This window comes from Capricornis sumatraensis, chromosome 14 (assembly GCF_032405125.1).
Source record: "Capricornis sumatraensis isolate serow.1 chromosome 14, serow.2, whole genome shotgun sequence".
NCBI lineage: Eukaryota > Metazoa > Chordata > Mammalia > Artiodactyla > Bovidae > Capricornis > Capricornis sumatraensis.
Genome location: NC_091082.1, coordinates 70,885,939 through 70,956,941, shown reverse-complemented (window position 1 = coordinate 70,956,941; position 71,003 = coordinate 70,885,939). Strand labels below are relative to the sequence as shown.

At 46.7% G+C, this 71,003-nt stretch overlaps 2 protein-coding genes across 2 annotated transcripts; both read left to right on the top strand.

The window, feature by feature from the left end:
- The first annotated feature begins 36,765 nt into the window (after positions 1-36,765).
- Positions 36,766-41,049, top strand: RGS16 (regulator of G protein signaling 16). Its single transcript, XM_068986193.1, has 5 exons — positions 36,766-36,889; positions 37,741-37,851; positions 38,616-38,680; positions 38,969-39,135; positions 40,424-41,049. Exons 1-5 carry the CDS (start codon positions 36,846-36,848, stop codon positions 40,643-40,645), a joined length of 609 nt encoding a protein of 202 aa, XP_068842294.1. The 5' UTR covers positions 36,766-36,845; the 3' UTR covers positions 40,646-41,049.
- Positions 41,050-52,159: 11,110 nt separating this feature from the next.
- On the top strand, positions 52,160-70,402 carry RNASEL (ribonuclease L). The gene is made up of 7 exons (XM_068986523.1): positions 52,160-52,195; positions 55,437-57,097; positions 64,385-64,470; positions 65,890-66,095; positions 66,979-67,111; positions 69,232-69,359; positions 70,024-70,402. The coding sequence occupies exons 2-7, from the start codon at positions 55,624-55,626 to the stop codon at positions 70,166-70,168; spliced, it is 2,172 nt and encodes a 723-aa protein (XP_068842624.1). The 5' UTR covers positions 52,160-52,195; positions 55,437-55,623; the 3' UTR covers positions 70,169-70,402.
- The last annotated feature ends 601 nt before the right edge of the window (positions 70,403-71,003 follow it).

Below are 71,003 nucleotides of genomic sequence, written 5' to 3'. Positions count from 1 at the left end.
TGTCCCAGAGCCAGACAGGCTGGCCTCCGACGGTCAGAGAGATCGGGGGTGGGGGTGGGGTCGGGGGGCATCAGACTCCCACCCCTGCTCTCTCGCTAGAACACAGGCGGATCCCAGAGCAGAGCCAACCAACCACCTTTGGGGTGTCTGTGCTTGTGTGTGAGGAGGGTGGAGCGGGGTCGAGGAGTGGAGACATGTGTTCTCTGAAGCTGTAGAAGGAAATGCCATGTGTCCAGATCACCACCAATCAAGAAGGAGAGAGGAAAGAAACAGAGGCGAGGAAGTAAGGCATCTTGTCATCTTTGAGTTTGAGCAGAGGACTTGATGGGGGTGCTCCATTATTGATGTAGGAATTGCTGCTCTTCACGAAGCCCTGATTATAAACCTTACAAATGGAGGTGACCCTCCAGGCAGCCCTGAGAAGCAGACATCTTGTTTTACAGAGAGGGGTGTGGGCCTCTGAAGGCTTGGCAGGACAAGACTGTAGACTCTGGCCCCGTGCCCTTTGCCCTGGCCTGTCACCACCTCCTGTGTTTGCACGCCACCTTCCAAGAAACAAACCACTCCAGACATCTCTTCTAGGAGAGAGCTAAGCCATTTATTTAACGTTTCATCTGTTGTTCATTTTCTTTTTATCCAGAATGTAAGCTTTCCAAGGGCAAGAGCCACATCGGATACTTCTTGGCAGGCAGCTCCCGATGCCCAGGGCACTTGGATGATAGACACTAACAAACACCGAATGTTCTCTGATGACCCAAGTTCACCCCGGGCTGTTCTTCTTGTAGGAGATGGTATTCCTGATCCTCTATCTGCAGGGCTTCAATACTAGGTAGGTTTCCCAGCTGGGACCCATACTCTTTCCCCCCATGGCGTTCAGCAAAGTCCATTGAAGAGAGAGGTCTGAGTGAGGGCATGTCTGTGGCCTCCAGAAAGAGTGAGGCCTCTCTCCGGAGGAACAGGATCTATGTGCCTGGGGGCCCTCTGGGGAGCGGTTTTATGGCCCTGCCATTACTTAAACAAGCACAGATCTGTGAATCCTGTAAGCCTGGGGCCAGTGAGCAGCTGGCAGGCCAAGGGCATATTTGCCTGGTAATTCTAATTTTTATTTGAACGCCCATCTGCCCTGTCTGCTGACATCACAGCGCAGCTGCGGGTCTTGTTTTCCCTTCCGGTTGCCTGCGCCTGTGGTGTGGCCTTGCTCTGGGGATGATTAAATGGCTCTGTGGGTGGCCTCACCCTGTAATATGTGAGCTTAGGGTGGGGGTGGGGGCAGGTGGGCCAGAGGGGGTTGGGCAGGGACACCCTAGAGCAGGAAAGACAGGGGAGGTTCTGGCATCCTGTATGCACCATGGGGAGAGGTGAGGCTGGGCAGGGGCAGAGTCTGGGAGCACCTTGGCCACAAGGAGGCAAGGGGGGTGCCCTGTGAAGAGGCTTCCGCTAACGCCCAGAAAGGTCTGGCCTGTAACAAAGTTCTCAGCACCGGTGATCAAGGGCCTGGTGGCTCCTTGTCCAGAACCAGGGTCAGAGTTCCCCCCAACTTCTGTGCTTTCCAAGATCAGCGCAAACCAGGGCCCATGAGGACAGGGATATAAAGTGCTGAGCACATGCAGTAAATAGAAGTTCTCATCTCAAGATAAAATCGTTAAGATATGGAGTCACCTTGTTTCTCTGAAACTGCTTTCTCCGAAACCGCTTTCTCCCACCTTTCCCTCACCTTCTGCTCTTAACAGCTGTCCTGGATTCAGATCCTGGATCTGCTTATTTATTAGTTGTGTAATTTTGAATAGTTTCCTTAATCTTGCTAAGCCTCAGTTTCCTTATCTGTAAAGGGCACCCAGCATTTCCTCCCCTTTAGGTATACAACTCTCAAAGACAGTCTTGTCTGAGGACACCAGTAGACAGACATGAATGTGTTCTTAGCAGCACTGTTTGCAGTCATCAAAGGCTGGACACCACACACCAGGATTTAGAAAAATGAATAAACTGCGGCACATTCATTCAGTGGAATACCATCTATCTGTGAAAATGAGTGGATTGCAGTGATACTGTAGTAACCATATGGATAAATCTTAGTAAAGCAACATTGAGCTAAAAACGCAAGTCCTTTTTATTAAAATTTAAATATGACCCCAAAAGGTTCATATAGTCAAAGCTATGATTTTTCCAGTAATCATGTACAGATGTGAGAGCTGGACCGTAAATAAGGCTGATCATCGAAAAATTAAAGCTTTCGAACTGTGGTGTGATAAAGAAGACTCTTGAGAGTCCCTTGGACTGGAAGGAGGTCAAACCAGTCAATCCTAAAGGAAATCAGCCCTGAATGTTCATTGGAAGGACTGATGCTGAAGCTGAAGCTCCAATCCTTTGGCCACGTGACTCATTGGAAAAACCCCTTATGCTGGGAAAGATTGAGGGCAGGAGGAGAATGATGGTTAGATAGCATCATTGACTCAATGGACATGAGTTTGAGCAAATTCTGAGAGACAGTAAAGGACAGGGAAGCTTGGCATGCAACTGAGCTGCTGAACAACAGCAACGATGACCAAAATAAACAATGAGGCTTCCCAGGTGGCTCAGTGGTAAAGGACCCGCCTGCCAATGCAGGTTCAGTCCCTGGGTTGGGAAGATCCCCTGGAGGAGGAAATGGCAACGTGCTCCAATATTCTTGCCTAGAGAATCCCATGGACAGAGGAGGCTGGTAAGCTAAAGTCCATGGGGTCACAAAGAGTCAAATATGACTGAGCAACTGAGCACAAGCACAAAGTAAACAATATATTTTGAGATTTCAGATATATGCAATAAAACTAAAAAAGGGCAAGGGAACGATAGAATGGCGTGTGACTTGGCTGAAGGGAGATTGGTGAGGATAGGGGAGGGGCATATGAATAGGTGTAATTTAGCATTAAGTGTCTAAATTCTCAGGTTGGACGTGGTTCAAGGGTGCTCATCGTATCACTAAATTAAGTGATTGAAAGGGAAAATAAATAATTAGGGCACAACCATGAACCAATAAGCATAGTATGAAATGAATTAAAAATTATAAATATTAATTCAGTTTTGCACACTGAGGTTCATTAAAAAATGTGATTGCAGGGTTCCAATAAATGAGACAATATTCTTAACAACCTACTAATGCACTATCTATGGAGAATCCCAGGGACGGGGAGCCTGGTGGGCTGCCGTCTATGGGGTCGCACAGAGTCGGACATGACTGAAGCGACTTAGCAGCAGCAGCAGCAGCATTTACTAGGTATTCAAGAAGTAAGGTGGATCCTTCTATTCTCCCAGCCTCCCATGGATCTGCTCTTGCTCCCCATATATAAGCATTCTCAGTGTGTTGATCCTTTAGGACTGGGTCCTAAATCACTCACTAATTTTCTTCTACTTCCTTCCTCCCTCCCCCTACTCTTCTCTCCCTCCCCAGAACAAATAAAGCTTATTTATATCCTATGTCACTGAGTTATGGGTGTAGTATATATGAGCAGGCTTTTTGATTGCTGAGAGCCCTCAGTAAGTTGTCACTTTCCCATGTGGCCTGCCCTCTGTCAGTGAGTGAAAACAAGGGACAACTGCTGAGCTGGGCAGCGTCTGCAAGGGAAATGGACCCGTGACCATGCAATTCATGTTTGGGGAGGAGAGAGGCTGCTGTAATTCTAATATTCTAGGGGGATAGAGCAGGGTGCTGGAGAAAATGGCAAGGCATTCATTGCCCCTGGGATGGCACCTGTGATTGAATGGAAAAAACCTCGGACTTGGTCGTGGAGCTATAAAACCTAGATTAGAATCCTGACCTTCCTAGTCATTGGCATAGGTGAGTGAGTTATTCAGCATCACTGAGCTTTACTTCCCTTATCTGTACGATGTAAGTTGAATGTAAATTAAACACTCATGCACATACAGCGACACACACAGAGACAGTACAGTGCTTGCCTGACACATAGCAGCCATTCAAAACTACTTGCCGAATCGGAATCCCGTGTCCTCTCTAGAGCCTGAGTTTCCTTCCAGGCGATCGGGACACTCACTTCAGCTAGAGTGAAAATGACTTAATCCAGATTTGACAAGAAAGCGTTATTCTTAGATTCAAGGCTGATGAACTGGTGGGACAGATGGGTGACATCTAACATGGGGTTGGAAGTAGGTCCTGAATCTTCCTTACTTTCTGAGCCCCGCCCACTGGTGTGGGAAGCCTGGGGAAAAAAGACCACAAATCACATTACTGGTGGCTCTTTTCTCAAGTTTTGTGTTAGACAGAGCCAATGGGAAGAAGTCAACCAGAGCAGTCCCGGGGGGAAAAATAAGTCACTGGCTTTCGATTCTGGAGAGCCCTCATGGTGGTGGAAGTCGGGAGGAAGGTTTAAGGGTACCAGTAATGAACAAACGGTAGGCCTTTTAAAAATTATTAGGCTTGGCTGAGAAAGTTGCCTACTTTTCTCTCGAAAAAAGTGACAGCTCATCCCAGTCCATGATTAGTTCTAGGTCTGTGAAATAGACCGGAAGCCTGAGGGGGACTCTGAAACTTACTTTCAAAACAGATATAGCCAACACCCACTGTGTGTTAGCACAGTGCAAAGCTTTTGAGATACTTAAAAAACAAAACACCTTACAGTATATAACCAGTACGTCTCCAAATCCTCATTTTCTAGACGTGGGATGGTTTCTTCGATTAGATGGGTTACGCAGAGATAAATAGTGAAAATGTGGGGGCAGAGAGCAGGCGTCAGGACGGACGTGGCTGCCCCAGACAGGAAGTGAGAGCATCCTGTATCTTAGGTCACACCTGCCTGGGCGGGGGTGGTGTCTGCAGATTCTGACCGGGAGGGAGGCCCTGGGGGCCCCTCGCTTCCCAGTTGGAATCTTCTCCAGGAAATACTGACCTTTCCACACAGCCCCTACTGCCACACCACTGTGGAGAAGGGAGGTGACTGAGGCTGGCCTGTCTTCCCGGCAGAATCTGCATTTAACTGGGATAAAAGACTTAGCCTGAAGGGGTAGGGCTTGGTGAGATTCTGAGCCTCCCTAGGCATCTGGGGGGAGGGAGAGTTGTAAAAGGACCCCCTCGGGTGCCCTTCTCTTTACTCTGAAGGGCAGGATTTTGTCCTGTTTGGAAGCGTGGCCAATCTCTTCACTCCCCCCCACCCCCCACTCCCAGAGATTTGAAACTCTGGGGTGTTTGTCTGCCTTTGTGAGTAGGGACAGGCCTTTTTACATTTAGAAGCATACTTTTTTTGGAGATAAGGTATATGAAAGCATTTTATAAATAGTAAAAGGTTACATAAGTGTAAGGGGATGCTTTTCTTCCTGCTTCTTATGGAGCCTGCTGCAGGCAGGGGCCTCTGATCTTGCTCCCCCTGGGAGCCTTTCTCCCTTCCCAGGAGCCTGACCCAGAATTGAGGCCCCAGAATACATCTTATGTAAGATTTGGCTAAAGAGATAGAGCCCTTCTTTCCAGTTCAAACTTGGTTAGAAATTTATTCATTCATTTATTTATTTTTAAAAATAGTTTCTTTCTTTATTTTTGACTGTGCTGGATCTCTGCTGCTGTGCGGGCTCTTTTCTAGTTGTGGCCAGCGGGGGCTCCCCTCTAGTTGCGGTGCCTGAGTGCCTCTTGCTGTGGAGCATGGGCTCTCGGGTGCTTGGGTTTCAGGGGTTGCGGCTCCCGGGCTTTAGAGCACAGGATCAACAGCTGTGGTGCCCGGCTTTAGATAGTCTTTCAGTTTGTAGGATCTTCCAGGACCAGGGACCAAACCCATGTCTCCAGCATTGGCAGGCAGATTGTTTTTTTTTTCTTTTCTTTTAAAATTTATTTATTTTTAATTGATGGATAATTGCTTTACAAGGGTGTGTTGGCTTCTGCCATGCATCAACATGAATCAGCTCTAGGTATGTATATGTCCCCTCCTTCTTGAACCTCCCTCCCCATCCCACCCCTCTAGGTTGTCACAGAGCCCCAGTTTGAGTTCCCTGAGTCATACAGCACATTCCCATTGGCCATCCAAGGGTGGGACGAGTGGACAGAGTAGCATGGAGACAGGCAGGCAGATTCTTTATTACTGAGCCACCAGGGATGTCCTGGTTAGATTTATTTTAATTAAACATTTGTATTAAATGTTTACAATATGCCCAAGCACTGTGCATAGCTGGAAACATAAAGAATAATATATTCATGATTCCTGTGTACAAGGTACTTATAGTTCAGGAGTGGCTAAAAAAATGAAGGGAGATCTTTTTGTTAAGAGAAATATTGTTTAAAAACTGCAATACATAAAATGAGAGGGCCTGGGCTGCTTTGATTGAGGTGGAGAGAGAGGAAGGAAGGGGTGAAAGACGTAAAAAGTCAGGGGTCACCTCACCATGTCCCCTTGAGGCCCTTCTGGGATTTCTCAGAGGTCTGTTCAAAAGACAATAATTTGCATAAGCTTCTAGGAGAAAACAACACTTTCATGGTTTGGAGATAGGCAGAGATTACTCAGGACCCAAAAAACCCTGAGCATTCAAAGGAAAAAAGTGATAAATTAGACTATTTCAAAATTTAAAACTTCTGCTCCTAAAATGACAATTACTAAAATAAATAGAGAGACCGGAGTGGGAGACCATATTTGTAATACTGTAATCTGACAGTAAATTTGTATGCAGAAAATGTGAAGAACTCCTGTGTGCTGTACTTAGTCGCTTAGTCATGTCCAACTTTTTGCGACCTCATAGACTGTAGCCCTCCAGGATCCTCTGTCCATGGACATTCTTCAGGCAAGAATACTAGAGTGGGCTGCTGTGCCCTCCTCCAGGGGATCTTCCAAACCCAGGGATCGAACCCAGGTCTTCCACATTGCAGGCAGATTCTTTACAATCTAGCCACCAGGGAAGTCTGAAAGACTTAAACTCAATAAAAAACAAATAAAAAGCAATGTAAAAATTTGGTCAAAAGACTTACACCAACACTCCACAAATGAATGTACATCAATGGCCAGTAAACCAAATTATAAAACTAGTCAACACCATAAATCACTTGGGGTGTGTAAATCAGTAGCTTCCCAACACTGTGCTTTTAAATAGCTGAGCCACCATTTGAAATGGCTTTGTGTGTATCCTTAACAGTTCCATGGATTCCTGATCTTTCATTAATGGCCTCTGAGGTCTCTTTCCTAAATTAAAAATGCTATGTTAATATTTGGGTTTGCCAGGGAGTGGTCTCCCAGCAGGCTGCAGTCACCATCCCCTGTAAACATGTACACCCACGTTACTAGAGTATAGCACCATAATGATTTTTCTTGCCCATAAAAACAGCTGCACTTGAGAAGTACAAGGGAAACCAAAGAGAGTGCTAAGAGACTGCTGTTCAGAGGGCTAAGAGGCTCTTCCAGGAACTAGAGAACACTTGGAGTAATTATGCCAAAACCCACAGTGGGGCTTCACTATACGCCCACCAGGTTTGTGAAATGAAAATCCTGGTCACACAAGAGTTGGCAAGGCTGTGGAGTAACTGGAGTTCTTTTAAAGTGCTTGTGTGAATGCAACATGGTACAAAGTGCTTCAGAAAGAAGTTTGGCAGTTTTTATAAAGAACTTATAACATATATATTTATAAATTATCAATAGCTTATAACTTTCTTATAAAGCTAACCTTATGGCTCAGCTGAGTCCACTTATGGAGATTTCATAACTGAAAATACATGTTCACAAAAAGACGTGGACGCAGTCACTCAGAGCAGCTGTATTCACAATAGGCAAAAACTCGAAGCAACCAAAATAGGGAGGACAATGCAGGATCGGCAAATTGTGGTGTACTCATACACGGAAAATACTATCCACCAGTTAAAAGGAATGCATTATTGGTACATGAAACAATCTGGATGAACCTCAAAAGCAAGCTGAGTTCAAGAAGGCAGACACACATACTATATCCTGTAATAATGTAAACATGAATTTCTACAACAGGCAAACTAATCTATGGTTTAAAAAAACAGAGTCTGGTTGGGGATGAATGGAGTAGGATGGAAGCAGGAAACCGGGAAGGGCCACGAGGGATCTATCTCGGGTGATGGGAATGTTTTAGATCTTAATAGCAATGTGGATAACGTGCATGAGTGCATTTGTCAATACTCCTTGAACTAAAACAGTTACGACCTGTGTATTTTGCTGTATATGTCTCAATAAAAATATGAGGCAAAGACATCACAAGCTTCCAATTTCAATAAGGCAGAGTAAAGACCTTCTTGCATCCCCTCGTCTCCCCAAAACAACTAACAACTAGGAGAACAGCAAATAGCAAAATAACCTGCAGCTCCATGAAAGTAGGTAACATCGGTAGCAATAATACACAGAGATAGAGAGCAGAGGGAGGAATGACAAGCAATGGACCAGAGAGGATAGAAATCTGAGCCCAGCAGGTGGGGGAGAAGAGTGGGGTTTTGGCTGATTGACAGGGGTCAAGTTCACCTGCCTGCGGGAAGTGGGGATAGGATGCTGGAGCAGGACTAATTGAGAGCCTGGGAAGAAGGGTTTGCCACATACTCCCCCTGACTTCCTTAGAACACCAGCATAAGAACCCACAAATTCCTCCTTTTATTTTCTGCAATCATGAACCCTTCTCAAGACATAGGGTCTGGGAAATCCAAAGCCAGGAAGATCTGCAGTCTACCTGACTGCAGAGAGAAAGCAAAAGAGGAAATTTCAGGTAGGGGAAGAAAACCCCAGATTAATATTGGCAGATATCCTTTTGCTACTTGCACAAGCACGTGCATGCTCTGTTTGCTAATTTTATTCCTTGTGTTGTATTTCCTCTGTACGTGAATCTGTGAAGGAGTGCAGGCACTATTATTCCCCATTTAACTGATAAGGGAAACTGAGGCACAGAGGATAACGTGACCCATCCAAGGTCACATGACATGCTACTGTCTACTCAGAACAAGGGCTCTGGTCCCTTGGCTCCAAAATGAGTATTCTTCTGTGATTCAGTGATGACAGTGTTCTGCTCTTCAGAAATATGAGGAGAAGGAGAGAATATACTGTGATTTCCTTTCTGTACAATTCTAGAAAACATAAACTAATCCATAGAGACAGACAGCAGCTCAGTGGTTGCCTGGGGACAGAGGGCAGAGCAAAGTGAGAAGCAGAGATTACAAAGAGATGAGAGATTTTCGCGGGTAATGGATATGCTCACTGTTTGTGATGATTTCACTGTGCATACATATGTCAAAACATCAGATTTTACACTTTCAACGAGAAACACTTTGTTGTGTTGATTACCCCTTAATAAAGCCGTTAACAAAAATACGAGTAGAAATGATTCATTTGCTGGGAGGCCCTACAATGATCACTTCCCTTTTTAAATCTCAATGAAACATCCACAAATACGCTAGACGTATGGAATAACGTAGACCCTGCCTTCCTGGGGATACACTTTAAGAAGAGGATTTCCAAGAAAGGAACCAAGCGATTAAACATTTACTGAGTATCTGTTATGAACTGCTTGTTCGAGTCCCCTCAAATTCATATGTTGAAACTATGACTCCAAAGAGCATTGAGTTAGGAGGTGGGGCCTTTGGGAGGTGATTAGGTAAAGATGAGGTCATGAGGGTGGAGTCCCCATGATAGGATTAGCTTTCTTAGGAGAAGGGAAAGAGCCTAGAGACCGCTTCCTCCCTAGGCCATGTGAGGACACAGAGAGAAGGCAACTGTCTACTGGGTCTGCCAGCGCCTTGATCCTGGACTTCCCAGTCTCCTGAATTATGAGAAACACAAATCTGTTGTTTAACCCATCTAGTCAATGAGATTTTTGCTATAGCAGTCCCAACTGACTATGACAATATCTAACATACTATCTTTCAGTTTTTTTGTGTAGCATCTGCCTGCAATGCGGGAGACCCGGGTTTGATCCCTGGGTTGGGAAGATCCCCTGGAGAAGAAAATGGCAACCCACTCCAGTATTCTTGCCTGGAAAATTCCATGGATGGAGGAGCCTGGTGGGCTACAGTCCCTGGGGTCGCAGAGTCGGACAAGACTCAACGACTTCACTTTTAAGTCCTTGTTGGTTATCCATTTTAAATAGAGCAATGTGTACATCTAACATATTATCTTTAAAAATCTTCACTAAACCCCATGCAATGCCTATTACCGTCATATCCACCTTATTGGTAAGAAATTCTCAGGCAGTAAGAGTTGGGATTTGGGGGAGCCAATGACTAACACCCCCTTTTCCCACTTAGTTCCTGAGTGCTGAACTCTTTGACTGACTCAGGAGTCAGACACACAATGATGAAAATGTCAACCTCATTACTGATAAAAGCCGGTTTGGGAGGCTTGACTGAGAAGTGCTGCTAAATGGTTGAGCTAACAGGTTCTTCTGATCCTAAGTGGCACATTCCAGGCTTTCCCTCAGGCCCCACTAAACTTAGAAAACGAGCAGGGAGTTTGGCGACAGGCCACTTAGGACATTGCTGTTTCCATGGTAGAACTGAGTCAGGTTGGGAAGAGAGGCCACAAGTATAGCTTTGGGGGACTCCCTTCACATGGAAAGGCAAGGAATCAGAAATTAACATTCCCTTCAAAAGTCAGGTGGAGTTCAGACACAGGTCCACAGACCAAAGCAATTACTACATCAGTGGGCTTCGTCCTGAGAGATGTGGGAAAAGTCATTTCTGTGCACCGAGTCCTACGTTAAATGGACTAAGGGATATTCAATTTAAAGAAAGGCAGGAATGGACTTCCACGTTGGTCCAGTGGTTAAGAATCTTCCTGCCAATGCAGGGAACACTGGTTTGATCCCTGTCCACACTACATGGGCAACTGAAGCCATGTGCCACAGTTATTGAGGCCTGCGCTCTACAGACCACTCTCTGCAACAAGAAAAGCCCCCACAACGAGAAGCTCGAGCACCCCAGCTAGAGAGTAGCCCCCACTTGCTGCCACTGGAGAAAGCCCTAGAGCAGCAACGAACATCCAGTGCAGTCAAAAATAATTAAATTGAAAAAAAAGAAATCCAGGGGCAAACTTTTGGGTAATGGCATAGCTTTCTATATTCTTTCATTCATTTAAATACTTTCTGTGCACCTACTCTGTAGGCCTTTGAGCCCATGACCAGACAGGCTAGGATAAACGTCATGGGCTCTCTCCTTGGGAGTAATCAGCCACTGCCTCCAGTTTCCTTTTCAGTGTATCTTCCATTGACTGATTTTGTGCATCCTTTTAAAAACAAATAGGATTACTACTTGGGACTCCTATAGATGTATCCATACCCTTTCCTGCCCCTTGCCTTTACTTATGCTATCCCTTTTGCCTGGAGTCCAATTCAATAAAACATAAAATTTTGAGCATCTGCTGTGTTAGTACTGTGGGAGTTGGAGTACACAGAGAAAAACTACCTGGCTACTGGATATTGTAAACCTTGGCCCTTAAATGTCTAAATCCTATTTAGCCTTTAAGGTCTGCTTCCTCCATGAAGGTGTCCCTGGTTTCCCTACCTGCCCTGCTCTCTGATCTTTGCCTCCTTGGAGGTAATTTGAATTGCAGCTTTGAATGGTGCATCTACCTTCTGATCAAATTGCCAACATCTGTTGGATCAAAGAAAAAGCAACAGAATTCTAGAAAAACATCTACTCCTGCTTCATTGACTATGCTAAAGTCTTGTGTGGATCACAACAAACTGTGGAAAATTCTGAAAGAGATGGGAATACCAGACCACCTGACCTGCCTCCTGAGACATCTGTATGCAGGTCAAGAAGCAACAGTTAGACCCAGACTGGTTCCAAATTGGGAAAGGAGTACGTCAAGGCTGTATACTGTCACCCTGCTTATGTAACTTATATGCAGAGTACGTCATGAGAAATGCTGGGCTGAAAGAAGGACAAGCTGAAATCAAGACTGCCTGGAGAAATATCAATAGCCTCAGATACGCAGATGACACCACCCTTGTGGCAGAAAGTGAAGAGGAACTAAAGAGCCTCCTGATGAAAGTGAAAGAGGAGAGTGAAAAAACTGGCTTAAAACTCAACATTCAGAAAACGAAGATCATGGCATTTGCTCCCATCACTTCATGGCAAATAGATGGGGAAACAATGGAAACAGACTTTATTTTCTTGGGCTCCAAAAATCACTGCAGATGGTGACTATAGCCATGAAACTAAAAGATGCTTGCTCCTTGGAAGAAAAGCAATGGCCAACCGAGACAGCACATTAAAAAGCAGACACATCAGTCTGGCGACAAGGCCCATATAGTCAAAGCTATGGTTTTTCCAGTAGTCATGTATGGATGTGAGAGTTGGACCATAAAGAAAGCTGAGCACCAAAGAATTGACGCTCTTGAATTGTGGTATTGTTGAGAGTCCCTTGGACTGCAAGGAGATCCAACCAGTCCATCCTAATGGAAATCAGTCCTGAATATTCACTGGAAGGACTGATGCTGAAGTTGAAGCTCCAAAAGTTTGGCCACCTGATGGGGAGAACTGACTGATTAGAAAAGATGCTGATACTGGTAAAGATTGAAGGTAGGAGGAGAAGGGGATATCAGAGGATGAGATGGTTGCATGGCATCACTGACTTGATGGACATGAATTTGAGCTAGTTCCAGGAGTTGGTGATGGACAGGGAGGCCTGGCGTGCTGCAGTCCATGGAGTCGCAAAAAGTCGGACACAACTGAGTGACTGAAATGAGCAGAACCTGCTGACTGGTGACTTTTCAGCCATGCTGACCTAAGGAAGCACAATGGAAACACTCCTAATTCCATGACTCATCTCCATAGCAGAGTCACCGAAGAGTTGGTGTTTCATTCGCTTGTCCCCAAATGCGGCTGCCTAGCATATAATGGGCAGCAAAGAACATAGTCAATGGATGGCAAAGGCTATTAGTGATCGGCCTGCACCCGCATCTTGAGTGGCTCACCTTAGCTTTGCTTACCCCTGCCCCTCCTTCACCTGGCCGTTGCCATGGTTCTCGGATCTCTCTACCTTCCCCTTGCATCTTCTCACTGCAGACTCTGCACTTCCAGCCTGAACAAGCCCAGCCACAGATGTCCTTGCCTCCCCCAGAGACCAGGACCTCAGCCTTTGCTGTCCACTCTCTCATCCCATCCCACAGTCCAAGTCATTCCCAGGAAGCCAGGGTCACTCTGTCCTGGGCCCAGAGCCAGATTACATTTCAGTGCAAGTCCGGGGACTTCTTTGGGTTTTTCCAGGTTTAAACTTCCCCATGCCTCATCAGATCAGGGAATATGATCAGATCTGCCCACATTTTCTTCCTGCTGCCTACTACAGGAGCAGGGAGCAAGGGAGGCCCCCCTCTATTACAAAGGAAATTTTGGTTTGCAACATAGATTCACCTCAAACCAGTGTGAATAAAAGGGGAACTTGGCCAGAGTAGGGGGTATCCTATGGAATTTAGACAGGGATGCCACCCAACTGGCACCAGAAACAGTGAGCAGAGCTTTAATGAACCTGGGAGCCTTGTCCCTTCTCCCCTCTGTTTCTCTCTGCACCTGCCCAGCCTATTCTCTCCTTGTAGACTGTTTTTCTGTTTCCAGTTTGCATGTTGAAAAATGCCTGGCAGCTCCCATGTTTACATAGCAGTCCTAACACAAAGACACAGAGAGGAGACCATTCTGTCTTTCAGACTTGGGTCAAAAAACTCCCAGGCTGACTGCCCCAACTTGATTTGGATATGCTCCCTTGGGTCAAGGAGGCAAGCTCACTTTATCAGAACACAGCTTTGGCTGTGACTGTGTGGAGGCAAGATGGGAAGGGGAAATTTCTAGAGAAGAGGGTACTAGAGGCACAATCCAAAAAGTGTCCCCCAGAACCTTCCATGGAGCACGTTTTGACAAGCTCTCCTTCTGGGAATCTAGTCTCCCTGGTTGTTCATTCAGCCACCTGGACACTGGTGCCGGTAAAATGCTTATTTATGGGCGCATCTTCTGCCCCAGTTGGTACCCTCTCCTTAAGCTCCTGGAGGGCAGGGACAGGCTTAGAGTTCTTTGTTTTCTGCACTGCTTATCCAGTGCCTGCATTTGGTAAATGCACCAAGTAGCTATTGAGAGGATATAACACTTACATGAACCAAGAATTGTTCTGAGCCCTTTACGCTTTAATTCATTTAATCCTTGGAATAATCCTACAAGGTACAAACATTGGAGGAGACTTAAGGCTTAAAGCTCAACATTCAGAAAACGAAGATCATGGCATCTGGTCCCATCACTTCATGGCAAGTAGATGGGGAAACAGTGGAAACACTGTCAGATTTTATTTTGGGGGGCTCCAAAATCACTGCAGATGGTGATTGCAGCCATGAAATTAAAAGATGCTTACTCCTTGGAAGGAAAGTTATGACCAACCTAGACAGCATATTAAAAAGCAGAGACATTACTTTGCCAACAAAGGTCCATGTAGTCAAGGCTATGGTTTTTCCAGTAGTCATGTGTGGATGTGAGAGTTGGACTATGAAGAAAGCTGAGCGCCGAAGAATTGATGCTTTTGAAGTGTGGTATTGGAGAAGACTCTTGAGAGTCCCTTGGACTGCAAGGAGATCCAACCAGTCCATTCTAGAGGAGATCAGTCCTGGGTGTTCTTTGGAAGGAATGATGCTGAAGCTGAAACTCCAGTACTTTGGCCACCTCATGTGAAGAGTTGACTCATTGGAAAAGACCCTGATGCTGGGAGGGATTGGGGGCAGGAGGAAAGGGGGATGACAGGATGAGATGGCTGGATGGCATCACTGACTCAATGGACGTGAGTTTGAGTGAACTCCAGGAGTTGGTGATGGACAGGAAGGCCTGGCGTGCTGCAATTCATGGGGTTGCAAAGAGTCGAACATGACTGAGCAAATGAACTGAACTGAACTGAACTGAAGGGGTAAGTTGCATGTCCAAAATGACATAGTTGGTGGCTGAGCCAGGATTCAAACCGAGACAGAGTGACACTCAGGTTTGGGATCCTAACCAGCAGATGCTGCCAACTTTTTCACGAGGGCTTGGTGTGTTTCTGCCTCACTTGATTTTTCAAGACAGCCATATGTGTATACACACCCTGGCAGCAGTGACCCTGGATAAAGTGGGGGATAGGAAGTCAGGAATTTCTTGGCGCTCCCTTCTTAGGTAGAATAAGCTATTCTCTTGTATGCCTGTGCTTCACCTGTACACAGGTAGCACCTGTAACTCTTTCCTGTTCTGCTCTGTTTATGTGTCTATTTCACATATGTGACCATTGGGGGCCATTTTAAATATTCACTTAATATTCTTTATATTAAGAATTAATAATATTAATATTATTGATATTAAAAATATAAAAGTATAATATTCACTTAATATATGTTTCAATAAAAATATACTAGGAAATGAGTTGTAAAGTTATACACATAAGAAAAAACACAATAAAAACTGCCTTCTCTTATTCTCTTCCTCTCTGCCCTAGTTCCCTTTCCACAGAGAAAACCACCGGCAACTCAACTCTGAGTTATTTATCTGGTGGTTTCCCCTACATTTCTAACTCAAAGAGCATGCCACTCACTCTTGATTCATCCATTTCAGATGTTAGCTGTAGACTTCCCATGATGATAACGAGGATTCTAAACTCATGTGCTTTCTCTCTTTGTCTAGGCCTTCCCAATTTTTGGTTAACAATGCTTTTATTATTATGATTGTATAAATATTGTTTTTTTTAAGCCAATTAGTATATTAAATTACATATGCTTTCTTGCACAAACCCTCCCCACCCCAGGATTAATAATCGCCTTTAATTTTCATCTGTTCAGTGTTCCATCAACAACTGATTAAATCTTCCTACATGCTTCCACAGCTGTAAAACACTGCCCAGTGACGCTTCCACTTTGTGGAGACTGTCAGACAATCCACCACCCCAGATGTGTCTTCTGGAGTCCTCTGACCCTTTATTAGGATCGGTGACTGTCTCAAGACTACCATTGAGCTATTATAGCCCTTTCACTCGCTGACTTCCTGCGAACTCTTATTTAAAAACAATTTATTTATTTATTTGGCTGTGCTGGGTCCTAGTTGTGGCAGGTGGGATCTTTAGTTGCGGTGAGTGAACTCCTAGTTGCGGCATGTGGGGTCTAGTTCCCTGACCGGGGATCGAACCCTAGGCCCCCTGCATTGGGAGCGAAGAGTTTTAGCCACCAGACCACCAGGGAAGTCCCCTGGGAATCCCTTTTACCTCTCTCTTGTCTTGTAATTCCTGTCTCCCACCCCATCTTCTTTCTTGTTCTTATTTCCTTGTGTTTATTTCCACAGGGCACACATTCCAGTGGTAGCTTTCTAAGAAAGGGTACATGGAAGATAAGTTTTTGGAAACTTTTTTGACTAAAACTCTCCTCTCTGCTCACCTTTGATTTGAGTGCTATAGAATTCCAGGTGGAAAACAGTTCCCACTTAGTCCTTGGGAGGCACCACTCTTCTGTTTTCAATGTTGTTGTTGAGAAGACAGATTATTCTGATTTCTGGGCATTATTTGTGGTCTGTTCCTCATGCCCCATCACTCTGGTTTCCCAGGTTTTGGAATCTTGTTTTGCTTGTTTCAGGGTTCTGAATTTACAATGACGTCGGGCTTGATGTGGGGCTTTATCCATGCATTTGAGCCCTTAATAGGCCTTGCCCCTTTGGACATGACTCAGAGACTAAGCAACAACAATATGCTTCGCTTGGGTGGCGCTAGTGCTAAAGAATCCACCTGGCAGTGCAGAAGAAAAGATATGGGTCCCATCTCTGGGTCAGGAAGATCCCCTGGAGGAGGAAATGGCAACCCACTCCAGTATTCTTGCCCGGAGAATTCCTTGGACAGAGGAATCTGGCGGGCTACAGTCTATGGGGTCACAAAGAGATGGACACGACTGAAGTAACTTAGCACACACACACACTTCACTTTGGGGATGGTGTGCTTGTATCATTGCTGTGATAATATCTTTCCTACTGTTTCCTCTGTTTTTTTCTGGCACGCCTATTAGTTAGAAATGAGACTCTCAGGCTTTATCTCCTATTAGTCTTATTCTTGTTTTGTGGGGGGAGATTGTCTTTCTCTTTATCTTTTTCTTTCTATTTTCTGAGAGATTTCCATAACATTGACTTTGGACACTTCTGTTGGTTGTTTGTTTTCCTGTTGTATTTTTAACTGCCAAGAGTTTGTATTTTTTCCTCTGATTAGTCCTTAAATCTCAGAAACCAACATTCTGTTTTTATTTTTAAGTTTATTTATTTGGCTGCACTGGGTCTTGGTTTCAGCAGGTGGGATCTTTGATCTTTGTTGTGGCATGTGGGATCTAGTTCCCTGACCAGGGATCAAACCTGAGCCCCCTGCATTGGGAATGAGGAGTCTTAGCCACTGGACCACCAGGGAAGTCCCTGTTCTCACTTCATGATGCAACATTTTCTCCTACTTCTCTGAGTATATAAATGATGAAGAAAGTGCAAGTGAAGTCGCTCGGTCATGTCCAACTCTTTGCGACCCCACATCCCGTCAGGCTCCTCTGTCCATAGGATTCTCCAGGCCAGAATACTGGAGTGGGTTACCATTTCCTTCTCCAGGGGATCTTCCCAAACCAGGGATCGAACCCAGGTCTCCTGCATTGCAGGCAGATGCTTTATCCTCTGAGCCACCAGGGAAGCCCTATATTAATGATGGGTCTTGTTTATTTTTTCTTCTCTTCCCTACATTGTTTCTGCTTCTCCTAGTCCCCATGATATTATTCGTTTTAGTCTCTTTCTTTCACATTTGACATTTTGCTCTACGGTCTGGTGATCCCTGGCTTTCACTCACATTTAAGAGCAAAACACGAAGTGCGTGACTCAAAGCTCTATGTGCTTGAGTGGGGCTTTTTCTGTGGGGAACTCCACAAGTTGACGTCTCTAAGTCTCCTCTCTGGAGTGGTTTGAACTCTCCACTGAAAAGATAGTCCCCTGGGGCTGGGGTGGGAAGGAACAGATGGCTCCTGGGTCATCAGAGCAGAGGAGGCCTGGGACCTGTTTCCCACGAGTGTCCCCAGTGGGGGAGCAAGACCCTGACAGGCATGGCTGGGAAGGCAAGGGGTCCACAGACAGTACTTCCAAAGGTTGCTGGTCAGGAAGAGAAGTTACAAAGCCTGGGTCTGACTGTGGATGGGGACTATGGCTCTCTGAGTCAAAACCTGAGCAGTCAGAGGACCAGTGCCCTAAGGGGGCCACTCGCTCCCACTACCTGAAGCCTTGGTGCTGTATGAAGCCTCATCACCCTGGTGCCATTCCATGCAGAGGTACCTCAGGTAGGTTTGACTTGTGTTGTTTTTGCCTCTCTAGCACTCTGTAGAATGGGTGCTCAGATACGTTGGTGGTGGTGGTTTAGTCGCTAAGTCATGTCTGACTCTTTGCCGATCCATGGACTGGAACCCTGTAGGCTCCTCTGTCTCTGGGATTTCCCTGACAAGAATACTGGAGTGGGGTGCCATTTCCTTCTCCGGGGGATCTTCCTGACCCAGAGATCAAAACCCAGGTCTCCTGCATTGCAGGCAGATTCTTTACCATCTGAGCCACCAGGGAAGCCCAGCACATAATAATGACATAAACTAAATTGTCAGGCCCCAAATTCAGGAGCTCTGCATAGGCTTCTGTTAGCCCCCTGGCTTTCCTCCGCCTCCAAGTTAGAAGTCTAGCCTGAATCCAGCACCGGAGGAGGCTAAAGAATGATTCTATCCTGCCCCTCCCTACTCATACATTACCGAGGGATCACCGACCGGCCAATGGGAATGTCAGGTCAATGCAGCTGAAACTGCTACGTATTTGGAGAGAATTTCAGTCCTTCAGCTTAGGAATCACACGTGTGTGTACACATGTACACATACATGCACATGTGACCGGGTTCCTACCTCAAGTGATCAGGGGAGAGATGAGGAAGGTTATTTCCAGCTCGACTCCTGCCCACAGCTCTCCAGACAGAGCTTGGGTGTCTCTGGGGATATAACCACGGTCCCAAACAGGTGTCAGGGACAGCTGGGGGCCAAACTGACTTCTTAGAGTCTGATAATTCCAGAAAGGCAGGGTGGAGAAGAGAGACAGTGATGGCAGGGCACAGAGGCACGGGAGGGCAGCGATGGGGACCAGACACCCTCCTGAGTGCTGGTGAGAAACAGTGCTCCCTCCCTCCCCTCCGCCGCCTCCCTGAGAGCCCCAGTGCTGAGGCAACGTGTCACCATATTTTCAGTAATTCTGCTAAGTTGCGTCTCGGGAAAGTGAAAGACAAATCTCCAGAGGTTTGTGTGTTTGATTCACACCTAACATGGCAACTGTCTGCTGCCAGGGGAAATACTGCCGAGCAGGCTTCCAGCAGCAGCCGGAGAGTGAGCCTTCAATTTTATAGCCATTTTGCGTCTTGTTGTTTGGGCCTTGGGGAAGAGCGCCAATGGTGCGATGCCAACCCTCCTTGCTAGGAATGACTCAGGCGCTAGTACTTTGGGAGAACAGAAGTGTGACCCAGGGGAGAGCACTTAAGAAGGAGGGGCAGCAACCTCTTCATCACAGCCATAGGTGAGATGCTGCTCTCTTAGCAGATGCAAGCAGGCACATTCTAATAATACTCTGGGCTCGTCTCAAAGGGTCTTAACCAGAGAGCTTCATTAAAATCTCATGAGAGCCTCATGAAATATACAAGACACTCCAGGCTCTGTATTTCAAAGAGAGAAACTGAGTCCTGAATGGCTGGCCCGGTGGTCCATGAGTAACTGGTAACAAAAAGGACCAGAAATTCATCTCACTTTCACTGCCTCTCTTGTTCTCTCTCCATTCTCTTTGACTAACTTACCCATTTTTAAAGATTTATTACTAAACCTCTAAGTATATACACACAATCTGATGAGTAAAAACCAAGAAGAAAAAATCCAGTTCACAATTCAAATGTCTTTTCAAATGTCTTCAAGGATGACCTTTCTTATAAAAAAGCAGTTTGTTTTTCGGTTGGTAAGATGTTTTCTCTCGGAAATGGTGAGCTTCCCTGATATATTTAATATTGGCTTATAGATCGTTGTTGCCAAGAAGAGTGTGAATGAAGGGGGCAATAAAAACTTTAAGCTGAAATACCCAGTTGTCAGGGCTTCCCAGGTGGTGCTAGTGGTAAAGAACCCGACTCCCAAAACAGGAGACGTAAGTGACATGGGTTTGATACCTGGGTGGGGAAGATCCCCTGGAGGAGGGCACGGCAACCCACTCCAGTATTCTTGCCTGGAGAATCCCATGGACAGAGGAGCCTGGCAGGCTACAGTCCATAGGGTCGCACAGACTTGGACATAGCTGAAGTGACAGCACACACGCACGCACCCAGTTGTCAGTGTGTGCTGAAAAGCAGTTGGAGATTAACAGTGATTGCTGAAATGAGGGTGTAAGCCAATGAGTATGCAGAATTGATTCACAAAGATGCAAATCACACGCAGCTTTGGGGACCATATGTGTTTTATGAAAGGGAGCCCTGCCCGTAGCAATGTAAACCCAGAGACACAGAACCCCGGAGAAGCTTTATGGAGGCCTGCTGGGCTAAGGCTTAGTTGGGGTGGAGTGGTCTGCCTTGACAAAGAAGAAATCAGAGACCCCTGCCAAATGGCCTCACAGAGTGTGGCTACCTGGGAGACTGGGACCGCTGCAGTCCTGGGGTATCAAGAAGAGATATAGGTGATTAGGTAAAGAGCTGGTGAACCTAAATCCAAATGGAGCTTACTGTCCCTCTCTCGCCATGGATCACGGCTGAGATTTGGCAGCACACGTCTCTTCTGTGCCCAAAATTTGCCTGATTTTCAACCCCCTTGGGAGACAGTGTGTGCTCCTGAGAATATAGCAGGTCTGTGTTCAAATCTGGGCTCAGCCATGTCCCAGGCAAAATTCCTAATCTCTAAGCCTTAAGAGACTTCGAGCATTTAAGTAGCTACCTTGCGAAGAGGTAGTAAGTCTAAGAGATGATGTCTGTAAAGGATTTGTGTATAATAGGCACTCCAAATTAGTAGCTATTATTTTTATTGGAAGAGAGGCTGGAATCTTATCAAGGGGAAAGAGGAAGGCTGCCATCAGCCAAAATGGCTTTGGAGGTGGGGGCAGGCCGACTGCAACAAAGAGTGAATAGATAGTCAGCCCTAAGCTCAGGTCTGCACACTCAGCAGCAACTGGACCAATGCCAGAAGCTGCCAGCATCTGCCCAGCACAGCTTGGAACTTTGCATCAGAAGCAGCAGGGTGCCAATTAGGTTGCCTCATCTGGGACTCTGAGTCAGGAACTGGTGATGCAAAGAAATGGGGTGGTGGAGACTTGGCTTTGGGGTTAGCGGTGGCAGTGGCATCCGGTTTCCAGGGGCAGCAGAGCCAGCCGGGGCATCTGGGGAGTTCCAGCGTTGGCTGTGAGCAGGCTGAGATGTCTAGCCTTCAGCCGTGGCACCTGCTGGGTCCCCATCAGCGTGGTTTTGTGGAGGGATTTTTGGCCGCTGAACGCCCCTTTGTTCTTGTCTGTGTTCTGGGACTTCCTGAAAATTCTGTGGGCTACCCCACACTCCCTTCAATGATTTTTCTTTTTTCTCTTTAAGTCAGAGACAGTCCATTTCCATCCTTAGCTATGGAAACTTGACCAGGACATCTTTCCGATTGCCTTAATTAAAGTGGTTTCTTCTTTGCTTTCTGTTTCTTTATTGCATTCATCGCGGCTCATCATCATTTTACTGATTTGGTGCTAGCTCATCATCTCTTTTCCTCCTCCAGGTGTAAGTTGCTTGAGGGCTTCCTCTGCCGTCCTCTGGGGCCGGTCCACTGCCAGGCTCCTGGAAGCTGCTCAGCACAGCATCCTGGTTATGCCCGCAGATGCCAGGGCCAGCCTGCCTGGGTTTGAACTGTGGCACTGCCAGTGTGAGACCTCTGTGTGTCTCAGCTTCCCTGACAGTAAAGCAGGGACAATAACAGTTCCTGAGTATACAATTGCTGCGAGGATTAAATGAGGGCACATATGAGAAGATGGCCCGGCATACTGTGTTCATGGGTGAACTTAGGAGAAATCCAAGTAACAATACAGCTTTTCAGGGTCTGATGGTCTGTGTCTCATTGCTTTAACCTTCTCTGTCAGGGGAGGGCCCTTTCCCTACGGTTAGGCTGAGAGTTTACCAGGTTGAAATCTGGGGTCTGAAACTTCAGCATTTTCTCCTCTTCTGAGCACTTCCTGCTGCCAGCATTTTGTTATATAAGCATCCCAAACCTGGGTGCTCAGAGCCTGGGAAGCCAACCTTCTCTGAAACCACCGAGTTATGGATGCCTGTCTCTTTCCCCAGAGGCCTCTCACTGTCTTTCCCCAGCCTGCTGGGACCAGTGGGATGGCCACTGCTTCCAGGAAGAGCTGCTCCTTTGGTGGCGGGAGGGGGGGCGTGGTTCCTCAGGCCTCGGATGATCCAGGAATATCAGGGCAGAACATTTCACCCCAATAGGCTGGATTCTAGCCAACTAAAACATCGCATTCCTGGATGACTGCTTTTCTCCAAAACCCGTGTGTTACTTTTTCCATGGCCTCGGCCTTTCCGACCCAGAGGGCTGGAGGCCACGTGAGCCATCCATTTCTCCGCGTCTGCTGCCCAAGTCTACTGATGGTGCAACTGAGCCTGGGGCTAGGAGCCCAGACATTTGCTGCTCTATTTTAAGATTCCCAGTTCTGTTTCCCAGAAGTTGTCAATTGGTCAGAGGAAAGAGAAAGCGGGGGTGGGAGAAATGAGGCCCAAGCCACAGGGGCTCATTCCTTCCAACTGGGTGGAAATTCCCATCCTTCACAGAAGCGAAGCTCCGCCCTGCCTTTGCCCCAAAGGGAGTGACTCAGAATTCTTCACTGGTCTTGGTCATGACAAAAAAGGCTTGCTCATTTTAATAACAGAAATGAGGAGAGCACCGCATTATTTGTGTAAATCTTAGACTTCTCAGAGCACAGTCATACACTTCTCCCCCTCCATTTGTTGAGGGGACAGACTTTGTAACTCCCTGTTTGCAAGTGAGAAAACAGAGGCACAGACAGGTTGGTGACTACCGGAGGTCACACAGCTGGCTAGTCATATGAACCAGCCACAGAGGTTAGATCTCCTCAGTCTTACACCATGTTCTGCATTCAGTTAGTTCAGTCGCTCAGTCGTGTCTGACTCTTTGCAACCCCATGGACTGCAGCATGCCAGGCCTCCCTGTCCATCACCAACTCCCAGAGTTTACTCAAACTCATGTCCATCGAGTCGGTGATGCCTTCCAACCATCTCATCCTCAGTCGTCCCCTTCTCCTCCTGCCTTCAATCTTTCCCAGCATCAGGGTCAGGGTCTTTTCAAATGAGTCCGTTTACTGCATTCAGTAAGCGACCATTTATTAGCTTTCCCTGCATCACGGAAACTTCCTGTGCTCACCGGCATCCCTGAGATGCAGGACGAAGCCTGGGGGCTGGTCTGCGGTAATTCCCGGGACTTTCTATTCTTCTTATGGCTTATTGCTTTTCAACCTCAACCTCACAGGAGAGGCCATTCATTCGTGCACATGAATACGCCTACTGTGTGCAGCTACCCTGCTTTTGCAGGTTCACAACTGGTGGACAAGTTGCTGAATGCAAAATTACAATAAAATGCAGTAAGTGTAAGTAAGTGTAAGTATTAGTTGCCCAGTCATGCCCGACTCTTTGCGACCCCATGGACTGCAGCCTACCGGGCCCTTTTGTCCATGAGATTTCCCAGGCAAGGATACTGGAATGGGTTGCCATTTCCTTCTCCAGGGGATCTTCCCAACCCAGGGATCGAACCTAGGTCTCCTGCACTGCAGGCAGATTCTTTACCAACTGAACTACAAGGGAAGGGCAAATACAGAATGTTATGGGAACACAACGAAAGGGGTAATTCACTTTGTTGGGGACAATGAGGAAAAAAATGACAGGTGAGGTAGCTTTTCCACTCAACTTCAAAAAATTATTAAAGTACAGTTGATTTATAGTTGTTGTGTTAGTTTCAGGTATACAGCAAAGTGATTCAGTTTTATATATATATATATATATATATATATATATATATATATACCTGTTTTTTCCAGATTTTTTTTTCCATTATAGGTTATTACAAGATATTGACTATAGTTTCCTGCGCTATACATTAGGTCCTCATCACCCAACTGTTAACTGGGAAAATTTTCAAGCGTATAGAGGAGTTGAAGACGATTATAACCACCACCTAGGTTCAACCATTGTTAGCATTTGCCATATTTTCTGTCTCTCTCTTGATAGACAGATGGATATAGCTACCTGGATAAATACATATTTATGGAGGCCCAGATGGCACTAGTGGTAAAGAACCTGCCTGCCAGTGCAGGAGACATAAGAGATGTGGGTTTGATCCCTGGGTTAGGAAGATCCCTGGAGGAGGGCATGGCAACCCACTCCAGTGTTCTTGCCTGGAGAATCCCATGGACAGAGGAACCTGTCATGGGCCATGGAGTCACAAAGAGTTGGGCACGACTGAAGAGATTTAGCATGCTGCCCATAGGCAGGCATGTAGATAAATCATTTCAAAGTCATTGAGGGATGTCATGAGGCTCCCTCCTAAACATTCATGTGTTTTTGAAGAATAAGGGCATTTGGAGAGGCAAATTTTGAGTTGGGTCTTGTTGGATGAATAGGAGTTCATCAGATAAAAGAAGAAGGTCATTCCAGGCAATGGCAGATGGGTGAAAGGTGAGGAGCATTTGGGGGGAAAGGTTACAGAATGTGACCAGAGCTGAAGTGGTTGGGGAGCAGGTAGAAGAGGAGGCTGGAGCAACTGATTTGAACCGACTGTGGAGGAAAGGGGGATGTCCCACTAAGGATTTCAGCGTGGGGCCCCTGGGGAGGAGGCAGGTGCAGGTGGGAGATACTGGAGGTTTTAAGAGGGTGAGGACATGCTCTAAATCTTGTACCAGAGTAGGCAGGATGGGTAGGATGTGAGAAGATGGTTTAGGATGCGAGAAGGTGGACAGTGCCTGTGAGGATGGAAAGGTTAGAGTCCGGAGATCAGATGATAGTGGACAGGAACTCGGAGGCTGACTGGAAACAGGAAGCGCACTTCTCTCGTGGTCCAGTGGGTAAGACTTTGCCTTTCAATTCAGGGCGGGGTGGGGACAGGTTCCATTCCCTGTTGGGGAGCTAACATCCCACATGCCTCCTGGCCAAAAACCCCCCTAGAATGTAAACAACAGAAGCAATATTGTAACAGTTTCAAAAAAGACTCTTAAAATGGCTTGTATTAAAAAAATTTTTTTTAAAAAAGGAAGAAGGGTGAAATTGAGAGATCATTGATGGTGAGCGAGATTTTTCTCAAGACCAATTGAACAGATGTTTTATAGCCATTCATCAATGCCATTCATCTAGTCACATCTGTACACATAATGGTGTACATACTGGATGAGTTTTGGACAAGTGGACTGTGAAGTCAAGTGGGCCTTAGAAAGCATCACTATGAACAAAGCTAGTGGAGGTGATGGAATTCCGGTTGAACTATTTCAAATCTTGAAAGATGAGGCTGTGAAAGTGCTGCATTCAATATGCCAGCAAATTTGGAAAACTCAGCAGTGGTCACAGGACTGGAAAAGGTCAGTTTTCATTCTAATCCCTAAGAAAGGCAATGCCAAAGAATGCTCAAACTACTGTACAATTGCACTCATTTCACAAGCTAGTAAAGTAATGCTCAAAATTCTCCAAGCCAGGCTTCAGCAATACGTGAACCGTGAACTTCCAGATGTTCAAGCTGGTTTTAGAAAAGGCAGAGGAACCAGAGATCAAATTGCCAACATCCGCTGGATCATCGAAAAAGCAAGAGAGTTCCAGAAAAACATCTATTTCTGCTTTATTGACTATGCCAAAGCCTTTGACTGTGTGGATCATAACATACTGTGGAAAACTCTGAGAGAGATGGAAATACCAGACCACCTGACCTGAGACCACCCTCTTGAGAAACCTATATGCAGGTCAGGAAGCAACAGTTAGAACTGGACATGGAACAACAGACTGGCTCCAAATAGGAAAAGGAGTACATCAAGGCTGTATATTGTCACCCTGCTTATTTAACTTATATGCAGAGTACATCATGAGAAATGCTGGGCTAGAAGAAGGACAAACTGGAATCAAGATTGCCAGGAGAAATATCAATAACCTCAGATATGCAGATGACACCACCCTTATGGCAGAAAGTGAAGAGGAACTAAAAAGCCTCTTGATAAGAGTGAAAGAGGAGAGTGAAAAGGTTGGCTTAAAGCTCGACATTCAGAAAACTAAGATCATGGCATCTGGTCCCATCACTTCATGGGAAATAGATGGGGAAACGGTGGAAACAGTGTCAGACTTTATTTTGGGGGGGCTCCAAAATCACTGCAGATGGTGACTGCAGTCATGAAATTAAAAGACACTTACTCCTTAGAAGGAAAGTTATGACCAACCTAGAGAACATATTAAAAAGCAGAGACATTACTTTGCCAACAAAGGTCCGTCTAGTCAAGACTATGGTTTTTCCAGTGGTCATGTACAGATGTGAGAGTTGGACTGTGAAGAAGGCTGAGTGCCGAAGAATTGATGCTTTTGAACTGTGGTGTTGGAGAAGACTCTTGAGAGTCCCTTGGACTGCAAGGAGATCCAACCAGTCCATCCTAAAGGAGACCAGTCCTGGGTGTTCATTGGAAGGACTGATGTTGAAGCTGAAACTCCAGTACTTTGATCACCTCATGTGAAAAGTTGACTTATTGGAAAAGACCCTGATGCTGGGAGGGATTGGGGGCAGGAGGAGAAGGGGATGACAGAAGATGAGATGGCTGGATGGCATCACTGACTTGATGGACGTGAGTCTGAGTGAACTCCGGGAGTTGGTGATGGACAGGGAGGCCTGGCATGCTGTGATACATGGGGTCGCAAAAAGTTGGACACAACTGAGCGACTGAACTGAATTGAACTGAACTGAAGACACCTAGTACGCAGGTGGAAGTATGGATTTTGAATGCTAGAAAGGGCCAGAGAGATGGGTTTGGGTCCAGGGGTGCAGCAGCATACGGACAGTGGTTGAAGCAAAACAAGTTAACTCTGGTAAAGGCTAACGTACAAGGAGAGAGGCTGGCCAGGGCACAAGCTTGGGCAGCGCCTCTATGGAAGACAGATGGAAGACAAGAGGCGCAGCTACGGATGTGGAAGGCCAGCCAGAGGGGGGCCTGTGCACCTTGTAGGTGGAGGAAGGTTCTATCTAGGTGACACGTGTGACTCCAGGGTCAAAAGGTGCCAGGATTGACCGGGCTGGTCCTCCTAACCTGTGCCTTGGAAGCTGAAAGCCATGTTCCTGTTGCCAAGAAGGGAAGACCAGACTGAACTAAGAGAAGGAAGGTAAACCTTCATTATGAGGCTCCTTTTGAAGCTGGGGATGTGAACATTTGGACAGCAGGGAAAGAGCTTTCTGCAGCTCTGGAAGGGGCAAAGATAGGGCCGTCTATGCAGTGAGTGGCAGCATCGCTGCATGGATGCTGGAGTCAGATGTGTGAGTGCTAAGTCACCTCAGCAGTGTTTGACTCTGTGACGTTATAAACTGCAGCCCATCAGGATCCTTTGTCCAGGAGATTCTCCAGGCAAGAATACTGGAGTGAGCTGCCATGGCCTCCTCCAAGGGATCTTCCTGACCCAGGGATCGAACCTGCGTCTCTTATGTCTCCTGCATTAGCAGGTGAGTTCTTTACCACTAGCATGACCTGGGAAGCCCTGGAGTCAGATGTTCAGTTCAGTTCAGTTCAGTTCAGTTCAGTTCAGTCGTTCAGTCGTGTCCGACTCTTTGCGACCTCATGAACCACAGCACGCCAGGCCTCCCTGTCCATCACCAATTCCCAGAGTTTACCCAGACTCACGTCCATTGAGTTGGTGACCTGGTATCAAATCATGGCTCTGCCCTCTTGTCCTTTCTTCAGTTAGCCTCTCTACGGCTTGGTTGCCCCATCTGTAAAACAACAACAGCAAGCCTACCTTCTGTGCAGGTTAGCATGAGGATGAGATGAGAAGAACCGTAAATGTAGGGCACAGAGAGGCTCAATTCACGTTAGTGATTTTCATCACCATTGCTGCAGCTGGGGGCTTCGGTAAGCCTGGGGCTTCGGCTCCAGCAGGTTCTCCTGTGGCCCACATTGAAACAGCCCAGCCAGAGGGTGAGTAGAGGTGGAGTGGCTCTCCAGGGCTCGGTCACACAGCTCCGCGCGTGTCTCCCCTGCTCAGATGTGGCCGGCCCATTAGGCAGAGCTCATTTCTTTCTCTGCCAAACATCACACACCCCCCCTGCTGCGCTCTTCCCTCGGTCCACCTGGGCCTGTTTCTAGGACATCTGCTATGGCAGGGGCTGACGGCTGGGGAGCTTGTGGAAGGACCACCTGTTCCCACGGCTCCCCCCTCCCTCCCTCCCACCCTGCTGCTGCTGGCCCCAGTCTCCAGCGGCTCACACAGCCTGCCACGTTCCTCTCTCCTTGCATGGGGGCCAGCGGGCACAGTATAAGAGGCACGTTTCCTCCCAACTTGTTACAGTGCTCACAGCGAGTGTTGATGCTTTGTCAAGCCTCCCACTTGGCTACAAGATTGCTTTTCCTCGGAGCTCCTGTATCAGCCCTCCCCGCGCCCCCCCAACTATTCTTATGGAAATGGGGGTTCTGGGACAGTGATTCAAAGGAAGGCAGGTTTCCTGCCTCCCAGGAGATGGCAACCCCCCGCTGTAGCTCTGACCTGACATCTCTGCATGTGCCTGAGACATTCACATGTCGGGGCTTGCTGTGTGAGCGGTCCTCGTGTATGTCTGTGGCCTGCGTGCTGTGCTTGGTGGCTCCGTCATGTCTGACTCTTTGCGACCCCATGGACTGTAGCCTGCCAGCCTCCTCTATCCATGGGGATTCTCCAGGCAAGAATACCGGAGTCAGTTGCCATGCCCTCCTCCAGGGGAGCTTTCCAACCCAGGGATCAAACCTAGTCTCCTGCATGGGAAAACCACTGGGCCATGGAGTGCTCTGCAAATGGCACGTTCCTTCCTTCAAGAAAAGGTCAGGTGTTAGCTGCTGCAACCAGCTGAAATCCATTCTTCCTACCAAACCCAGCACCTCTGTAGCACCTGCCTCTCTGGAACACCTAGGAACAGGGGAAGAGGATGGAGTGTGCAGTGGCTTTCCTCACTGAAGACCTTCAGAGGGATGGCATGACATGGCACGCCTCTGTGTGTTTGGTGCCCTGTTTCCAGCTCAAGCTGGGCTCTGGAATCACGGATGTTGACCAGACATTCCCCAACTTTGGGCTGGTTTCTCTGCACTAGGGGATTCTACAAGCCCCAGAGGGGGTCACATTTGGGAGGCGCATAATAATAAATGTCATTGTGTAAGCCAGCCTGTCTGTGACCCATTTCCAGAAAGTCCTCTGGTTGAAGTTCAGCCAAGAATGCTTGTGATCCCAAGAGCCTGGGTTGACAGTGGATCTCTGAGACATCCGCCAAGTCCAGCAGGGGATGCATTCGTCCCTTCCCCATCTAGCATTTCACGACTATACCTGTATTAGGCTGGACACTGTGCTAGGCACAAGTTCAAGGTTCCAGGCCACCCTGAGGTAGTGTCTGAGGGGAGCACCCGTGTCTCAAAGGCAGCTTTCCAACCGAGGAGGGCACGCACAGTGTCCCTAGAACCAGGGAGAGTCTGGTGTGCTGAGCTTTCCTGAGAGATGAGGGTGGGTGGGCTGGCAGTTAAGCTGCTACTTGTCTATGGGAGTCTTTCAGTCCTCTGCCCCTACACACACACACACAACCCCCTGCTGCAGCTCTGACCTGACAGCTCTGCACGTGCCTGAGACATTCACATGCCAGGGCTTGCTGTGAGCAGTTCTTGGGTATCATCTGTGGCCTGTGTGCTGGGCTTAGCTGCTCAGTCCTGTCTGACTCTTTGCAACCCCATGGACTGTAGTCTGCCAGGCTCCTCTATCCATGGGGATTCTCCAGGCAAGAATACCAGAGTTGGTTGCATGCCCTCCTCCAGGGGATCTTCCCTGGAGGGAAGACACACACAGACACGATTTGAGAGTAAAACAGGGTTTCACATAGGCTGTTTGCAGAGTGTTCCCAGACAGCAGGGCACCTTCTTCTTGCCCAGAACATTACCGATCAGCAGTGATGGTCATCCTCGATGGAGGATACAATAGAGGGAGCCAGTTGGCCAGGACCCCCCTCTTCTCCCCAACCAGGCGCCTGTCAGATTCCCTTGGTGCTTGTTTCCTGCCTCACATCGCAGGTCTGGAATCCAAGTCTTCACTCCTCAGCCCAGAAAAGAACAGGGAATTGGAAGCATAAACCTCCCTTTTCAACCATTTGCTAATCCCAGGCTTCACTTTTTTCCACCCTCAAATCTTTTATTATTCAGATGGTAATACTCTAATGGCAGAAAGTGAAGAGGAACTAAAGAGCCTCTTGATGAGAGTGAAAGAGGAGAGTGAAAAGCTGGCTTGAAACTCAACATTCAAAAAACTAAGATCATGGCATCTGCTCCCATCACTTCATGCCAAATAGATGGGGAAACAATGGAAACAGTGACAGATTTTATATCTTGGGCTCAAAAATCACTGCAGATGGTGACTGCAGCCATGAAATTAAAAGACGTTTGATCCTTGGAAGTAAAGCTATGACCAACCTAGACAGCATATTAAAAAGCAGAGACATCATTTTACCCACAAAGGTCTGTGTAGCCAAAGCTATGGTTTTTCCAGTAGTCATGTACAGATGTGAGAGCTGGACTATAAAGAAGGCTGAGCACTGAAGAATTGATGCTTTCAAACTGTGGTGCTGGAGAGGACTCTTGAGAGTCCTTTGGACTGCAAGGAGAGCAAAACAGTCAATCCTGAGGGATATCAACCCTGAATATTCATGGGAAGGATTGATGCTAAAGCTGAAGCTCCAATCCTTTGGCCATCTGATGCGAAGAGCTGACTATTGGAAAAAACCCTGATGCTGGGAAAGATTGAGGGCAAAAGTAGAAGGCAAAAGATTGAAGGCAAAAGGGGGTGGCAGAGAATAGATGGTTAGGTAGCATCACTGACTCAATGGACATGAATTTGAGCAAACTCCGGGAGACAGTGGAGGACAGAGGAGCCTGGCATGCTGCAGTCCATGGGGCTGCAAAGCGACTAAATAGGAACAACAACAAATCTTTTATTCTAAGTGGTTTCTTAGGGCCTTGGAAAATTATCACGTGAGAACAATCCGGAATTTGATAGAACTTTGTTTCTAAGATTCAGCGAGTGGAAGTGAGATGCTCTCAGAAAAAATGACACTTGTGACAAAAGTGCAAAGGGGAATGGTGAGAAAGAGGAAGACAGAAACCCAGGGTGCTTAAGGAACCCTCCTATTTCGGAACTGGTAGTAGTAGGGTGAGATGGGGCTCATCTATGGCCACTGATTTGTTTGGTACTTTAGGGAACGCATCCACATGCAAGCACAGGCCCCACAGGGAGGGGTCTAGAACAGCACACTGCAGGGGGACCCCAGGCACTGAGAGAATGCAGGGTTCAGAGACAGGCAGGCAGTCTGGCAGAAGTGTGGGGTAAAGCAAATCATCACAGCCAGGCAGGCAGGCCCATTTGAGTGCAGCACACCACACAGCGGCAAGCGCAGGGCCTGTGAAGGGCCACAGGCCGCATGAAACTGCGAGAACGCATCTGGGGGCTCCATCTACCAGCAGGAGGGTAAAGAGGAACAAAGGCCTCCCCAAGCCCCACATAGCCCAGATGGGAACTGGAGATCTGCCTCCCTTGAAAGCCACCCCTGGGTTCTCTCCAAGGTAGGAGCCAGGGTCCTCATGAGCAAAGAGGGCTGGGGAGGCATCGCTGGGAAGGGAGGCGGGGCAAGGCAGCTGAAATGAGTTTTCCTGAAAAGATAATAAAAGCCCAGATGTTAGCTGAGGGACTTTAGCAGAGAAAGGTGCCTCGGCAGTCACATGTGGGAATCACACACACAAAGGACAGAAGAAGCAGACAAGTCCAGAGCCAGTGATGACACACAGCCGAGGGCTAAAAAAAAAAGAAAAAAGAAAGTGGGAAGTGTGAATGGTGGGAAGCATGGGGAGCAAGGAAGAGGGGTAGGAGGAGGATACCGGAGAGAAAACCACGGAAGACAGAAGACGAAGGGTAACGTTCTTCCCAAGCCTCTGCTTCATTCATCTCACAGTGATGAATTCTGAGCTCTAGAAAACATCACACACAGATGGGATGGTGTATGTTAGGAACTCAGGCTCTGAACTTGGGCTGAGAGCAAAACCCAGCTTGACCACTTGCTAGCTGTGTGAGGGCAGCAAGTGACTTAACCTACCTCTGCCAGGGTTTACTCAAATGTAAAATGAGGACAAGATAGAACCTGCTTTATGGGGTAATTACGAGAACTGGAGATAGTTCGGGGGAAAGAAAGCACATAGAACAGAGCCTGGCACACAGGTAGTGTTCAATAAATGTTAGCTATTATGACCTTTGTTGATACAGAAGCCAGCCAGCCAACATTCATAGAATACACACCAAACCAGGCATGATGCCAGGGGCTGAAGATAAAAAGAGGACCAAGACCATGACCCCTGCCCTCCAGGAGCTCACAGAGCAAACAGACTGGGAATCAATTCTGAGTTCAGGACAACATAGGGAGGAGAAAGTTCCAGAGATGAGAGAGCACTTGAGCCCAGCCTCAAAAATAACAAACTCAGGTGAACACAAGTCCTGTGGTTGTAGGCCTCAGACTAGTATTTGCCTCTGATGTGGGGTGGCTGGAAGGAGCATGAAGGTTTCTAGGATGATGGAAGTGTTCCATAGCTTGATTGGCTCTTAGGTAAAATGTCATCTGGCAAGCTGGCATGGTGAATGATGGCTATGTGGGTGTCTATATTCATCAAAACTCATGAGCTGAACACTTAAGATCTGTGCATTTACTATATGCTAGCTGCATCTCAATCTGTGTAAATTAGTTTACTGAAAATAAATCTTAAAGGAATGCCATTAAAAGAAATGACATAATGCCATTTGCAGCAACATGGACGGACCCAGACTGTCAGCCTGAGTGAAGTAAGTCAGAGGAGAAACAGCGCATGACATCCCTTATATGTAGAATCTGAAACAAGAAATGATACAAATGAACTTACTTACAAATAAGAAGGAGACTCACAGATTCAGAAGAGGAACTTATGGTTGCCTGGGGGAAGGGATAGGGAGTTTGGGAAGGTCATGTACACACTGCTATATTTAAAATGGATAACCAACAAGGACCTACTGTACAGCACATGGAACTCTGCTCAGTGTTATGTGCCAGCCTGGATGGGTGTGTGTGGGGGTGGTGGTGGGTGGGGGAGAGTGGATCCATGTACATGTATGGCTGAGTCTCTTTGCTGTTCACCTGAAATTACCACAACATCGTTAATCGGCTATACCGCAATACAAAATGAAAAGTTTGAAAAAAAAAATGAGTAGAACTGGGATTGGAGGGTCCTTCAGAAACCAAGAAAGTGTTTTCATTTCCTCTAACCACTTCCAGTAGACAAAGGTCCTGTCTAGACCTCAGTCGCCTTGGAAAGAATGGTCAGGGAGAGCTGAAAGAGATGGACGGCCATGTGGCTGCGGCCTTGTGGATGTTGAATCCTGACCCCAGATGACCCAGGTGCAGAGCTGTGTCTGCGCAGTCTCCATTAAAGAGAGTGCATCTGCTCTGGGCTCACAGGGCAAAAATGAGGTCAGGTTCTGTCAAAGCCAGTGCAATTCACAGGCGAGCTCAACTTGCTGGATTGACAGCAACTGTTTAGTCATTACTGAAATTGCAGACATGAACCGACCTACCTGCTGGGAAGAGAATTTAGGATAAACCGTGAACTTCAAAAACTTTCTGCCTGGAAACTGAAGGGGTAACCATGGCAACCGGAGGCAGGTGGAGCTCGGAGAGGGCTCTTCATCTTGAGCAGGGAGCTTTGTGCTCCTGGATTCGCCCTTCTGCGCACCATGCATCAATCCCTTTGTCTCTTTCACTTTCTTTGCTGAATGAAAAAGTACTAGCTCAGGAATCTGGACACTGGGCCCAGGGTTCAGCTGTTTTCAGCTCCAGTGCCCTTAACTAAGTGTCTTAACCACTGCCGTTTTGTTGTCTGCAGAATGGACACTTAAAAGCTCCTTTGGCCTATTCATGGGGATACAGAAAGAACAGGAAGGTTTGAAGAGGTTTTCTGCCTAACCACTATTCTTGTTGTCATGTGGCCATATCCAGGCTGATTCCAACGTGGCACTACTGAGGATAAGACCGAGGGTTCAATCCATCCATAAACTCACCTTTATTGCTTGGAGAAAATCTATCCCAGACACCACCCACATCCCCATTCGGCAGTTGTGTGATGAAAGTGTGCACTGGGGCAGGGGCGGCACCAGGTGAAAAAATAGCCATCATCCCAGTTAATGCGTCATCGTGTGGACCAAGGACCGTGCTGAGCAGCAGACGTTCACAAAGGCCTCCTTCCGTGGCCTCCTCCCACGCCTTGCCCATCGCCCTGCCCCACACCAGTCTGGCCCCGGACTTGTGAGAGGCAGAACAAGAGCCAAGGCGGGCAAGACCTGGTGCAGGTGGATCTGGCACCTAAGATGGCACTGCTGCCTCTAAGCCTGCGCTCCCTGAACCAAGCCTCTAATGGGCTGGGGGGCTGGGGAGGGCTCAGCTCTGGCTTCAAAGTGAATCAGCTTTTGACTTCCTGGGTCAGCTCCCGCAGGCGCTGCCTTCAAAAAGGAAACTGCTCTAAGATCCCCCACATGGTTCTGATTTGGGCATCATTTCCTGTGGTCATGCCTTGTTTCACAGCCTTCCTCCCCTCTTCCCCTCTGTGGTTTTTTGCCTTTCCCTCCCTGACCAGCTTTTCTGGGCCTTCTCATGGGTTCTGTCAGGGGAGATCTCTTCTCCTGTGTCCTCTCTTTTCCGACCCTTTACTTCCAGGCCTCATTGAGAAATAGCAGCTCTCAAATGCCCTTTGTGAAATTAACACCTAAACTCCCAGAGTCACAAAAAACGTGCTATTGAGCCTTATCCTTTTTGTCTAGCAACCCTTGTATCCCTACTAAGTAAATCTGAGAGTGAAGGCTGACTGAGCGCTGACTACGAGTTGAACGCTGTCCCAAGCACCTTCTGGGTGTGGTCACAGGTGCTGCGTCTCCCAGATTTCCTTCTGGGACCAGATCCCCATTCCCCAGGGTGCTGGCTGCTGCAGGCTCACAGCAGTCTCTCTCAGTTGCTGCCTTGACAGAGGGAATTGCCTGGTTTAAAATGAGGTAGTCCAACGAACCGGTGACATGGGGCGCAAAGGCCTGTCCCCTTGCTTCAGTGGGGGACTGGTCAGAAGGGCCCATCCCACTCCAGAGCACCCCCTGGGACCCATTTCGGCATTTGCTTCCTCCCTCTGCCTGGCCCTGTTTCCCTCCCACCCTCTTAGTTCCCAGAACTCTCCCCAGTGAGTCTCTGCCTCAGAGGAACCGAGTTTCCTATTTCCTAGGGAATTCAAACTAAGAATTAAATGTATTTAGTCCTCACAACAACTTTATGAAATAAGTGCATGATTTATTCTAGAGACAAGGAATGATTTATTCTAGAGACAGAGGCATGGAATGGTTAAGAAGCTTGCCTAAGGTCTCCCATCAGTAAATGGAGGAGCCCAGATTTGAAACTGAAAAATCTAGATCTTACACTCAGGTGCCGCCTGTTTTGCATTGCATTGCAGGTGGATGCTTTAACACTGAGCCACCGGGGAAGCCCTCACGTGCAGCCTCTTAGTAGCAATCCCAAAGGGAAGTATCAGGAAACGGGGAAACTGGGGAGAGAGGCAGGGTATTTATTACCTGTATCTCAGAGATGAAGATGCTGAACTAGCTAACAACTGCTTAAAGGCAGGATCACTCATTAGTTACTGAAGTGTTGGGATTTGAAGAGGACCAGCAGAAAAAGTATGGTAAGCTCATATTTGAATTCCGGCAGAATACTCATTGTGTGACTTTGAGCAAATTATTCAACCTGAGTCTTAGTAACAAGCACATAGTAGATGCTCAATAAAGCCAGCACCCACCTCCCCGCCCCCGCCCCCGCCCCCCACCCGCACCCGCACTTTTTGTCTGCTGTTTCTAACTCTGATCTTGGGCAAGTCTTTTTAACGTTCTGACTCAAGTTTCTTCATCTATAAAATGAGGTGATGATGACGAAGGGCTTACTTGGTTGACCCAAGACCATCTGGGTAAGAACACAGTAAGTGGAAGTTATCAGTATAACCATGGGGCTGTGCTGTCGGGCTTGCACCGTGTGCTCGGGTCGTTAGGGCCGAACAGGCTCAGGCTTGAGCTGTGATCGACACCAGGTGTACCTCCCCTATCCACCACCCCTACGCAAATTCTCCTGGCATCGCTGAGTTGGTTTCCTGCTTTTACTAGCGGCCGGCGGTTCCCCGCCCCCCCCACCCCCTACTAAACTGGGTGCGCGCGTCTTATCTCCGTGTGACTTCTCTGCCGCTTCTCCCTCCCCACGCCGGCGGCCGCTCGAAGGAGGGGGCAGCCCCGTGAGCACCCCCGCGGGGCGAAGGTTGCACCCGGCGAGGGCGCATCCTGGGCCCGGCGCCCCGCCCTGTCGAGCTCCAGGCCCCGCCTCCGCCTTCGCCCGCGCTGAGTACCGCTCTCCGATTGGTTGGCGGCACGCAGCCTCTCCGCCCCCTACAAGGGAATAAAAGCCTCTGGCTCCGCGAATCCCGTAGAGTAAACCCAGACAGGCGCTGGCCGCCGTTCTTCTGTCTTCGCGTTCTGCGGTGCCCGCTGGAGCCCGCTACCATCGTCCCCAAGACGTGCTGCCCTGCATCCGTAGCCATGTGTCGAACCCTGGCCGCCTTCCCCACCTCCTGCCTGGAGAGGTAAGAGCAGCTTGTCCAGATGCCTAGGGGAAGAAGAACAAGTCCCACCAACCTTAGGGAGTGAAGCGGCGGGCTTGCAGACCTGTGTGGTCTGGAGAACAGGATGAAAGTGACTTCAGAGGCATAGGTCAACTTGGTTCCACGTTCTCAGATGCCTCTCTTAGATTCTCAGGGAAGGACGGGTGACGGGAACCGAGGAGGCAAAGCGAAGGGAAGCAGGGGGACCACTGTTTCCTGCCATTCCCCATCATTCCTCTGACAAGTGGTGGACCTACTGCAGGAAGACTGCGGTGGCATCGCCAGGCAAACTGAGTCTTCCCGTTTCTTAAGCACTTGGTTTTCATTCCAAGTTATAGATCTAAGGGCATGGCCTCCTCTGATCCTGGAAATACAGGGAACTGTTTTTCAGGCCCTCAGTGAGGGATGTCCCCACTTCCCAGGGTGCTACACACCCACTCCAATCTTTGCTGGAGCCGGTGGCTGGGAAGGAAAAAGTAAAGATGAAGGCAGAAAATCGGCTTCCACACAGCTCCAAAAATATTTGTGACAAGCCTAGAGAGTACTGAATTGCCTTCTGCTAAATCAACAGGCACAAAAAGTGTGACTTAAGTGGGGAAAAAGCCTATGTTTGCTATACTGCAAACCCCCAAACTGAAAGACAGTCCAGTCACGGCTCAGATATTGCATTCATTGTTTCTGGGCTCATGATACTGATGAGAGAGGTGAAGCGTAAGCCCTGGGAACAGCTGTGGGTTCCCAGAAACCCTCAGGCTTGGAATTTGGGTGGCACAAACCTGTAGTCTTCTGGGACTTCATGGATCTCTCTCATGAGCTCATGCTTTGCCTTCCAGAGCCAAAGAATTCAAGACACGGCTGGGGATCTTTCTTCATAAGTCAGAACTGGGCTCTGATACTGGGAGTGTTGGCAAGTTCGAGTGGGGCAGTAAACACAGCAAAGAGGGGTAAGTCCCGCCAACCAGCCTGGAGCCCCTAGAGGGAAGGAGCCAGATTTAGGAAGGGAGCCCTGAGAAGGAAAACACTAGGAGAAACTAGGACATACCATCGTGGACCTTGGTGACCTCTTCCTAGAGATTGTAATGGAACTTGCTGGTCTGCTATGGCTGTCTGGCTCATGGGTGACTGGGTGGATGGCTCCAGCCTTCTAAGTCCACCAACAAATGAAGATACCCAGGGTTGGAACGTCTAGTTACTAGATTCTCCCGTCTGGAGATGCCATTGCGTGTGTGACGAGGGCAAGGGCAGGGCCCAAGGCCACTGGACTCTGCTGCTGCTTGCATGCAGCTTACCGGGAAGCCCTGTTATATTGACCATCAACTGTGGCAGGTGCTGTGCTGGACTCTGGGGTTGTGGGTAGGCATAATCTCTATTCAGGAGACCCTCATTTCCTTGAGAAAGTGTACAGAACAAACCGAGAGGGGAATCGGAGGAATTTTGGACAGCAAAAGCACAGTCTTAGATATTTACTGAGGGCTGGAAGGTCCCTGTTCTGGTTTCTGGTTACTAGGTTGTCCTCTAGAAAACACAACCTTTTCCCTAAACCTCAGCAAAAAGTTGGGGAGTTTGAGGAGTCAGCTCCGGTAGTTTTGCTGAGCAAGCCTCCGTGTGGATTATGCAACTTCAGAGTTCTGGCTGGGATTTGTGCTATGTATTAGTTTGTTGTTGTTGTTTTTTAAATTAAAATCTTGCCCCCCCCTCCTTTTTTTAGCAAAAACTTCTCAGAAGACGTGCTGGGATGGAAAGAGTCATTTGACTTGCTGCTGAGCAGTAAAAGTGAGTTGCGTCTGTTGTGTCTGTCTGTGGATGGCACACGGGTGGCACATGGGTACCCATGTACTGCAGAGCCAGCCTGAGGATGCTGAGAACGTGGGCAAAATAATAGTAATAGTAATAATAATTCCCTACTGTGTCAGCCTCTATCCAGAATACAAAGGCAGGTCCTTGTTTGAGAAAATTACATCCCCAAAATAGAGCCCTTAACTACAATTGCTGTCTTCTTTTATTCCCGGCTGGCTGTCTCCGCTGTCTGACCTGTCTCTTCCTCTCTCCCTGCAACCCCAGATGGAGTGGCCGCCTTCCACGCCTTCCTGAAGACAGAGTTCAGCGAGGAGAACCTGGAGTTCTGGCTGGCCTGTGAGGAGTTCAAGAAGCTCCGGTCCGCTACCAAGCTGGCATCCCGGGCTCACCGGATCTTTGAGGAGTTCATCTGCGGTGAAGCCCCCAAAGAGGTCAGAGCCATGACACGTTGCAGGGGTCCTGCAGACCCTGCCTGCTCCCTCCCCACTGAGAACTGGGGATGATCAGGGGCCAGTAAGGGAAGGGCCAGGTTTAGAAGCAGAGTGGCCTTATCTGACACAGGAGGCTGGAGATCAAAAAAGCCAGGCTCCAGGCCACCCCTGGGTACCGTTACCCTCAGATATCACTGGGACTGGAGGGGTTGGCAGGAGTTTTGGCTTCTGTCCACACCTACCTTTGTAAACTAAGCCCTTTTTAGAGACTCAGAATACTTAACACAAGTGCGGAGACAGGTCATCGTAGGATAACCTGACTCAGTCACTCAGGTCTGTGGTTGGTGACCCTTTCAATCTTCCCTCTGGCCTCCACCGTGTTTGATAAGGAATATGAGGCCACCTCTTGGAGAGAAGGAAGTAATGGCTTACCTTTGTATCTTATTTTGTATTTATTTTCTGAGCATTTTTATTTCTCCCATAAAGATATGTTAGGCACCAGTTACATGCAAGGCACATTTATAGTCCTCAAGGATATGGCAGTGAACACAAAGCTTCTACCCCAGTGAGAGAAGATGACAGTAACCAATTAAATAATTATTGCCAGAGGGTGCTCTGTGCTCTGATAAAAAGAAAGCAGGCTATGAGAGGGAGGACCAGGGTACAGGGTCGGAGGATGTGACACAGGAAACAGAAAATACAAAGATCAGAGAGTGCCTTTGTGCTCACAGGCCAGCAAGTGGGCCCGTGTGGAGCGGGAAGTGAGAGAGTGGGAGGTGATGCCACACAGGTGGCAGGCGGCCAGGTGCTGGCCCCGGTAGCCTTGTGGGCTCAGCACCCATGTCGGCCTTTTCTCGGAGTGATGGGGAACAACAGAACTGCTAGCAAACTGGCTTGTGCTTTGTAAGGCTGTCTTTGCTGCTAGGTGGAGAACAGACCCTGGGGTTCAGGGGAGGAGAGAGAGACCCGATAGCAGGTGCTGGCAGTAGCCTAGGAGAGAGGTGGTGATGACTCGAACCTGGGTTGTCACAGAGAAACAGGTGAAAAGAGGGTGGATCTGTGCCCATTCTTAACATCTCCTGGGTTGTTCTGAGAGAGTGGAGAGTAGAAGGGAGGACAGGCCCAGAGCTGAAAAGCCCACTGATGGTCAACTCAGCAGAGCCCCAGTTCCTGGTTCAGAACCCAGTGCTCCTTCCACTGCCCCCCGCCAGTCCTCCCAGGCCTGCCAGTCCCCTCACCCTGGCTCTGAGCCCCCCACTCACCCACGTGCTTATCCTCCTTCCCACAGGTGAATATAGACCACGAGACCAGGCAGCTGACCAGGACGAACCTGCAGGCCGCCACGGCTGCATGCTTCGACGCAGCGCAGCGGAAGGTGCGAGCCCTGATGGAGAAGGACTCCTACCCGCGCTTCCTGAAGTCCCCCACTTACCGGGACCTGGCCACCCAAGCCATGGCCGCCTCTGCCTCCCCGTCCAGCGGCAGCCCAGCTGAGCCCTCGCACACCTGAGCCTCAGGGCCTGGAAGGAGCCAGCCGGGCAGAGAGATTGAGTCACCCACCCCCGAGGTGCTGTCCCCTTGGGGGAGGCAGGTTCTGCAAAGCAAGAGAGGACAGCGAAGGAAAAAGCTGACCCGGTGACACCCTCACCTCCAGATCCTTGGGACTGAATTCCATGCGTGAGAGGGTCACCCCACTTCTAGGACCTGTGGGCCAGGGCTGAAGATGAGGGTTGTGGGGCTTTTAAGGGGGGGAAGAATGATGGTGCAAGAGTCATCATTGGCTCTGGCCATTCTCAACAGGACAAGCGATATTTCCAGGGGGCTTTGCGAAATGCATGGATAAAGGGGAACTTGAAAATGAGGGAGAGAAAGGCAACCAGCTTAGCCAGTTTTGCCTGTCGAACGGTTGACCTGTTTTCCTAATTTCCAGACTGTCCTGGGCATGAAGGGAGCCATGGATGGTGGAGTCTTCTCATCCTGTTCTCCTCACCTGCCTCTGGGCTACGGCTGGGTCGGGGGGTGCCTAGCTTGCACCTCTCAACACTTCTGTGTCCAGCCTGGCAGTCTTGTCAAGGCCAGAGAACCAATGTGATGCTTGCCCCGAATGAGATATTTACCTCAAAAACTGGCTTTCAAGCCCCTCTCCAAATCAGTAGAGAGCCCCGAAAACAGGCCATCTTGCCCATGCGAAATGAACCTTGGTGCTCTTGGTGGGTTCTTGCGGGGGCCTCTGACTCCATGTGTGCCACCGGGTCCACCTGTGAGCAGGACCTGCTGAGAGCCTCTTGCTGGGATGTGTCCCCTCTTAGCTCTGAGCTGCCTGGAGCAAGACGTGGGGCCTCTTGGTGAGTGGCTAGTCCAGCCCTTACGCTGGGCAGGGTGGAACGAGGGGGAAAGGGCTCCTGGGAGACAAACCTCATGGCAGTTCCAGAAAGTCCTGTTTAAATCAAGCTAATATTTTATTTTTGTAAGGATGAGAACAGGGAAAAAGAGATTCCCCAGGATGGAAGGGGAACCTTGTGTTTCTTTCCTATAGCTTGTTGGGATGTACTCACTGGGGTGTTGATGAGAAATGAGGCAGGGACCTCGATGAACTTGGACAGCCTGTAGAAGCTGGGAATGAAACTGGGACGGAGAGAGGCTGCTGGGAAGAGCAGGACTAGGGGAAATCAGAACCTGCTTGTCACCCCAGGGCATCACCAAACACCCATTCCCTGGTGGGACTTCTGCCCCAGCTGGGCTGGGGAGGTGAATTAACCAGGCAGCCCCTCTTGCCCCCAGGGAATTCACACTGTTCTCTCTGCGCTAGGAGCTCCTCCAGGAGAAAAGTATTTAAGTCTAACATATTGTTGGTTTTGAGACAGTGGTCATGGCACATTATTTTTTATTGCTGTTGTGTTGTTGCTATTGTTATTTATTGTTATTTGTGCGTCTGCCTCTCCTGGAGAATCCACAGGAGCTGGTAGCCTGGCTGTCTCCCTCTTTCCAGCAGACGCTACCTCTTGAAGTGCTGGGAACCTCTTGGCGCCCACCAGGAACTCCTCGCCGTTTAAATATTTATTTATTGTTGACCACGGGAGCTGGTTTCCTAGATGTGAATGATGTACTTATTCAATCCCCATTTTCCTATTGCAGCATGTTATTTTATTGTGAAATAAAAATAAAACCCAAACACGAGATCAATCCTGTCTGCAAGGGATGTGTGGTCAGGGGAAGAGGGAAGGGAAGTGCTCAGGGTTGGGGGTTCCTTGTGGGAGAGCTGGTCTCCAGAAATGTCACAGGACACGCGGGGAAGCTTGCTGGTGTATGGGCAGAGGTGCACGTCCAAGGCCCGAGTCTAACGGTGGCCTCCAGGATGGTAACTTCCTTCAGCTGGTGATTGCCCAGCTCATGTCAAGCTGTTGTGTCCTGTTGATGGTGAGCCTAGCCTGGGACCTGGGACCCTTTGCAGCAAGGCTGCAATGCTTGTACCTGGATACACGTCTCCTTCAGCAACAAAATGCAAAGGAACTGTGGGACTCAAAAGAACCCCGTGCATGCACAGCTGGGGCAAATTCTGTACTCAAAAGATACAAAGAGACCAAAAAACACAACTGCCACTTTTGAGCAGCCTAGAGCAAAAATAGGGTACTGTGCAGACACCCTGCACACAACACCAACTAAGGGGTGGACAGAACACCTAGGCTACCCCTCCTGCCTAAGCCTTGAACAACACGCCACCCTCCCTTCACAAAGGAACCAGCTCCCCACTCCTCTCCTCAGGGAGTGAGCAAGCAAGGGAACCTGTTTGCTCTCACTCCCCGCTGCTGCAGCAGGGGCCCCAGTTGAGCCACGCCTGAATTTCTTGTCTGGCCTCCAGTCAATTTCTATTGATTGGGGAAGGCCAAGAATCCTGGCTGGTAACAGTTGGACCTGGCTCAGCTATCATTGCAGAGCCCATCTCCTCTGTCCACCTGACCCAGCATGAGCCATTCCTGGTTCTTAGAACAGCAAGGGGTGGCTCCCCCTGGCCAAGTAGCTGCACATTATCAGTTGCAGGGGCTGCAGGGGGGGCACTTCCGTGCCATTTTCACCTTTGCCCATTTCCAATTTGCATTGGTGCACTTTTGGGCTTCCCTCACTCAGTTGGTAAAGAATCCACCTGCAATGCGGGAGACCTGGGTTCGATTCCTGGGTTGGGAAAATCCCCTGGAGAAGGGAAAAGCTACCCACTCCAGTACTCTGGCCTGGAGAATTCTATGGACTGTATAGTCCATGGGGTCACAAAGAGTTGACATGACTGAATGACTTTTCATTTCACTATGAATTCAAGGAATTAGCATTCCTTATAATTTCATAGACATCTCTGAGATGAACTTTGGGAAGCCACTTGTTGCTTGGAACTACTCCATTCCCAGGGAGGAGAATGAGCAGTTTGTGCTGGGTTAGAAAGAACTTGGCGTTAGGCTTGCAAGGATCAAAACTGCTCTTCCTCTGACAGTCACCTCCTTGTTCTCCCCAAATTCTTCTCTAAGTTGAATTATCTGTCTATATACAAATCTAGGCCTTATATTGACTTTTATTTTCCCCTCATTGTTAGTTTTCAGAGAAAGCAATGGCACCCCACTCCAGTTCTCTTGCCCGGAAAATCTCAGGGACGGGGGAGCCTGGTGGGCTGCTGTCTATAGGGTCGCACAGAGTCGGACACAACTGAAGTGACTTAGCAGCAGCAGCGTTGTTAGTCTGAGTAAAGTGACCAGACTTCGGGTGCATTAAGTAGAAAAGCCCATGGAATCACATTTGAAGCCCAGATCTAAGGGGCAGTTGTGTGTGTGATGCCAGGAGGGATTCTGAGGTTAAAGGCCAGAAAGGAAGATGGGAACAAACACCAGGGCAGGCCCTGATCTCGTTTAGTCCAATGACAGCTCTGTGAGGTAGGTGTGATAACCCTATGATACAGATGGGGAAACTGAAGCTCCCAGGGGTGGGGTCTGGGGGAACATGCCCAGGGAAGTCGGTTTGAGAGAGGGGCAGAGATGAGATCTGAATACAATTAAACCTAGGCGGGGTGGGGGTGGGTGGGAAGTCCAGTCTGTGAGAGATGGTCAAGGGATATGATCCATGAGGGAAGAAAAAAGATGGTACCCAGAGAGTCAGGAACCTTGTCCCCATTACTTTCCTTCCACCTTTTTGTCTTTTTTTTTTTTTTTTTTAAACATGCATTTATTGTATCTAGTGCATCCTGCATGCCTGCCAGAAAACCAAAAATAGCTGTAACTGTAGGTGGCCTCAGCTAATGGTGGATGGGGATTCTGGGTAAGTTCAGACAAGGGCACAAATGTGTATTTTCTGATTCAGTATAGGCTTCCCAGGTGGCTCAGTGGTAAAGAACCTGCCTACAAGTGCAGGAGACTCGGGTTGAGATCCTGGATTGGGAAGATCCCATGGAGGAGGAAATGGAAACCCACCCTGGTATTCTTGCCTGGGAAATCCCATGGACAGTGGAGATCTGTGGGCTACCGTGTATGGGGTTGCCAAGAGTCAGACACGATTAAATGACTGAGCGTGCATGTATGGGTGCCAGTAGGAAATGGTGGGTGTGGTCGGCGAATGGTAGAGGAATGAATGGGGGCAGATGGACTTCCAGGGACTGAGGTGGGTCCTGGCAGGCTTCTCATCCAGTAAGTCCATCCTCAAGACTTGTCGCCCTCTCCTAGCCCTTCTTCACATGCAGGATGGTCTTGAAGCCCATGATGCAGCCTCAAGGTGGTAGATACTCATTAGAGAAAAAGAAGACTCTTGGCTGGCCTTGGAGACCAATGGCTCTTGGTCTGTCAGGTGTCAGGCTCAGATCACACACAGGACCCCTATTGTATTGGTTCTCAGAGTGTTTAAGAGAGTTCCTGGATATCTTGCAGCCAGCAAGAAGTCTCCAGCATCTTTAAACTCACCCACTCAGTTCCTCCCCCCAGCACTTCAGGCTTTGGCTTAGTACCCAAAGCCCTTCTTGAGTGGGCCGCCCATCCTTCTCCGGCCTCTGCTCCCTCACCTGCCCTTTGAAAACAAATCGTTCATGGTTCCCGCACTCACCCTACTATTCAAGCCTCCTGGCTTCTGCCTCCTGGCCCACCTCCCTGCTGTGTTGCCTACTCTCATCACAGCTACCTACAGCCTCCTTCAGCAGCCTAGGGAAGCAACTTTCAAAAGCTGGCCGAGGTGTCTTTCTGGGGCGCTGTTCCTGAGCCTTTGGGTCTGATCATGGACACCTGTGCTTCACCTGTCCCCACTGTGCCAGTCTTTAGCCATAAAGCAGTGATCAGAGCAGTTCGTGCCTGCATTCAAGCCCTTCAGTGGCTCTCCTTTGACCCTGAGAGAGTCCAGCTCTCAGGATGACATACAAGGCTCACTCTGACCTGACACAAGGCCCTCTTAATGACTTCCCCCCTGCCCAGGTGGCCCTTACCCACCTGCTGTTTTTCTCTGCTTGGAATGTCTTTTTCCTTTTATTTGTTTTTAAAAATTAGAGCTTGAGAGCTGTGGAGGATAATGCCCTCCTCAAAAAGCCTCTTGAAAATCTAGCAAAACCATCACCTTCTTAAGTGAAGCCTTCCCAGACAGCCATTTCCTGGAATCTCTCTGACACTTCAGTGATTCTAGGACAGCCTTGCCAACTAAAAAAAAAAAAAAAAGCTCATAACCTGAAATTTGAGACAGGAGGCAGCATCTCAGGTAGCCCTTGAGAAGCTGCTCTGGAGGTGGGGGTGGGAGTGAGGGTGTGGTGGGGGGAAAGGGAAGGAGGGGAGACAAGGAGGAGGGTGGGGAAGGGAGTCAGGTTATATAGAAGTTTGTAACAAAGGAGGCAGATAGTCTGAACATCGAAGATTATTGTTAATTAAGGAAAATCAGCTATCTCAAGGAATTTAGGGCTCGTCTATGTATGGGAAGATGAAAGAGTCAGGGCTCACTGAACTCATTCCTTTCATATGCATCTCAGCTATCTGGGGCCTGTATCCTATTTTTCTTTTTAATTTTGTTGCATCCTCAGTCACTGTAGGGAGTGGTGGGAGCTGACAGCCGCTGGATTGCAGGCACGGTTCTCCCTTCTGGGGGCCCTCGGGGCTCAGAAATTCACATTTGGAGGGCAGAATCTCAAACCGATGCCTGTGACATCCTTGTTTATAGATGTGGCAGGAGATATTCCTTTTCACACCCTCTTCTTACCTTGACTACTTCATGTAAGACATGTCACTGTCACTTACCTCTTCGCAGCTCTTTTTTTCACTAAACCACTCTCTTCAAGATTGGGAGCCATATTATTTGATACAATAGGACAGAACAGACCATGGCAGACTGCAACCCAGCCTGTAGAGTTGGAATGTTGGAGTAGAAACTGGTTCATTCATTGTATGACCTGGGGGAGTGATTAAACTTCTCCAAAGGCTTAGGTCTCTCATCTGTAAATGAGGATAATAAGAGTGCATGCACCCTTCATAGAGCATGGAATGAAAACATGTTTGGCACAACATTGATGTTTCATGAATATTAAACTGTAATTATTATCTGATTCCAGTCACTCAGCATAGTCAATAACTATTTAATGACTTTTGAAAATAATGGAAGAGTCACAATTCAAAGCCAGGATTCCAAGTCTACTTTTTTAAGTATAGTACAGCTGTTTCCATACTGTATTTTATTCGCTATGAAGGGCATTCCAGAATTTCAGGAGAGGGAATCAAATGTTGAGACATTAATCCAGATAGTATTCACTTAAAGCCAGGTTGGCTGATGCTATTTCCCAATCAGTCCTGTTGTTTCCTGTGACTGTGGAGGCCTGGCCCATCCCTCACCAGGCCATTCCACACTCTCTGCTGCCTCCCTGTGGCTATGTCAAATCAGGCTATACAAACTTTTTCCCTGGAATTGCCTGTTGTTCAGTCGCTAAGTCACGTCTGACTCTTTGCAACCTCATGGACTGTAGCACGCCAGGCTCCTCTGTCCTCCACTATCTCCTAGAGTTTCCTGAGTTTCATGACCATTGAGTCAGTGATGCTACCTAACCATTGTATCCTCTACCATTGCCTTCTTCTTTTGTCTTCAATCTTTCCCAGCCTCAGGGTCTTTTCCAATGAGTTGGTTCTTTGCTTCACATGGCCAAAATATTGGAGCTTCAGCATTAGCAATAGTCCTTCCAATGAATATTCAGGGTTGATTTCCTTTAGGATTGACTGGTTTGATCTCCTTGCAGTCCAAGGGACTCTCAAGAGTCTTCTCCAGCACCACAATTCATCCAGCATCATTTCTTTGGCACTCAGCCTACTTTACGGTTCAACTCTCACATCCATAGGTGACTTACTGGAAAAACCATGGTTTCGACTATATGGGCCTTTGTCGCCAAAGTGATGTCTCTACTTTTTAATACACTGTCTGGGTTTGTCATAGCTTTTCTTCCAAGGAGCAAGCATTTTTAATTTCATGGCGGCAGTCACCATCCTCAGTGATTTTGGAGCCCAGGAAAATAAAATCTGTCACTGCTTCCACTTTTTCTTCTTCCATTTGCTATGAAGTGATGGGACCAGATGCCAGGATCTTATATTTTTTGAATGTTGAGTTTCAAGCCAACTTTTTCACTCTCCTATTTCACCCTCATCAAAAGACTCCCTTGTTCTTCTTCACTTCCTGCCGTTAGAGTCACATCATCTGTGTATCTGAGGTTGTTGATGTTTCTCCCAGCAATCTTGATTCCAACTTGTGATTCACCCAGCCTGGCATTTTCCATGATGTGCTCTGCTTATAACTTAAATAAGCAGGGTGACAATATAGAGCCTTGACGTACTCCTTTTCTAATTTTGAGCCACTCTGTTGTTCCATGACCATTTCTAACTGTTGCTTCTTGACCTGCATACAGGTTTCTCAGAAGACAGGTAAGGTGGTCTGGTATTCCCATTTCTTTAAGACTTTTCCACAGTTTCTTGTGATCCACACAGTCAAAGGCTTTAACACTGTCAATAAGGCAGAAGTAGATATTTTCCTGGAACTCTTTAGCTTTGTCCGTAATCTAATGAATATTGGCAGTTTGATCTCTGGTTCCTCAGCCTTTTCTAAACCCAGTTTGAACATATGGAAGTTCTTGATTCATGTACTGCTGAAGCCTAGCTTGAAAGATTTTGAGCATAACCTTGCTAGTGTGTGAAATAAGTGCAATTGTGTGGTAGTTTGAACACTCTTTGGTATTGCCCTTCTTTGGGACTGAACTTTTCCAGTCCTGTAGCCACTGCTGAGTGTTCCAAATTTTTGGCATATTGAGTGCAGCACTTTCACAGCATCATCTTTTAGGATTTGAAATAGCTCAGCTAGAATTCTGTCACTTCCACTATCTTTGTTTATAGTAATGCTTCTTAAGGCACACTTAACATTATATTCCAGGATGTCTGGCTCTAGGTGAGTGACCACACCATTGTGGTTATCTGAAGAAATCTCTAGTCTTTCCAACACTATTGTTTTCCTCTATTTCTTTGCACTATTCATTTAAGAAGGCCTTCTTATCTCTCCTTGCTATTCTCTGGAACTCTCTGTTCAGTTGGGTATATCTTTTCCTTTCTCCCTTGCTTTTTGCTTCTCTTATTTCCTCAGCTATTTGTAAGGCCTCCTCAGACAACCATTTGGCCTTCTTTCAGTTCTTTTCCTTTTGGGATAGTTTTGGTCACTGCCTCTTATACAATGTTACAAACCTCCATCCATAGTTCTTCAGACACTTTGTCTACCAGATCTAATTCTGTTTGTTACTTCCACTGTATAATCATAAGGGGTTTGGTTTAGGTCATACCTGAATGGTCTAGCAGTTTCCCCTACTTTCTTCAATTTAAGCCTGAATTTTGCAATAAGGAGCTGATGATCTAAGCCACAGTCAGCTCCAGGTCTTGTTTTTGCTGACTGTATAGAGCTTCTCCATCTTTGTCTGCAATGAACATAATCAATCTGATTTTGGTATTGACCATCCATTGACATCCATGTGTAGAGTCATCTCTCATGTTATTGGAAGAGGGTGTTTGCTATGACCAGTGTGTTCTCTTGGCCAAACTCTGTTAGCCTTTTCCCTGCTTCATTTTGTACTCCACGGCCAAACTAGCTGGTTAGTCTGGATATCTCTTGACTTCCTACTTTTTGCGTTTTGATCCTCTGTGATGAAAAGGACATCTTTTTTTGATGTTAGCTCTAGAAGGTGCCAGGTCTTCATAAAACTGGTCAACTTCAGCTTCTTCAGCATCAGTGGTTGGGGCAAAAACTTGGATGACTGTGATATTGAATGGTTTGCCTTGAAAATGAATGAAAATCATTCTGTCATTTTTGAAACTGTGCCCAAGTACTGCATTCCAGACTCCTTTGTTGATGATGAGGACTACTCCATTTCTTCTGAGAAACTGCCTAATTTTGCTCTGAGTTAAATTTGACTCTTTCCTTTGGAATTATATCCAAGAGATATAACCTTTAGTTTTGTTTATTAATGCAGTTTAATAATGATGTTTAATTGAATTGAAAATTATTAGCATAATTGTTAAGATAGCTCAATAGGTACAGGGGTTACAGTAAGATTTCTTTAGTCAGCAGGGCTGACCTTAACTTAAAAAATTGAAGCTCTTGGTGTGGATGTGGAGAAAAAGGAACCCCTGTGCACAGTTCATGAGATTGTAAATTGTAAATTTCTCAAGATAGAAAACAGTGTGGAGCCTCCTCAGAAAATTAAAAATGGAACTGTCATATGATCTATTAATTCCCCTTCTTTTCATATTGTAGCTATATGGGATAATGGGTGTTAACTAAATCTATTGTGGTAATTACTTCATAGTATATGTGAATCAATACATCGTGCTGTATAACTTTAATTTCTAGAATGACATATGTCAGCTGTTTTTCAATAAAACTAGAGGGAATTCCCTGGCAGTTAGGACTTGGCACTTTCATTGCCAAGGCCTGGGTTTGATTCCTGGCCATATGTCATGGACAAAAAAATCAAAATAAAAAAGTAAAATAAAACTAGAAAAAAATTTTAATGGAAGCTCTTAGGTAACAAGAACAAGGTGTTCGGGGCATATTAAGTGGTGATCACAAGGTAATTCACTGTTACTGAACCTTTTAAATTGGCCCAGCTGTTCAAATTACTTTCTGAGGAGAAGAAAGATTTAAAACTTAAATAATTGAGGAATGATCCTAAGGGTAAGGAATGTAATGTAGTTAGGTGCTAGATAATGGAGTTTCAGTTTTCATTATTTAGAAAATATCTCTCTTGACTCATAATTCCCATTCTGGTGTTTTCAGCCTTCCTCATTCTACTTATTATTCTCTGTAGGATTTTCCCCATAAAGCACATTATACATAATTTACTTATTTTGTTCATTTTCTGGCTTCTTCCACCAGAATGAGGGTAGGCATCTTTCTCTGTGCTATTCCTTGAGGTAGCTCAAATCTCTAGAACAATTGAATTCACTTAATCACTTTGTGCCTCATTTTCTCCATCTGTACAATGGGGTCACAACAGCATCTATCTCAGGACTTAAGTGACTAAACAACAACAAGAATGTGTAATTTTTGTTGGCTCAGAACAGTTCCTACAGCATACTAAAGAGCTACGTAAGTGCTTGCTGCTACCATCATTATCATTAGTTCAGATAGCAAAAGCAGTGTGTGCAGAGACATGGATGTGGGAAGCAGTACGATGTGATGGGGGACTGGATGGTAGTAGTGATGATGCCCATAAGGAACTGGGATGATAGGGTCATGATATCATGACCTGAAATCATGTTCAGTTCAGTTCAGTTCAGTTCAGTCACTCAGTCGTGTCCAACTCTTTGCCCCTCCATGAACTGCAGCACACCAGGCCTCCCTGTCCATCACCAACTCCCGGAGTTCACCCAGACTCGAGTCCATCGAGTCAGTGATGCCATCCAGCCATCTCATCCTCTGTTGTCCCCTTCTCCTCCTGCCCCCAATCCCTCCCAGCATCAGAGTCTTTTCCAATGAGTCAACTCTTCACATGAGGTGGCCAAAGTACTGGAGTTTCAGCTTTAGCATCGTTCCTTCCAAAGAAATCCCAGGACTGATCTCCTTTAGAATGGACTGATTGGATCTCCTTGCAGTCCAAGGGACTCTCAAGAGTCTTCTCCAACACCACAGTTCAAAAGCATCAATTCTTTGGCGCTCAGCTTTCTGCATAGTCCAACTCTCACATCCATACATGACTACTGCAAAAACCATAGCCTTGACTAGACAGACCTTGCATTTCTCAGTGGTTAACAGTCTATCTCTCCCTACTAAGATGCAAGCTCCAGGAAGACCCCCTATGAGGCATTTGTGTGATGAATCACTGTGTCCCAACATCATTCAACTACCTGCCTGAGGTCACCCAGCAGAACAGCCACAGCTCTGGACTGCCAGCTTGGTGCCATTTCCAGAGCGCCCCGGTGAGTGAGGGAGCTTGGGCTTTGGGCTCACCCAGCTTTTCTGAGCATTGGTTTCATCATCAGCAGTATTGTTAGGGGTTGACTGGGTGCATATCTCTTGTGAAGCAATAAACAAAGTGCCGGGCACCCAGTCAGTGCTCAATAAATGTTTATTTACCGTTCATTTCCCTTAAGAAGATATGGGATTTGGAACAACATGGTCGAGATGGAACTAGATGCTATGACCTGAAAGGTGGCAGGCCTAGCGGCAGGATGCAAGCGGCCTCCCTGCCCCCTCCCTGCCCCGGGCTCCTTAGTCCATGGGGTTCTGCAGGCAAGGATACTGGAGTGGGTTGCCATTTCTCCCTCCAGGGGATCTTCCCGACCCAGGGATCGAACCCAGGTCTCCTGTATTGCAGGCAGATTCTTTACTGTTTGAGCCGCCGGGAAAGCCCAAAGAGGCTACTAGCTCAGGCCACCGCTGCCGAGTGTGGGCGTGGTCAGCGTTCCCTCCGCCTCCTGTCATTCTCCGGACTCCGCCCCGCGGGCTCCGTTCCCAGGAGAGGCTGTTTTCCTGCTGGCCACAGTATTTGACGGTTAGATGCCGCCAGAGGAGTGACTGAGGAGGAGGCATCTGCGTTTAGAAGGTAGGATACGCAGAGGGAGGAGAGCTGGGAAAGCTTGAGAAGGTGTTGTCTTTGAAGGATTCCTCGGGCTTTGGGGACTGGAGGAGAAGTGGGTGTGGAACTGGGGGAGGGGAAGGAGCACACGGAGCCAGCCGGCCAGTCCCAGGGGACCCTTTGCACCTAAGCCCTTCTGAGATTTCCAGGATTCTGTCATAATCCACACATTATTTCTTCAAGGCGTCTGTGTGTATCAGGCTCCTCTGATCGTGTGGGGAAAATGAAACTGAAAGCAGGACTCGACTTTCGCAAGGCTTTTGTTGAGCTGTTTTTATTTTCTACTCTGAAAGTTTACTCGGATTTCTTTCATTATTATTATTCCCTGGAGCAGGAAATGGCAACCCAGTACTCTTGCCTGGAACATTCCACGGACAGAGAAGCCTGGTGGGCTACAGGCCGTGGAGTCTTACTACTATCAATTTTTTTTTTTTCTTTTCCGTTTCCTCATAAGTTAGTCCAAGGTGTGGTGTTCTTAAATGATTGTATTACTTTGAAGTTAGCAGTTGGAGGAAGCGCCTGGAATAAGTAAAAGAGCAGAGAAGAAAAGTTTGTAGAAACCCTGAATCCTCCAGGTTTCTTTGAGCTTCTTTCTTTCCTTGATCTTTTCCAGCCCACCTCACATTCATTGTCGCTAAAGGTGTTTACACAAACATTTGATCCAAAGAGTTCATTGCTGGGTGACTGTGCTTCCGCTGCACATTTGGTTAGCTCTCTGAGGGTAGAGGCTTTGAGACTGTCAGGCAGGTGGGACTGCTGAAAAATGGTTGCTTTGTGATTTTTGTAGCAGCTACTGCTAAGTCACTTCAGTCGTGTCCGACTGTGCAACCCCATAGACGGCAGCCCACCAAGCTCCCCCATCCCTGGGATTCTCCAGGCAAGAACACTGGAGTGGGTTGCCATTTCCTTCTCCAAGAACAAAAGCTGCTGCTGCTAAGTCACTTTGTAGCAGAAGCAGGTATAAACATTCAGGTAAGTTTGCTGCCCTCTGCTGTCTGAATTGTATCTAAATTGCTCAGATCTGATGGAGGGCAGTTGTACTAAACTGACCCCTCATAGGTTCCCTATTTGTGTAGCATGTAAAGCACTGGGTGGGAAAATGGGGTGTGTTAAAGTTTTTTTTTTCTTCTTTTCATAAAGTGATGTGATTAGCTCTACCATTTATTGAAGGCCTAATATTTTACCCTCTCCCTACTTCTGCTGCTGCTGCTAAGTTGCTTCAGTCGTGTCCGACTCTGTGCAACCCCATAGATGGCAGCCCACCAGGCTCCCCCGTCCCTGGGATTCTCTAGGCAAGAATACAAGTGGGTTGCCATTTCCTTCTCCAGTGCATGAAAGTGAAAAGTCAAAGTGAAGTCGCTCAGTCATGTCCGACTCTTTGCGGCCCCATGGACTGCAGCCTATCAGGCTCCTCTGTCCATGGGATTTTCCAAGCAAGAGTACCGGAGTGGGGTGCCATTGCCTTCTCCCTACTTAAGTACACTTTATATGGGGGACTGTATTTTTTGTCATCCCTATTTGAGGGAACAGAAAATTCAGACTCAATTATCTAAGGTTACACAATTAGGAAGAGTCTAGAGTTACACAACGGTACCCCACTCCAGCACTCTTGCCTGGAAAATCCCATGGGCAGAGGAGCCTGGCAGGCTGCAGTCCGTGGGGTAGGTAAGAGTCGGACACGACTGAGGGACTTCACTTTTCACTTTCCTGCATTGGAGAAGGCAATGGCAACCCACTCCAGTGTTCTTGCCTGGAGACTCCCAGGGACAGGGGAGCCTGGTGGGCCGCTGCCTATGGGGTCACACAGAGTCGGACGCGACTGAAGTGACTTAGCAGCAGCAGAGTTACACAACCAGGGGCCAAACTTGGATCTTGCAGAGGTGGGGGCTCGAGTGCTTCCCCTGCTCCAGGAGTCCCCACCCTCTGGGATCCAATGCCAGATGACTTGAGTTGGAGCTGATGTAATAATAATAGAAATAAAGTGCACAATAAATGTTACGCTCTGAGTCATCTCCAAACCCACCCCTTCCCCACCCCCAGGCCATGGAAAAATTGTCTGCCACAAAACTGGTCCCTGGTGCCCAAAAGTCTGGGGACTGCTGCTCACTCTACACTACTTTGAATAGGAGTGCACAATTTTGCACTTACAAAGAGCCAGGAATGGAGTGAGCATGCGCAACCAGAAATGCAGATTGATGAAAAACACGTTTTTTCTTATTAAGTAAGGGTTCTGTTTTTTTTAAGAGGCCATTTATTTCTAATAAGAGTATGTTTATATGGCATTGGAAAAAAATGTGTTAATATAGGTTGAGAATCTTAAAAACAATCATAGCCTTCGACTGGTCATTCAGTTCTTTGAAATCAATTGTAAGAAATCTATTATAAGATATATCATAAGAAAACAAGATAAAATAAGCTAAATTTGCTGTAACATTATTTAGAATTGTGAAAAAAAAATCTAATTTTGAAACTCTTGTTTAAAAGTTTCTTTAAAAATCTGCTCAGTAGTAGGGAACTGAAACACCTCTCTGATGGTCTATTGCAGACTTTAAAATATTTTAAAATACTTTGTAATAACATAGGACATTATTTATAATTAAGGTATTAAATGAAAGGAAGCCAAATGCAAAGTTACAGATCATGAGCCCAACTATTTTAAAAAATAATTTATAGACTGTACTAACTATGCCTGTTTCTAAGCAGTGGGAGAATAGAGTAATACTTTTCTTGCTTACAATTTACATATATTTATGTTGCTGTTGCTTTTCAGTTGCTAAGTTGTGGCTGACTTAGCCATTTGTGACACCCTGGACTGCAGCACACCAGGCTCTTCTGTCCTTCATTGTCTCCCGGAGCTTGCTCAAATACATGTCCATTGAGTCGGTGATGCTATCTAACCGTCTCATCCTCTATTGCCCCCTTCTCCTCCTGCCCTTAATCTTTCCCAACATCAGGGTCTTTTCCAATGAGTCGGCTCTTCACATCAGGTGGCCAAATTATTGGAGCTTCAGCTTCAGCATTAGTCCTTCCAATGAATATTCAGGACTGAACCCCATGAACAGTATGAAAAGACATATATTTATAATATTCTATAATTAAAAAATTATATAATAGATGTATTTTGAAAACATTGCTAGTAAAATTAATTTATCTAATTCAAATGTTTTCTCACTCTTATAACACTACAAATTACCTCTCTCATCTCCAGGTGAAAATTCAGAAGACCCCAAGAGTATTGTGCCTCCTCATACTGGTGGTCTGTAGCCAGACAATTCCTATTTCCCCTGACAGGAGTTTCTAAGCGTTCCATGTCTCTTTGATCAAATCCCAAGGAGATAAGTTTTCATTTTCTCAAAGAGAAGGCAAGAAAGTTGTAGCCAGTGGTATATACCATCATGGAGACTGAGAGCCATAACAACCCTCAGGAAAGACCCACACCCTCTAGTAATGGGAAGGCTTCAAAGGATGACAATCATTTGTTGATTAAAGCTGTTAAAGATGAAGACATTGAGTTGGTCCAGCAACTGCTAGAAAGAGGGGCTGATGTCAATTTCCAGGAAGAATGGGGTTGGTCGCCTTTGCATAATGCAGTGCAAGTTGACAGAGAAGACATTGTGGTTCTTCTGCTTAGTCATGGTGCTAAGCCTTGTCTGCGCAAGAAGAATGGCGCCACTCCCTTCATCATTGCTGGGATTGTCGGAAACGTGAAGTTGCTCAAACTATTACTTCCTAAAGTAGCAGATGTCAATGAGTGCGATGTTAATGGCTTCACCGCTTTCATGGAAGCTGCTGTGTATGGCAAAGTCGAAGCCTTAAGGTTCCTGTATAGCAATGGAGCAGAGGTGAATTTGCACAGAAAGACAATGGAGGATCAAGAGAGGATTAAGAAAGGAGGGGCCACTGCTCTCATGGATGCTGCTAGAAAAGGGCATGTAGATGTCGTCGAGATCCTCCTTCATGAGATGGGGGCGGATGTCAATGCCCAGGACAATAGGGGCAGAAATGCTTTGATCTATGCTCTTCTGAACTCTGATGATAAGAAGGTGAAAGCCATTACTCGCCTTCTGCTGGACTGTAAGGTTGATGTCAATGTGAGGGGGGAGGGAAGGAAGACGCCACTGATCTTGGCAGTGGAAAAGAAGAACCTGGATCTGGTACAGATGCTTCTGGAACAAACAGGTATAGAGATCAACAGCACAGACAGTGAGGGTAAAACAGCACTGCTGCTTGCTGTCGAGCTTAAGCTGAAGGCAATTGCCCAGTTGCTGTGTCACAAAGGAGCCAGCACAAAATGCGGGGACCTTGTCGCAATAGCGAAGCGCAATTATGACTCTGACCTTGCAAAGTTTCTTCGCCAGCATGGAGCCGTAGAAGACGTTTGCCCTCCCGCTAAGGCCTGGAAGCCTCAGAGCTCACGTTGGGGGGTGGCCCTGAAACATCTCCACAGGATATACCGCCCTATGATAGGCAAACTTAAGATCTTTATTGATGAAGAATACAAAATCGCTGACACTTCTGAAGGGGGCATCTACCTGGGGTTCTATGAGGAACAAGAGGTAGCCGTGAAGCGGTTCTATGAAGGCAGCACACGGGGACAAAATGAAGTCTCTTGTTTGCAGAGCAACCGAGCCAACGGTCACGTGGTGACATTCTATGGCAGTGAGAGCGACGGGGGCTGTCTGTATGTGTGCCTTGCCCTGTGTGAGCACACGCTGGGGAAGCACTTGGCTGAGCACAGAAGAGAGGCTGTGCAAAACAAGGAAGATGAATTTGCCCGAAACATCCTCTCATCTCTGTTTAAGGCTGTTGAGGAACTACACCTGTCTGGATACACCCATCAGGATCTGGAACCACAGAACATCTTAATAGGTGAGTCGCCAGTCTTCTCTAGAAATATAGGGTCTTTATTTATCAGAGAAACAGATTTTCATGGCAGAATAGGAAAGAACTACAGTCAGTGTGGATTGTTCAATTTGAGGATGAATGTAGCAAATCCGTAGATACAGCGGAGTTTCTCCTGCTACCAGGTAGAACCCGTATTATTCCATGTGGAGGTGAAGGAAGCTTATGGAATACCAGGCTAACTTTATGCTGCCCTTGTCAAATACAAACATGAATGTAGGTCTTGGATGGAGCCAACTCCAAGTTTGAATTCTTAGAGGAGTCTGTAAGAAAGAGAATCTAGAAAGTGTGTTCCTTCAGACAAGGTGGCAGTTAACGGTGAATGTTGTGTGTGTGCTCAGTGACCGTGAAACTTAATGGCAAAACTGAGGTCAAACCTGGGACCCAGGATAAGATGTAACACTAGTGAAACACACTGCAAGCAGGCTGAGCAAGTCAGTGTGCACTCTGGTAAACCAAGACCATGCACTACAGCAACGTTCAAGGAAGCAAGCAGAGCTGAGTATGAAGTCCAGGGGGCGAGGTGGTGCAGTAGTAAGAGCCTCGGCTTGGACTTCGCTGGTGGTCCAGTGGTTGAGAACCCGCCTGCCAATGCAGGGGACACACGTTTGATCCCTGGTCCAGGAAGATTCCACATGTCGCCGGGCAACTACACCCATGTGCCACAACTACACCCATGTGCCACAACTACTGAAGCCCTTACTCTAGAACCTGTACTCCACAGCAGAAGTCACTGAAATGAGAAGCCCATGAACCAAAACTAGAGAGTAACTGCTGCTGTCCACAGCTAGAGAAAGCCCTCTTGCAGCAATGAAGACCCAGTGCAGCCAAACATAAATAATAATTTAGAAAGATCCTCAGCTTCAGCCAGGATTAGGGAGCCTTGCAGCCTAGTCCCACCACTTTGAAGTTTTGTAATCTCAAGCAAGTTGCTTAATTCTGTGAGTGTTGGTTTCCTCACTTGGGACTCCTTCATAACCTCCTTCATAATGTTGTTACAAAGTCTAAGTGCTGTGTGTCAAATGGACAAGTCACCTGTACATGGTGCGTGCCCAACGAAGGCCAGGTACTTATCTAGAGGGCTAAAGCGGAAGTAGATACCTAACCTACAGATATGCACTGAGTTTAAACTTGGTGTAAGGGACCAGGGCAAAAAGAAGGTGTGGGCATTTAGAGGCAGAGAGCAGTATATAAGGTACTGGAAGAGAGAAATAGGTACACATAAGATCTGGCTTTAGTTTGAGGACAGGTGTTCATGTCATTCCTTCCTGGTTTTAAGCAACTTTGCTGGCGAGATGGACAAGGGCCAGAGTATGTACAACTCTACCTGCTGAGAAAGAGTCTTTGAGGTTCATTCAGGGGTGAGGACCTTCCCAATTCTACTTGCCGATCTTGATGTGAAAGGGTCACACATCACATTCTAAAGAAAAATAATTTCTGACTACCTATTCTTCAAAATTTCTAGCACCACTTCTTCCATTCCTAAGCTTGAACAATAAAGAATCGATTATATTTCTGCATCAAGGTGGTGAGCCTAATACATACTGCAGACTCTTCCCTGTATTAAATTCTTCAAATGATGGGAAAAGATTTTTAAGTGAATTTGTAATTAAAATCAACATTAAAAAAAGAATTCTTAGAGGACAAAATCCTTGAGGAATCATGGAAAGACTAAACATAGATAGGATGGGATTGAAGATTAGCATAGGAGCCCAGGACAAATGCAGAAAGCCACAGAAAAACATTACTCATGAAAGTGGGAAGAGTACCGAAAAGCACCACTCAAAAGCGATGGAAGCTAGAAACAGGGGAGAACCAAGGACCAGAGAGCAGGCAGATTGCTACCTCAGTAGAATCAGGAAGATCAAACCCTGGGCTTCCCCTCTCCCTTAGGGACCAAGCATCTGTGACAGGCCTTTCTGCCTGCAGACACGAGGACTTCTTGAGACATTGAGTCACTGATGATTTTAAGAGAAAGACTCAAATGTGTTCCTTTATATGGCTGAGAAATATTCCATTATATATATGTACCACAACTTCTTTATCCATTCTGCTGTCGGTGGACATTAGGTTGCTTCCATGTCCAAGCTATTATAAACAGTGCTGTGATGAACTTTGGAGTATATGTGTCTTTTTCAGTTATGGCTTTCTCAGGGTATGTGTCCAGTAGTGGGATTACTGGGTTATAATGTAGTTTTATTCCTAGTTTTTAAAGGAGTCTCCATACTGTTCTCCATTGTTGCTGTATCAGTTTACATTCCCATCAACAGTGCAAGAGGATTCCCTTTCCTCCACACGCTCTTCAGCATTTATTGTTTGAAGCGGGGGGTGGGTGGGTGGGTGGCAAGGAGAGGGTGGGACGAATTGAGAGAGTAGCACATAACGTTACCATGAATAAAATAGAGAGCTAGTGGGAAGTTGCTGTGTGACACAGGGAGCTCAACACAGTGCTCTGTGACAAGCGAGAGGGGCGGATGGGGTAAGATTCAAGAGGAAGGGATATAGGCATCACTGACTCAATGGACGTGAGTCTGAGTGAACTCCGGGAGTTGGTGATGGACAGGGAGGCCTGGCGTGCTGTGATTCTTGGGGTCGCAACGAGTCGGACACGACTGAGTGACTGAACTGAACTGATGACTGATTCACGTTGTTTTAGGGCAGAAGCCAACACAATAGTGTAAAGCAATTATCTTCCGGTTAATAATAAATTTAAAAAAACTCATAAGAATTCAGAAAAAAAAAGAGAGAGAAACAAAGAGCTGTTATACACACAGGATGTCTGCCAAAGCAACTATTAAGTGGCATGGCCCACTTACCCCAGAGCTTCACTGAAAAAAGTGCAAAGCAGAGGATCTGACAATGCTCTCATCCCTCCTCTGTGTTGGATGGCATTACAGAAGCAACTCACAGGATGTCAGGGGGTCTCAACTGCAATGTAAAACATACCGTCAAAAATCACCTAAGAGTTGCTGGTAGACTTCCCTGGTGGTTCTAGTGGTTGGGACCCCCTGCTTCCAATGCAGGGAACCAGGGTTCCATTCCTGGTTGGGGAACTAAAATCCCAAATGCCACACAATGTGGCAAAAAAAAAAAAAAAAGTTATAAGAGTTGCTGATACTGAAAGGTTGTTGCTGAACCATGAAAGACGCCAGGATTCTTGGCCTCTGCAGGAGAAGAATTCAATCCGGGGCCAATGACAAGTCTTGATCGCTCAGAGCTTTTGTGTAATAAAGCTTTACTAAAGTATAAGAGATAGAGAAAGCTTCTGACATAGAGATCAGCAGGGGGCAGAAGGAGTGCCCCCCTGCTAGTCTTTAGCTGGATGTTATATAGCCACTAGCATTCTGCTAATTAGAGAAAGGAAATGTCTCAAAACTCAGAGACTGGCACCAGCCCCCTCATCCACAACACACATTTTGAGATAACATTGGCATCAGGTGAGTCATCCCGGGTTATAAAACGATTGACATGAATCTTGAAGAAAGGCAGGTTTCCAAGTAAATATAGAGTTTCATTAACATAGATTAGGAGAACAATGTATGAGTAAAACATACTGTTTTGTCAAGAGGGTTCTGAGTCTTAGGCGGAAGCATCTTGAAGACAGAGTCTAGGGTAAATACATAGTTCATTAACATAGCTTAAGACAAATATTGCCATAAGAAAAATGCACCGGTTAGCTCAAGGTTTGAGAAAAGTTAAGTTCAGAAACACTGGGCTGGATGAAACACAAGCTGGAATCAAGATTGCCAGGAGAAATATCAGTAACCTCAGATATGCAGATGACACCACCCTTATGGCAGAAAGCGAAGAACTAAAGAGCCTCTTGATGAAAGTGAAAGAGCAGAGTGAAAAAGTTGGCTTAAAGCTCAACATTCAGAAAACTAAAATCATGGCATCTGGTCCCATCATTTCATAGCAAATAGATGGGGAAACAGTGGAAATAGTGGCTGACTTTATTTTTTAGGCTCCAAAATCACTGCAGATGGTGACTGCAGCCAGGAAATTAAAAGACACTTGCTCCTTGGAAGAAAAGTTATGACCAACCTAGACAGCATATTGGAGAAGGCAATGGCACCCCACTCCAGTACTCTTGCCTGGAAAATCCCATGGATGGAGGAGCCTGGTGGGCTGCAGTCCGTGGGGTTGCTAAGAGTTGGACACAAATGAGCGACTTCACTTTCACTTTTCACTTTCATGCATTGGAGAAGGAAATGGCAACCCACTCCAGTGTTCTTGCCTGGAGAATCCCAGGGACGTGGGAGCCTGGTGGGCTGCCGTCTATGGGGTTGCACAGAGTCAGACATGACTGAAGAGACTTAGCAGCAGCAGCAGCAGCAGACAGCATATTAAAAAGCAGAGACATTACTTTGCCAACAAAGATCCATCTAGTCAAGGCCATGGTTTTTCCAGTAGTCATGTATGGATGTGAGAGTTGGACTATAAAGAAAGCTGAGTGCTGAAGAATTGATGCTTTTGAACTGTGGTGTTGGAGAAGACTCTTGAGAGTCCCTTGGACTGCAAGGAGATCCAACCAGTCCATCCTAAAGGAAATCAGTCCTGAATATTCATTAGATGGACTGATGCTGAAGCTGAAACTCTAATACTTTGGCCACCTGATGTGAAGAACTGACTCATTTGAAAAGTCCCTGATGTTGGGAAAGATTGAAGGTGGGAGGAGAAGGGGATGACAGAGGATGAGATGGTTGGATGGCATCATCGGCTCAATGGACATGAGTTTGAGTAAACTCCAGGAGTTGGTGATGGACAGGGAGGCCTGGCGTGCTGCAGTCCATGGGGTCTCAAAGAGTCAGACATGACTGAGTGACTGAACTGAACTGAACTGAACTGAACTGAAGTTCAGGTGGAGCTAGGTGTCATCATGGCAACACAGAATTTTAAGAGAAACTGCTTTTTAAATTTGTATAGAGAAGGGGAAAAAATCTTAACCTTTGTAGTTTGTTTCCTCCTGCCACTTAAGAGAAATAAAAAATGTCTGACACTTGCAGCCTATTTCCTCCATTTGGAAAACCCTGGCCTTCCTGCCTGTTACCCTCTTAATACCATGAAAGAGAGGCATCAAACAGGAGAATTTATACCCAAAGAAACATAACTATAACCAAGTATATAATTTTCCCATGGCTGTTGAAAGAAATTGTCACAAACTTGGTGCCTTAAAACAATAGGAATTTAATCTCCCATGGTTCTGGATACCAGAAGTGTGAAACCAGTTCCACTGGCACAAAGTCAGGTGTCAGCAGGGCCGAAATCCCTCTTGATGCTGTATACAGAAACTGGGCATAAGCTTTAAAATTTGTATAGCACTTTAACAATGTCTGTTGAAACTAAAAATAAAAAACTGGGCTCAGATGGTAAAGAAACTGCCTGCGATGCAGGAGACACAGGTTCAACTGCTGGATCGGGAAGATTCCCCTAGAGAAGGAAATGGCACCCCACTCCAGTATTTTTGCCTGGAAAACGCCATGGACAGAGGAGCCTTGATGGGCTACAATCCATGGGATCACAGAGTCAGACAGGACTGAGTGACTAACACTTTCACTTTTCATGGGGGGGGGGGGAATCAAATGCTAGAAGAGATGTGAAGTGTCCCATTAAACACTTTCAAATTTCTGTAGCAGAAAACACAAAGTAGCTTAAATAAGTGAAGGGAATTATTGAAATAATTGAAAACAGTTTGTGATTTATGATGTGCACCCCATCTGCTCCTTCAGTCTCATTATAGACCACCTTCCGACTCTGTCCCGCCGGCCCAGGCATTCTCCATGAATTCCTATCTGGAATTCTCTTTACCTTTCTTCCCCATTCCACTCAGCTATCCAATTTCTACTGATCTTTTCTCTCTAGGCATCTCTTCCTTTTTTTTTTTGGCCTCATCCTGAGGCTTGTGGGATCTTAGTTCCTTGACCAGGGATTGATCCCATGCCCCTTACACTGGAAGTGTGGGGTCCTAACCACTGGGTCTCCAGGAAATTCCCTAGGCATCTCCTCCTTATTGAAAACTTCCCCCTCTCTATGCAGCCATGTAGCTCTTCTCATGGTACACTTTTAGGGCATCCTGAACTTTTGGCTCGCATTTTCAAAACTGCAATTAATGTTTAGCCATGTATTTATTCCTTTACTATTGGTCTCCTTGCCCAGAGACTCTAAACTCTGCAGAGCAAGGACTGTGTTCTCCTTCCTTGCCATCATTTTTTCTCTCACGAAACATTTGTTGAACAATTTGATGTGTTCATTTTTGTGAGACTCTGGATTTCCCTACAATGCTGAGGTCCAAATTTGTAATGAAAGGGCTCTGAGTACATAATTGTACTGGCTGGTACCTGCGGTTAGCCAGCCTTCCTTCTCAGACTCCTTTAAGCCACCTCTTTGAGGACAAATCACCTTTCACTTTGTTCCCCACCTCTCTTATCTCTGTTTCTGAGGACTCAGTGGCTTCCTTCAAGGGAAGAAGATGCTGAAGGGGGGAGGGAGGCAACAATTCATTAGAAGCACGTGGTTGACTCGTGGTCACAGATGACAATGTCATAGTGGGCAGTGGAGTGGGCTTGATTTGGTAGAATGCTATGCTAAGGTGGTCTTGGATTTGGACCCTTCAGCTCTAGGGTCCAGTTGTTCTTCAGCTATAGGATATAACCTTAACTCCTGCCAGCAGCTTCTTTACAAATCTGTGCTCTTTGACCCCAGGAATTGCATGAAGGGGGAGCTGGCTATACTTGTTGTCATGCTTCCCCAACCCGTGGCTTGGGATGAATAAAATGTAAATCTTGCTCTTGGCAGATACCAGTAGGTCAAAGAATGCAGTGCACGTGACTGTTTTGAAAAGTAAACAAGGCAGATATGAGCTCATCATTCTCTTCCTCAGTGATGATGGATTGTACATTGAGTTACATATTTATGTAAATTAATTATAACATGGGGATTGAGGATTTTCTTTTTTAAAAATATATTTATATATATTTTAAATTGAAGGATAATTGCTTTACAGTATTGTGTTGGTTTCTGCCAAACGTCAACATGAATCAGCCACAGTATACATGTCCCCTCCTTCTTGAACCTCCCACCCACCTCCCACCCTCTAGGTTGTTACAGACCCCCAGTTTGAGTTCCCTGAGTCTTGAGCAAATTCCCATTGGCTATCTATTTTACATATGGTAATGTAAGTTTCCATGTTACCCTCTCCATACATGCTGCCCAGGAATAAGCAATTTCAATGCATCTCCACAAACTCTCCTTTAGATTCCAAGAACGGTGCTTGCCTGGCAGATTTTGATGAAAGCATCAAGGGGACTGGAGATCCACAGGAAATCAAGAGAGATCTAGAGGTAATTTCTAGAAACAGTTTTCTTTTCCATCTCTCTACTTCCTTATTCGTTCATTACCTTACTTCCTATGGCCGATTAAAGGACGTTTCGATTTTGCCTAGGAAAGAAAGAAGTTTCAAGGCATTTCCCTGGTATGATGGCCCTCACTCCCTTGCAGACAACAGCATCTCTCTGGGTGGGTGTGGAGTTGGTCCTTGCTGTGGCAGTTTCTGTATCTCTTTGGATGTCTCTCTACCCTCACAGGCTAAATAACAAATACATTGAGCATGCCACATTTCTTGAAGAATTACCTCTAGGAGATTTCTCCAGAATAATTCCACAATTCCTATAGGAAGTATTTGCTGCCTGAAGACAAAGTAAATGAGATTTCTCTTCCCACTCTTCAAATTCATGTGCTAAACTCCTAGGAGGGCCAGATACTAAGGCCCTCTGAAGCACATGGGAATGATGGGATTGATTCCCAGCTCAAAAGAGACTATACTTGGCCCCACAGGTTAAGATCCTAAATAACTGTTTCCCCAGAGAGGAGACAAAGCAGGAGACATATAGCCTCTGTAGACCACAGCTGCTGGATAGACTCTGACCCGTTAGGGCAGCCCGACCCGTCTTGAGTTCTCCAGGGTGCTGAACTTCCAACCCAATTGGTAAGAGTTCTCCATCCATGCCTGGCCTTTCTGGCTCAGTGGCTCCAGATCTGAGCTCCTTCCCTGACTGGTGTCTTTCTTAGTGCAGAATTTCCTGTGCTGGTCTTCCCCCTAGTCTTTCTTCCCTGCTGTGTCCTAACTCCTGGGGTGTTCACTGTGTTCTTCTGGACCTGGTCTGGCTCTTTAATCTCCTGCCTGACACAGGCCCAACCCAAAGTCCCTGTTCCGAGCCAGACTCTGAGCACCCCCTGCCCCTTGTTTAAAACCCTCTCCCTTTCCCTGGTTTATCTAAAAATTCTATCTGTACTTTGAGGTCTAGCTCAAACTCCTCTTTCTCTATGCAGTCTGCTCTGACAGCTCTGGCCTGGGATTATCTTTTGCTCCTTATAAACCTACACTTCCTTGAAGAGTTCTCCATTCCCAAGCCCATACCCAGCCTGTGGGCTCCTTGAGATTCTACCCATTTTCCATTTGCTCATAGCCTGTGCCCCACCCTCCAAAGTTCCCCAAATAGAGTGCTAATTCATAAGCACTTTTAACTTGATTTATGGGCTTCCCTGGTGGCTTAGATAGTAAAGAATCTGCCTACAATTCAGGAGACCCAGGTTTGATCCCTGGGTGGGGAAGATCCCCCGGAGAAGGGAATGGCAACCCAGTCCAGTATTCTTTCCTGGAGAATCTCATGGACAGAGGAGCCTCGTGGGCTACAGTGCATGGGGTTGCAAAGAGTCAGACATGACTGAGTGACTTTCATTCACTCCTGGCTTCTGTGCAGGCCTTGGGACTGCTGGTCCTGTATGTGGTAAACAAGGGAAACGTTTCTTTTGAGAGGCTGAAGGATCTAAAAACTGAAGACTTGATTGAACATTCTCCAGATGAGGAAACTCGGGACCTCATTCAGCATCTGTTAGTCCCTGGGAACAATGTGAAGGGCCATCTGAGTGGCCTGCTGGCTCATCCCTTCTTTTGGAGTTGGGAGAGGTAAGGAAAACAGTGTATATTACAGGCCTCTAGGATGGAGATGGTGAGTGTATTAGTCAGGGCTCTTTATATTGGGTTGGCCAAAAAGTTCAGTTGGGGTTTTCTGTAAGATGTTACTACAGAAGAACCGCAAAGAACTTTTCAACCAACCTGATATATATACAAAATAAGGAAATGTCTCATGCAATATTGGGGCTGAGAAGTTCCACCATTTGCCCTCTCCAAGCTGGTGACCCAGGAAAGTCAGTTGTATAATTTAGTCTGAATTCAAAGGCATGGGAACCAGGAGAGCTGAAGATGCAGATTCCAGTAAAGGTCTGAAGGCCTGAGAACTTGGAGACCTGAGGGCAGGAGTAGAACCATGTCCCAGCCAAAGTGATCAGCAGGGAGGCGGCAAATTTCCCCTTTCATTCTGTTCAGGCCACCCATAGATTGGATGATGCCCACTCGCACTGGGAAGGGCTGTCTGCTTCACTGGTTCAAATGCTAATCTCCTCTGGAAACGTCCCCACAGACACACCCAGAGTAATATTTAATCTGAGTGCTGTGTGTGTGGTTGGTGAAATTAACAGATGAAATTAACCATCATGGTGAGGTGGGCAGGAGTCAGGCTGGGAATCAGCAGACCCAGGCTTTTCTCTCAGCTTGGAATTTCCCGGGAGGACATCACTGGAGGAGTGACTTAACTTCTCTGGATCTGATTTTCTCCACTGAAGAACAGAAAAATGATTCGGGCAAAAAGAGACAGCGAGAGCTCTCCTATTGTGCAGATTGTTTAGAGACATGCTGTTACTACTCTTATCAAATGCCAAAATCTAATAGTTTTCTCTTTCTGGGAAAAGTGGGAAGGGTGGAGTGATCATGATCATTCTGTTATTCTCAGCCGCTACCGGACCCTCCGGGATGTGGGAAATGAATCTGACATCAAAATACGAAATACTCGTGGCAAGATCCTCCAGCTTCTGCAACCTGATACATCTGAACTTTCCACAAGTTTTAACCAGTGGACAAAAAAGGTATTAACAACTCTTATGGTCTGGGAGTTATTCCAGGAATAAGAATCTGTGTCGTGTGTTATGTTGTTTTTCCTAACTTTTTTATACTATGAGCCTGGTTCAACCAAGGAGTAAGAGGGGTTTTCCTTGCCCTCCTCCCATCCCAGACCCCCTCAGCTCTCTGGGTCTCTGCTCCAGGCCAGGTCCTCCTGAGATACTCATCTAGGCTCCTCTTTAGGATGGACTTGTCACAGCCCAAAAGCCTTTTCCTCTTCTGTGACTCTTTCTCTCAAGCCTTGTTTTCTGAGTGAGGTCTGACTAATAATTCTATTTCTACTGTGACAAGAGCAGCTGATTAAATAGAGTTTAGTCCAAGGGAGGTACTTCCATGGGGGCATTTCCATCCAGGGAGACTGGCTGCCTCTGATGCCGGTGCACAACCCAGCGTTGAGCATCCACACACCCACACTTACTTTCTGGATGAGAAAACAGAGAAACAAAAAACAATCATCTTTCAAATTCCTTCTCTTCCAGAGAAGGTCCACCCAACTTGAACTCAATATAGTGGAACATGGGCTTCCCAGGTGACACTAATAGTAAAGAACCTGCCTGCCAATGCAGGAGACACAAGGGACGTGGGTTTGATCCCTGGGTTGGGAAGATCCTCTGAAGGAAGGCATGGCAACCCACTTCAGTATTCTTGCCTGGAGAATCCCATGGACAGAGGAGCCTGGCGGGCTGCAGTCCATAGGGCCGTACAGAGTCAGTCATGACTGAAGCAACTTATCACACATGCACCTATAGTGGAGCATAATAATTAATCACTCATTCAGTCTAATTGGCACTATCAGACCTTCCACTATTGTTAATTAGCAGACATCTGTCAAACACCAGTATGTGTTAGGACCATGCAAGGTCATGGATATACAAAGCAGAGTATAGTATCCAAGTGGGGCTGAGAGATCTACAGAAGGGATGGCTGTGGGATACATGCTGGGTACCCCGAGACATAAGCAGAGCATTATGGGAAAATCCATAACTCTCGTCTTTGAGTGGGACCAACATCTTCCATATTTTGGACCTGATGTAGGACTCTACTTCTCTGTCTCTGGGTTCTCGTTTTGCTTTCCTTGCCTTGTCTGCCTCTAGACCACACATCACACTCATAATTGCTGCCTTAACATGTGTCTTTCCCACTACCCAGTAAGTTCTGCAAGGAACTGATAGTACCACCCAGGCAGCCTTCTAGTCACCAGTTACTCTTCCTAAGGGACCCTCTGGCTTCATGCTTGTTACATCTTATTCTCTTACTCCAAACTATTTCTAAATATCAGAACTATCTACAAAGAGTGTGAGCACAAATAGATAGCCAGTGGGAATTTGCTGTATGATGCAGGGAGCTCAGACCAGGTGCTCTGTGACAACCTAGAGGGGTGGGAAGGGGTGGAGGTGGGAGGGAGGTTCAAGAGGGAGGGGACATATGTATATACTTATAGTTCATCCATGTTGCTGTATGGCAGAAACTAACACAATATTATAAAGCATTCATCCTCCAATTAAAAATTTAAAAAATAAATGAAAAAAAAAAAGTGAGAGCACAAAGAAAAAGGAATTACTAATATGAGAGCAGCTGCCCTGGGACACCTAGGGACAAGGAGAAATATGTAACCTTTGGAACCATAACTACAAACAAAACAAAGAACAGCCACACTCACTATGGCAGTGGCTGCAAGGCCTGGTCTCAGTCAGGACAACTCTCTTTAAAGAGGCGATGTAATCAGCTATGAATTTGGAAAGGTGATCACAGGCTAGCAGTACTGTATAGTGTAATGAGCCAATTTCCTCATGCAGTAGCCAACGATTTCCTAAACCGTGTTTTACTGTAGTTAATTTCTCTGAAAATAATTCTCTTGGAAAATAGATACACAAATTTAAAGTTATTTATAGTCCCACATCCAAATACAACCACAATTAGCATTATGGTATACAGTGTTTACTTCCATTCTTTTCTATTAATTTGCTTTATTAATTAGTGGTAATTTTGGCCTGTATTCAAATTTGTATTCTGCCTTTTTGTATTAACATTCTATCAGGATTTATTTTGTGTTGTTACCACATTTTTGTGTAATTTTTTTTTTTAGGTTGACAAACCTGTGATGAAAAAAATGAATGCGTTTTATAAAGGGAATACCTATCAGGACACTGTAGGTGACCTGCTGAAGTTCATCCGGAATTTGGGAGAGCACATTAATGAACAAACGAATATACGGTAAGAACTGTTTTCACTCTTATAAGTCATATATGAGATCAGAATAATTTAAAAATCCCAGTTCTAAGTTTACATCTGCTATTCGATGGAAAGAAGAAAACTTATTTTGATGAAGGGACAGTCATTCCTCCCTTCTGTTTGGAAAAGGCCCACCACAAGGGTCTTATCGTCAATGATGGGCGTTCCCATCAGCTTCTTGTCTTCCTTTCCAGTTTTTGTGGAGCCTGCTTGAGCAGAAGGCTAGCGACTCTTATGAGAAGAAACACGGGATGCTAGGTGGCTGGGTAAAACAAATGTACAGTGTAAGTGTAGCCCCATGTTAATTCAGTTAGCTTTTGCTATCAAAAACCTCAGTTGCAGACTCACCCAAAGTTTGCAGTTTCCAGGGCTCTTTTGGATTTCAGCATGTAGATAAGAGATTGTAGCATTGTATTATCTCCATTTTATGGATAATAAAACTGAGGTGCAAAAAAACTTAAATTGCCGAAATTTACTGTTAGTTGAACAGTCAGGAGATGAATCTTGCTCTGTCAGATTCCAAAGTCTTTATTTATTTTGCTATAGACACCAGGGAAGCAAAAAAAAATTTCCAGGGCCATATTCTGGAAAAGGGAGGATGCAGAGGTTGGGGCAGGCATATCAAAATATTTCTGTTTCATTTCAGGATGAAGTCAAAAATTGGAGAACCTTCCCAGTATTTTCAGGAGAAATTTCCAGATCTGGTTATGTATGTCTATAAGAAACTACAGAACACAGAATATGCAAAGCATTTTCCAAAAAATCTCAATCCGAACAAAGCCAACGTGTGATGGAATTGGTGGTGGTGAGCAGGCTGGCCAGCCCTAGTGCCTTTTGAATTCAGGGAGGTACAATTTTGCTGTGCGAGTCACAACTCTCTGGGCCTCTTGATTTTTTATTTTTATTTTTTGGCCATGCGATGCAGCACGTGGGATCTTATTTCTCCCACCAGGGATTGAACCTGGGCCCTCTGCAATGGAAGTGTGGAGTCCCAGCCGCTGGACCACCAGGGAATTCCCTGGGCCTCTTGACTAACCTGGTTGCTTGTGAGTGATGAATTGGATAGCTGATGTGTCAATTCCTGGTGCAGTGCTCAACATTCTCCACGTTTACAACAACAACAACAATAACAAAAAGCATATGCTCAAACTACTGTGATCCTTAGTAAAGCTTAGTGGCAGGAGCTGAGAGGGCATCCTGCTAAGATGGCATCCTCTTGCCAATTACACCAAAGGAGTTCCTAGACCCCTAATGCTTTATTTTTACATCAATTATCTCATGTAATTCTTCCAACAACCTTACAAGATAGTATTAATGTCTGCATTTAGGAACTGAAGAGCCTGACAGACTCAGGGAGTTTGAACAACTTGACCCAGCTTATACAGCCTGCACAGAGTGCCATATAAATAGATGTGGAGTTACTGTTAACTCTCACTCGGTCACCTTATAACTTAATGACTAGCTCAGAGCTCTTCTTCATAAAACCCAAAAAGAATAGGTCAAAGGGACTCTAGGTGGTTCATTCATTCCATTCATTCATTCATTAATATTTGTTGAGCTCTAACTAGTATGTCTAAAAGTGAAAGTGAAGTCGTTCAGTCGTGTCCGACTCTTTGAGACACCACG

What these genes read in the sequence shown, in the direction of transcription:
- RNASEL (XM_068986523.1), top strand. Translation starts at nt 55,624, where the DNA reads ATGGAGACTGAGAGCCATAACAACCCTCAGGAAAGACCCACACCCTCT. An exon ending in ACCACAGAACATCTTAATAG is followed by an intron (nt 57,098 to 64,384) that starts GTGAGTCGCCAG and finishes ACTCTCCTTTAG; the next exon opens with ATTCCAAGAACGGTGCTTGC. An exon ending in TTAACCAGTGGACAAAAAAG is followed by an intron (nt 67,112 to 69,231) that starts GTATTAACAACT and finishes TTTTTTTTTTAG; the next exon opens with GTTGACAAACCTGTGATGAA.
- RGS16 (XM_068986193.1), top strand. Translation starts at nt 36,846, where the DNA reads ATGTGTCGAACCCTGGCCGCCTTCCCCACCTCCTGCCTGGAGAG. An exon ending in AGTAAACACAGCAAAGAGGG is followed by an intron (nt 37,852 to 38,615) that starts GTAAGTCCCGCC and finishes TCCTTTTTTTAG; the next exon opens with CAAAAACTTCTCAGAAGACG. An exon ending in GCGGTGAAGCCCCCAAAGAG is followed by an intron (nt 39,136 to 40,423) that starts GTCAGAGCCATG and finishes TCCTTCCCACAG; the next exon opens with GTGAATATAGACCACGAGAC.